The sequence below is a fragment of the Ipomoea nil genome, unplaced genomic scaffold (genome assembly GCF_001879475.1).
Source record: "Ipomoea nil cultivar Tokyo-kokei standard unplaced genomic scaffold, Asagao_1.1 scaffold1617, whole genome shotgun sequence".
Classification (NCBI taxonomy): domain Eukaryota; kingdom Viridiplantae; phylum Streptophyta; class Magnoliopsida; order Solanales; family Convolvulaceae; genus Ipomoea; species Ipomoea nil.
In genome coordinates, this window is record NW_017618045.1 from 499160 (window position 1) to 571248 (window position 72089).

The window sequence follows — 72089 nt, forward strand, 5'->3', positions numbered from 1 at the left end:
GCTAGCATGCTATATATAATTAGTTATTGGGTGTATGGTATAAAGAAACCATGGGAAGCATGCATGATGCGTAAAGTGAGGAATTTTAGGGTTCAAAATAATTAGTGTTGGCCTGGTACGAAAAAGACTGGTAGGAATCTGGTCTTTTTGCATGCATTTCATCATATAGCAATTCAGAACACAACAAATAGAATCGAAGACGAAATGCATGCGCATCTTAAAATAATAATACATTTTGATAGCTACATAGTCTTTGTTTACAGATTCTGAAAAGAGTGTGGAGCAAATGGCAAGCATATGATGAACTTTACAGCTTTGACGAGGGTTAAAAAAACGAATTGAAATGCGCCAAATATAATTTAATGATCAAATATGTTCCCTCACTGCCGAAAAGACCATATGTCCAGCCCCTGATGGCCACTTGCGCAAAGTGGTGAAAGCAATCTAGATCACTCTATCGGTGCCTGTGGATGTTTGACATATGGTTGTTCACTTGATCAAAGTGGTGATAATGATTCAGACTATCCCACTCGCACTAACGATTATTTGGTGCCTCGATGGCTGTGTTTAAAGTGGTGATGGTAGTTCAGATTACCCCGTTTGTATCTGTGGTTATTTGGTGCACCGTTGGTTACTTGCTCAAAGTGGTGATGGTGGTTCAGACTATCCTGCAGCTATTGGTAGTTTGCAATAGCATAGTCTGGTCGTGCTGGTGGCTGGTAAAGACCATAATTTCTGCACCCGCTGACCACATGCTCAAAGTGGTGATGGCGATACAAATCGTCCCGTTCATGCCAACAGTTACTTGGTGCACTATTGGTCACTTGCTCATAATGGTATTGATGGCACAGACCATTGCCTTGCTTGATTTGGTATTATTTTGCTTTCTTATCTTTGGTTTTGGCATGTCTGCCCCTTGCTTTGTTTTAGGCCAGTGTGCCATTGTGTTTGATTTAAGTCTATGTGTCATTGCGTTTACTTTGATGATGAGACTTGACTTTGATAATGTTAAAACATGATTGAGTCCCGATTTGGATGTAATTACCTAATTTAGGTTCAAATTGTTAATTAACCTTACTTCACCTTTGATATAAGGGGAATATGAGATGTAAAAAACAAGATGTTTAATAAAATGCCTCTTAGACATTAATGAGTCATGAGAATGTCCTTGTGTATCCTAATAGTGTGGAATGACCTTGAGAAATGCTTCCTCCGATTTAATGATATCCATTGTCAAGTCAATCGACTGTTACTCTTGTTCCTGATTTGGTCACGTTACCTTAGCCTAGTCTAAGTTCATATTCTCTTCCGCCTTTTTTTATCCTTTGTGTTCATTCCAATTATTATTTGATTGTTGCTTATTTTAGTCTATTGCTATTCTTGTAAAAATGATCTCTATTAGGGTTGGATTTTCATAAGAAGATTTTGTTGGTTTTAGAGTTTTTGGGCCTAGGGAGGTGGATTCACCTTTCAAAAATAGAAGGGAAATAATAGCTCTGTAAGTGTGTGTGTGTGTATATTCTTGGCCTAATCTTGTCGTCCCCCTTACATTATTGAGGAGTCCCCTTTTATAGTGGGTCTCCTCGGAATCATTCAAAAGTATACATTTAAGGCCATAAATCGGCCTATTAATTTTAGGGGCCGTTGGGCTACCGTTACTGGGCCTCCCAACGGCTTGCTGACCGGGCCTCTCAAATGGCCTCTTTAATGTTCTAACGGCTATCTCCGTGCCGCCTGCCTACTCGCACCGAGCTCGGGGTCGAGCCGACCTCTTGTTTCTAACCCCTGTCTCTCTTGGGCTTTTCTTCTTCTGGACTTGGCCCTCTCTTCTTCTCGGATTTTTCTTCTTCTTCTTGGGCCCCGAGCCCACGGGATTCACACCCCATCAGATTTATTACTTTATGCTTGAGAAGACAATTAAAAAGCTTGTATCTATTGCCAATCCTCAAGAGAACAACAATAATTCACCCTAAATACATACTCTTCACCACTTGTGCATTTAGGGAAAATTTTGTAGGTTTAAGGCAAGAATATAATGAACGATTTTCATACATTTTGGAAGAATCTAGAGCAAAAGGATGACAATTACACTAGAAAGAAAAGAGAGAAGCTAGGTAAACTCCGCTTATCTCTAATAGCCCGCAAACTACACATGAAAGGTAAATCACACTATATGAAGACTTTGTGTAAGTGTACAAATGATACACATGTTCCTATTGTTAGATTGGCTAATTATTTGTCAAATATATTTTGATTTATTTAGAGTGTTTTAGCATCTGTCTTACAGTGTGGACCTACGACAGAAGCTGCTATGGTTAAGCCTGGATCTACGTCAGTCTCTGAGTCAGTGTGTACATCAGTTTGAGCGAAATTTACTAACACATTTCAGTTAAGTGGATAGAGTTTTCAGGCAGTTTTTAAATTGAATGGCAATCCACTTTATGAGGATTTTCAGTAACTAAATTTTATAGACAACAACAAAACAAGCAAGGGCTTCTAAATAATCGTTGATGGTTACAACTCTTACACTATATAAATGCGTGAAGAATGAAGCTCAATTTGAACACTCTTGCTTTAAATTATTCTACCTTATACAAGTGCTCTAAGAAGGTTTTATATGATCATTACTTAAACTCTATTATTGGTGATATATGTTTATGGTGACTGAAGCTTGCAAGGCTTATTGGCTTGCAACGTATCAATTCAAGTGAGATGATGAAGATTAAGTGATTAATTCGTGTGGTTCTCAAGTCCTCTTCTGGTTCTCTATATCTATTGGTTTTCTTACAGTGTGTATTAAAGGTGTTGGATGCATCTTGGCAACCTTGTCTCTTGGTGAATTCGGCATGCACGTCCAATCTGGTTAGATGGTGAAGGATATTCTGGAGTAGTGGTTATATATACGGTAGTGTGTATTGTACTCCCCTGTAATCCTTTCGTGATTATCTAGTGGTTTGGGCTTACGTGAGTTGCCCCGCAGACATAGATGTTTAGCTCCGAACTGCGTAAAAAATTCTCTGTGTCTGGTTCCTCTCTTTGACTTTCTCTATATTTGTTAATCTCGTTGACTTAGATGATGTAGCTAATCCAGATTAATAATTGATGTAAAATTAAGTAGGAACCTTTAGGTATTTGCTTGCATTCAAGATTCACGATCTTTTTCACCTTGTATGATGAGCTCGATTGAGAAGGTGTTGGCAAGACTCAAATTAATGATTTTTTGGTACAAGAATCATGTTTCACCCATCTTGTTGATAGAGTAAAAAATTGCATCAAATTAAGTGTGAAAATGTGGATTTTTTTTTTTATTTGAAACAATTATGAATTGAAGGACAGAAACATTTATGCTGCTATAATTTAGGTGTTGGTGTTTATATTGAGGAGTATGTGCAGTTAAGTTTTTCAACAAGCTTAGGACAATTAGTACACTATTATTGTTAGTTTTCAAAAAAAAGTACACTATTATTGATGAATGAGTAAAGTTGTATGTAATAGAGTAGTTGGGAATTTGGGATAGTACGTTTTACTACATTAAATATATGTTCCACACATTATTATTGCTGGTAGTGTTAGTATCAATTTTATTTTTACAATATATTTTGGCAAAACATGAAAATTCAGAAAATAAATTAATTTATTTTTTCAAAGTAGAATTTATATTTTTGTAGAAATCTTGGAGGTTAAACAAAGAAGAATGAATTAAGACTTATTTTTAACTCATTTTAAAACTATAATATGCTTTCCGTACAAGAAAGGTAAATGCATTGCAAGAAAGGTAATGTGAAAGTTTTCGATAAAAACGAAACAAGTTTCTCTTATCATTGTGAATCATTATGGCGTGGACTGTGGTCTTTACAGTTGCGTAAACAGTTCAAAAAACACATAAAATACATTATTCTAATGTATAAAACATATTATCTTATCTAAAAAATTTCATTATTTTACATATAAAGTATATTATTCTAACTCATAAAATACATTATCTTACTCCAAAATATTCATTATTCTAACACGCACACAAAGTAAGATTTTTTTTATTTTTTTTTTATATCAAAACAACGTCATTTTAGACCCTAGTCTACATAATAATTTGTCACTTCTTGTCTCCAAGTGTCTATTTCCCTTATTAAAGGTCGGCGTTTACATCTTCTTAGGGGGCGTTTGGTTCACGAAATGCTAAATTACCTTAGGGAATATTAGATTATTGGAAATGTTAGATTCTTGTGTTTGGTTTAAAACAAAGGTATGTAAATAAGACAACGGTAATATGACAAATTGATTAAAATGCCAAAAGCCCAAAATTAGTAATAAGACAAGGGAATGTGAGATTACTTAAAAAATTAGAGGGTATCTCACATTCCCTTCCAATAGCTAAAAATTTAATGTGGATATTATGTGACATCCCTGAAAAAATTACATAACCTAAACTAAACATGAGAATCTTATATTCCCGAGCAAATATAAATTTTTATTTTATTTAGGCTAAAGTGTCATTCCGCACCATGAACCATTATTGATTATTCATGCCATACCATGATCTTTAATAAGTGATATTTAGAGCCATAAACCATAATTTTTTTTCCGTCTAGAACTTTTTACAGGTTTCTTATAGGTTACCTGTAATAATATTGCTGACATGAAAATTTTTATTAGTTTTTTTTTGGTATTTTTCTTCTTTCCCCATCGTATTATTTTTTTTCGTATTTTTTTTCCCTAAACGTATAGGCATGCTCTTCGTTTTTTGCTTCTCGTTTCTCTGATCCGGCCTGCTCTGCGGAGTTTGGTATCGGAAAAACAATAAGCGAAATACGCGGGGTGGGCCTATACGTTTAGGAAAAAAAAAAAAGAAAACTACGAAAAAAAATTATAATACGAAGACGAAAGAAGAAAAATACAAAATAAAATTAATAAAAAATTCAATGTCAGCAATATTATTACCAGTAACCTGTAGGAAACCTGTAAAAAGTTATAGACGAAAAAAAAATTACAGTTTATGGCTCTAAATATCACTTATTAGACGAAAAAAAAATTACAGTTTATGGCTCTAAATATCACTTATTAAAGATCATGGTAATCAGGAATGATTCATTGTGTGGAATAAGACTTTCGCCTTTCATTTATAATCAACGGAAGCTTGAACCAAACACCCCTCAGTGTTGAACAACATTTGGGTTTATGGAATCTGGGCCATTGGACAACCGTACCCAAATATATATTATGACAATTTATATCCTGCACTAAGGCGTGCATTGCATTGTGCGCCCTAATGCAAAATGACGTCGTTTTAGATTTTTTTTTTTTTTTTGAAATTTCGCTACCCTATGTTGGCGGTTAATTTTCTTTAAAAAAAATCTCAAGTTTAAAAATGTACATAATTTTATACTAGAATACACATAATTGTATACATGAATGTACATAATTGTATAACAAAATACACATACTTTTTTTAAAAAAGATAATACATATAATCTAACATAATACATAATATACATAAACTTTTAACATAATAAACATCAACTCTTAACATAATATACATAAATTTCTTGTTTTGGATGTACATAATTGTATAAAAAAGATGTACATGATTGTATAAAAAATGCACATAATTGTATAAACAAATATACATAATTGTATAAACAAATGCACATAATCGCGTCAACTCCCTACATAACTTACCAAAACAACATCGTTTTGAGAGGCACGGGCGAGGCGCACAGTGTTATGCGCACCGTGGTGCAAGGTATAACGATTGTATATATTATAATTCAAACTATAACAACCCTGGGCTATCTAATATAAGTAAGGTAGGCAAATAACTTTTACAAGGAGACCCATAAACATATTTTGGGACAAATATGAACTTATCTACGGAGCATTCATCATCTCTTTTAATGTCTGATTTTTATATTTAGCAATATCATTTGATTGGAGTTATTAAGACTAGTATTAAGACTTTATGGATTTGAGTCAGATTATAACTTCTTATCATAGTCAAATGAATGCCTAGTTGCACAAATGAGGAATGTAATTTCTTATATTCAGCTCCTAGATCAAATATGGCTGAATATAAAACTCTAGCAGATGTTTGTGCTGAAGTAACTTGGACTTGGATCGTTTGCTACTGCGTGAGATCAAAGTTCCAGGTATCTCTATCACTAAACTATGGTGTGAGATTATTACTTTATTTACAAAAGTTTTTCGGCCAACGATCAGCAAACTAAGTGATAGGGGCCGGGACTAATCAAATAGTTTACTACATTCACATGGATGGGGATCAAACCCTCAACCTCATGCTTAAGGGATGAGGTGTTAAACCACCACGCCAACCATGTTGGTTGTAGTTGTAAGACATTAATTCAATACAATTCATTATGTTCTCATCGGGGTGAATATGGTATCACACTCTCATATATAATACAATTTTGCGTATAGTAATCACAAATCGATGTTTCAATGTTTCATACGCACAACCTCGATCAATTTTAATGGCTTTAATTTCTCTTTTATGTTCATTTTTCAAGTTAATTTCATTTTTGGTCTTAGATTTATAGGTAACAGTCCACTTTTAGTCTCTTTTATTAGATCATCCTCATTTAGTCTTAGTATTATTGTGGCATGATAATTTTTAGTCCCTTCCAACAAAATCGTTGAAATGTCGCTAAATACAAAGACATTTCAATCTTTTTTTATACAAAGTAGGTTGATCCGCTATATTTTTTATGTTTATTTTTTTTGAAAAAATTCATAATTGAAGATCGAAATGCCTTTGTATTTAACGATATTTAAAATATTTTGTTGATAAAAGACCAAAAATGATCATGCCACAATAATACTAGGAACAAAAGTTGACGTTCTAATAAAAATGAAAGTGAATTGCCACCAATAAATGTAGGAGCAAAAATGGAATTAAGTCTAATTTTTCAATTCATCCTTATAAAGAATGGATTTATCTACCACTTTAACTTTGCTTTTAGACAAATACACATAGTAATATCATGCATGTGCTATCATCAATAAATGTAATAAATATTTAGTACTACCTCACGTTTGTATTAATTTAAAATCAAATAAATCGCTATGGATTAATTTAAGTGGTTTAGTTTTCCTATGGCTATACCCTTGCTTTGTTTTAAGCTAACAAATCTAGATGTATAACCCCGCATGAGTGATAACATCATAAATTGCTCACACCACTACTCAAATGGGTCAAGTGGTTATTCATAGTTTAATTATTTTCATTATCCCAATATTTTCATCATTTGTCTCAAATTCAATTGTCATACTAATACAATTTGGTCTTGTTAATTAACATATTTTTAGTAACATAATTAAAAGTCCGTACCCACCAAATCTTCAAACTAGTTAAACGAGCATATTTAATCATTTTAATAATAATATTAAAAATAATCAATATATTTGAGCTAATACACTTACGATTATATAACTCTTCCATTATTATGAAATCTTTATTATTCAAAAGTGAACTAAAATCAAAATCTCTTAATAAATTGTAATATGTGACAGATTGTTACATTTTATTTTGGCCGTTAAGCCAATTATAGCATTTCACATGTAATGCTACATATGCACAAGACATTCTGTATTGAATCTTTATACATTAAAAATTGTATCACATAAAAATTTGACATACATATAATAATATTAAAAACAACAATGGAACAATATTGTTTTATTCAAGATAAAAACAACTTATATTACAAGAATAAAACTTTTATTTAAAAATAATTTTAAAAAAAATACAATTAGAAACTAATTTCCATTATTAGCACCAGTGGAAATATTATTTCAACCTTCAACCACCATTTTGTTTATTTGCAATGTTTGTGGAAATATCATTCAACCATCACCCATCATTTCCACCATAGTGTTTAGCCAATCATCATCTACACTACAGCTGCGTGGATCATACTATCAAATAATATACATTCAGTACATAAATAATATATTTTTAGTATATTAAAAATGTGCATTGTATTCAAGAAAAATACATTATTTGAGTACTGAAAGTATATTATTTTGTATAATGTACATTCAGTACACGAATGATGTACTTTTAGTATATTAAAAATGTACATTTTGTTATGATTTACACAACACTATATAGATGGTCCACGCAATAATTGAGCCCTTCATACATAGGAGAGCCTCTATGTTACACAATTCAAACTCTTTAAAAATTAAATAATATTTATACTAGTACAAACCAATATCCCTTTCTAATGTGGGATAATATATATAATGGCTGCTTAAAAGCCTTCCAACTCAAATGAATACACTTTGAGAATCAATTTCTTATTCACCAATAATTCATTTTGAACGTATAATAAATAAAATTAAACATCCTCCTTAGAACTTAGAGGAATCCGAATCAATTTCGACTTAATCCAAATCAAAAGTGAATCCCATTCAAAATAGTCATTCAAAGTATTATTTTAAGTTAATTTTTTCAACCAGGCCAGCAGCACCAAAAGTCATATTGAATTGAACAATTTGATGAATCCCAACACCCCACCACTACCCAACACAAATAAACACAAAATTGAAAGAATGGATTTAAAAAACAAAAACAAAGCAAAAGAAATTCAGCTTTAATTTCATTCTATATTATGTCAACTCAATCACAATTTGATTTGAATTATTATTGCTACTTTCCTCCCCAATACTACTAGTTGTAAAGGGTGGAGTCTTGGTAGCAGCTCTGCAAATAGGGCAAGCACCTGAAGTGATGAGCCATGGTTCAATGCACTGAGCATGGAAGCAATGTTTGCATTTTGGCAACACCCTACACTTGTCCCCATTCTTCAAGTTCTCTAAGCAAACTGCACAAATAATAGCACCTGTGCCACTTTCTTCTTCATCTTCCAATTTGTACTCAAAACAAGGCAATTTCTTTATATCCTCTTGGGACATGCTTGAACTTCTTCTTCTACCTGTATTATTCATATCCCTTGGGTTAAAACTTTCTCCACTTATGCTCCCAAATGCCCTCCCAACTATACAAACATGTATGAAAGTGAAAACTCCAACTCCTATGAATAGCAGCACCAAACAGACCACTACTTCCATACCCATATATATATATATAGCTTCTCACTGCTACTTCTTTGTAACACTACTATATTATAGAGTGCAAAAAACAATAAAAATTGATTGAAGTATATTTGGTTCTTGAACTGAAGAAAAACATGAAGGGAGAAAATTTCACATGCGTTTGAATTGGGGGATTTGAGGAAGACTTTATCAGTGCAGTGGTTGAATAGAAGTAGAAGGTGTGGCGGCTTAATTTCCCTCACCAAGTGGCCAAATTTGTATTCTACTTTGATGGATTTATTTACATTATTCATTGCTAAAAATTATAAAATTTCCGACCATCTGATCTTAAATCAAGTCGAAAGTAAAAAAGTAGTCGGAAATAGCAACAAAAGTTTTTCCAAAACTATTTCCGGATACCAAAAGTGATCGGAACAAGGCTTCCGACTTGATTTAAAATCAATTTCAGGTGGTCGGAAATTCCATAATTTACAACAGTGATTTTAAATTTAATTAGCTTAAAGGTATTTAGTTTTGTTTGTTATAATAATAATAATAATAATAATAATAATAATAATAATAATTATTATTATTATTATTATTATTATTATTATTATTATTATTATTATTAATTTATTATTATTATTATTAAAACAACACTAGCACGCTAGCTTACAATATATAATAATTGAATGAAATAATAAAGACAAAGTTGATGGATCAAAACATGGTTGTGATAGTATATTTAATTAATTTATTTAATTTATATATGTTTTTGTCTTCATTTAATTAGTGCAGTAATATTTTATTTCGAAATTGACTTAGAGTTCAACCTGTCACTATCTATTGTGACATTTAAAATATTAAAACTCGAAAAATGACGTTACGGTTAACCATGACTCCAAGAGTATCTTCAAATGAAGAAACACAAATAAAATATGCTTCTTAATTGGAATCTCGAGAGCCAATTACTTTGTTGGGGTTTATGCATCATTCATCGATGTTCGGTTAATTTTAAAGTTAAGATTGTTGTAATTTGGCATTAAGTTAGCCTAGTCTATTGAGATTGTTGTACGATATCTACTAAATTGTTGTACGGTAATGTGTCGATTGCACATATTAGTAAGATTGCAAAATGGAATGAAAAAATAAAGAGAAGAGTAGAACAAAAGATATAAAACTCAAGAATTCAACCTTATCCATTCATTAAGCCTTCATTATGAATATATATACATCCATACAACTCTTCATAACCTTCAACATAAATAATGGAATAAATATAAGACAAATGAAAGGTCTTGTGATAATGGCCATAATAATAATAATATTTATACCACTCTCCCTTGGCCATTATCAAACTATACTCGTGCCTCGTTAAAAAACTCGCTAGAAAAATTCAGTGAGAAAAATCTAGATGAGGAAAAGAGTACACGAAGTATGTGAAACCATGTGTTGCACCGGTTGCCTCATTAAAACCCTTAGCCTAAGAAAACTTAATGGAAAAAAACTTAGCTAAGGAAAAAAGAATACAACCATAAGCCTTCCGGGTATAATCTTCAAGATTTCAAGGGTCTTCAGGACCATCCATTCAAGTGCACCTATATCGGTTGCCTCATTAAAAACATTAGTCTAAGAAAAACCCAATGGGAAAAACTTAGCTTAGGACAAAAGAGCACAACCATATGCTTTCGGAGCATAATCTTCAGGATTTCAAAAGTCTTCTAGGTTGTCCATTCTAGTGCAGCTAGGGGTTGTGCAGTTGAAGACAATAATCAGGGGCGAAGCCATAGATGATGTAGGTGGTCAATTATGATTTAAGAGTGAATAATTAAATATATTAATATTCATTTAATATATTTCAACATACATTATTACATTACAAATCTACTAAAACTGAGGAGTAGACTAATATTTTCTTTTTAATACTGTGCATGCTCATGATATATACATAATTACACTATGCTTTAGCTAATCTCAATTAATTCTTTATTTCAAATTAATATCTATCTTATATATCTAATTCTTTGTTTATGTAATCACCATCTTCTTTGACTTGGAAGACCGAAGTTGCCATTAATGCAGTTATCCAGAGAATGTTGCTTGAAGAGAAATGAAAATATACAATACCAATAATTCATAAAAAGATTCAAAACTTCAAAGATATGAAAAAATGATTAGGTTAGTCTTTGAAGAAGATAAGAATTGATATTGGCCCGCCCCTGCCCACATTGATAGCAAACATGATTCTAGCTAGAATTTTGCCTCAATGAGTTTGATCGTCCTTGATTTTCTTGATCACTTTGTTTCTTATTCTGAGCTCAAAACTCATACCACTCCGGTTTGTCGGAAAGAGACTACATGAATAGTGAGAGGTCAGAAACAGATCGAAGAAGAAGATATCATATCAAGTTGTTCACTGCTCATAGCTTTACATATTGGTTTATATACACAAGGTGAAGGTATTGACCGGTTACAACACAAAAGAAGGAAGGATAGGAAAAGACAATAAACTCCCTATGCTAAGCTTTCCTACTTATTTATTTTCATCCTCCAACACCCCCCCCCCCCCCGTAAGCTGGAGCGTGTAGATCCTACATGCCCAGCTTAAACACAAAAGGTAGTGAAGACCTACATGCCCAGCTTAAACACAAAAGGTAGTGAGGACCTACATGCCCAGCTTAAACACAAAAGGTAGTGAGGACTGCTACTGCAAATCTAGGCTTCTCAATGATAAGCGATTGCGTCTCCTTGTCTTTCGCAATCAATTTGAATATCTCATTCCAAACACGATTTAGGTTGTTATCAATTGTCTTTGTTTTAACTTTGAACAGTGGACGGACGAATACAACCACATATGGATCAGATTTTCCAATCATTTCCTGGTTCTTTAAGTCACTAGCCTTGATTATTGTTACTGTGAGCTTCCCCTGAGGCTTAAGCTCCAAATCACTTGTATCTACAGGAATGCCACCAATTGGAACAACAATCCTGTGAGGCCATTGTAGCACATCCGTGACAATTGATTCCACAGTATCATCAATCATATCAGATAGTCCAGGAATAGCTGTTAGACTTCCACCAACGGCCTTCAACACATAATCAATTCTCGGCTTTGGCTCAGCAAGTAAAGCAACAACAACAGCAGATATGCATGGAATTTCCTCAGATTTGAGACTCTCCACTGCAAACGAGAGTTCTTTCAAAGTATCATTATTATGCTCAGCAGCTACAGGAGTCCCTTGCAGTATGAAACTTAAAACTTCACTGTACTCATCCAAAGAAATGCCCAGAGATTTTACAGCATGAGTTATGTAAGGCTTTAGCTTGCTAGCACAGTTTACAACTACACTCTCTGCCAACCTTTTACCAATTGGCTTTATCTCCTCATTCTCCTTTTTGACACTATCCAGTATTTGACTATCTGGAAGCTTCTCAGTCTCTTTGTCTGTATTATCAGGAATTTGATCCAAAGATTCTGCAGAATTTGTTTGTGACTTAGACTTCCCTCCCTTAACACCACTACTAGTAACTGACTTGGGAGACGTATTCACAGCTTGATTTTCATCTTTAGAACATGCCTCTTGTTTGGTGTCAACAGCCATCTGGCCTAACTCATCTGAAGACACAGTAACCTTATCATCAACGGTAGGGGATTGTTTGGAGGTCTGGAGTCTTGCAACCACCATACCAGAAAATGCTGCACCAGCATTGGATAGAACAACCCTGCTAACAGTGTTAATCCCACAAACATCCACGATCACCGCACCATGCTGGTTTTCGAAGGTGTTGTTTCCTTTAAGCTCATGTGGCTCCACTCCCGGCGCCGTCTCCTCACCGGCAGCGGCATTGGCTCGAAGGCGACGGCGAGACAGAGAGACGGCGTCCTTGAGTTCTGTCTCCAGCAACGCCGTTTCCTCTGCTCCAACTCCGGCCATACTCTTCTCCGTTTCTCTCCGAAATTTCGGATCGAAAGACACAACTACTGTGGACGTGATCTGCTCAGCCACGATCTCCTTAGACCTCTCGGACGCTTCGACGGCGATCCCTTTGGATCGCTCAGACGCCTCCAAAACAACGTTAGACATCTTGGCGGAGCCTCCAATCGTCAGCTCCCGCGAGCACTTAGCAGCTTCCCTCGTGAACTCCTGCAATCGCTTCGGAACTAGAGACACAGCCTTTGTGGCTGAATCGGAGGACTGATCCGTCTTCAAATCTAACTTTTCCAGATCTTCTGGATGGTAGTTCATCTGCGTGAACAGGTTCCACTGCGGAACAGCTATGGATTTCGCTAAAAATGGAGATCGACTCGGAAACAATGGAGCTACTTCCTTCCGCTGCGGAACGGCTACGGAGTTTTGCTTCTCCGAACTTAGATTCCTCTGCGGAATCGTTGATGTTACTGATCGGATTGGAGATCCAGCGACGACATTATTGCTACTCTGCGTAGAAATGATCCTCTGCGGATTGAACGGAGAAGATTGCAATGGAGATCGAGCATCAGGAGTCGTCGAATGGCTTCTTCGATTGGACTCTCCGATGCCGGCGGCGGCGGCGTAGGTGAACCACCGTGGTGGCTCTGATACCATGTCGAAAAGAGACTACATGAATAGTGAGAGGTCAGAAACAGATCGAAGAAGAAGATATCATATCAAGTTGTTCACTGCTCATAGCTTTACATATTGGTTTATATACACAAGGTGAAGGTATTGACCGGTTACAACACAAAAGAATGAAGGATAGGAAAAGACAATAAACTCCCTAATAAACTCCCTATGCTAAGCTTTCCTACTTATTTATTTTCATCCTCCAACAGTTATAACCTCGACACAACCCCTTATAGTGCTTCTGCAGACACCAGTTCAGAGCCAACCATGCATACATGCATTATGATTCTTCATCAACAACTGGCTGGTTGTGTTTCTTAGCCACAAGGAATGCTAAAATAAGCTTAGAATACTTCTCATAATTTGTTGCCCGGTATGATCCTAAAAGTACATATTACATTTTTCCTCATAAGTATTATACTTTCTCCTTGATTAGTACGGAATATTATACTTTTTCTTATAAGTAACTTTTTACTCATGAAATATTATTTTTTGATTAAAAAGTATTAAAGTTTCCCTTTTAAATAACAAACAATTTATTCCGATTTGATTTAAAATTATTAAACTGACCCGTGACTCACCCAAAAATACACAGTATTGTTCTTGTGGGGTCCATATTATTGCAAGTTTGTTAATGGTTTTTATAAACGTTGAACAAGAATAATAATGAGTCAATGACGTAAAATCTTGGTTAAACAGATAATTAAGCTGTTGCTGTCGAAAGAAAAATCAAATAATTTAGATGTTCTGTTGACATCGTAGTCACACATCTAATACGTTGTTAATTAATCCGTAATTAAAAATGAAAATTTAATAGAAAAACTTAATTATTTATGAAACATTTTTCAGTATGTTTTTACCACCTAAAATCTCACTTGATATTACTAAATTAATTAAATGGTCCACTAATTTTTTTAAAAAAAAATTGAATAGTCAAAGTATTTTCATTAATGGAAAGATCAGAATGATTTGACTATTTTAAACTAATGCGGTGAAAAGTGAAAGGGTGTATAGTTGGACTCTTATTTGCCTTGACGATGGAGACGAAATTTCTCAAATAGGGAACATCATTTGCACATTCGAGATATTAAAAATTATATATATAATTTTTGTAAGATATATTAAATATAATATATCTATAAATTTTTAAAGGAAAGATGAATGATAAAAGAAATTAAAGGAATAATTGAATGAGAGAGAAAGTGATTACTCTAAGTATGAGCTTGAATATTAGGCTATGAACACCTTTACAATTATTAGAATTGCGATCCAAGGTAGCCAATGGGCTCGGATAATGGCCCAAGATGGTTGAGAGGGTAAATTATTGTGTTGATCATGGTCCACATATTTGTGTGAACCTTAAATGTCATATACATTTTTAATATACTAAAAGTACACTATTTGTGTACTGAATGTACATTATTTAACAATATATAAAAAATTATATATTTTTAAATAATATAGTTTATGTATATAAATAATGTACTTTTAATATATTAAAAATGTACTTTTTATTTATAGTTCACACAAATGTGTGAACCATGGTCCATGGAATAATGATTGATGGGGGCAAATTATTGTGTGGACCACGGTTCAAAACATTATCATGAATATTATAAGTAAAAATAATTTACATTACGTGTTAAAATAATGAAACATCTGGGGTAATATAACATACATTACGTTTTAAAATAACGGACATTATACTTTAGAATAATGTATATTATGAGTTATAAAAATGCATGTTGCAGCTCAATCGTTATACCGTGCACCAGGGCGCACATAGCAATGTGCGCCCCGTGACTCCCAAAACGACGTCGTTTTGTATTCTGTTATAAAATTATGTGTTTTCAGGTATAAAATTTTGTACATTCAAAACAGGGGTGTTTGTCTTTTTAAAAAAGATTATGTGTTTTCAGGTATAAAAATTATGTGTTTTCTATTATATAATTCTGTACATTCGAAACATGGGGATTTTCAGTTATAAAAATTATGTGTTTTCAGGTATAAAATTCTGTGTTTTCTATTATACAATTTTGAACCTTCAAAACATGAATTTTTTTTTTTTAATAGCAAACACGCGAAAAGGTCAAAACGACGTCGTTTTGGGCCAAGGCGCACATGCACTGTGCGCCCTGGTGCACAGTATAATTTGCCGTTGCAGCTGTATGTGTGAAAAATAAAATTAAATAAAACGATGTCATTTTTGGACCGTGGTCCACACAATAAGTATTGCCCGGCCCATGGGACATTAGTAAATCATGATGCATTTGTTCAGAAGTTGAGATAGCATTTGAGATAAGCTAAGCTAGCTACCTGGATCAGATGGAGGCGCATTAGAACCTCTGATCTGTGGTTAAGGTTTTCCCAAGAAAGATGAGATGACAAATTGACAATAATGCTTAATTAGATGAGAACTAAAGGGTGCATACATGCGTGGAGTGCGGATTTCTGAAAACAAAGAAACCCTTAAAACATGGAGTGCGAGACGCATGCATGCATGCGTGCAAGCAATATAACTAACATAATTAATATTAATATATATTATATATACATATATATAATCTACCCATCCAGGCCATCCAATTACACCTTGACCTTTTCCCTATCTGCCTTATCTATCTAAGGATATGCCCTTTTATCTACAAACTTATCCACTGAGAATAACCGCCTTCATTTCTACGGTGATCCTTAAACCTTGTTAACTGCTAATCAACCCATTTTGCTTCTTTAAATTACCTACTCACATCACTCTCACATCTCATCTCATCTCTTCTTTAATTTCATTCTTAGCTTTAATACACAATTAACTAATTCATCATGGTGAACAGAGACCTCGCACGAACTATAGTTGGTATTGTAGGTTAGTTACTGCTCTCATCTTAATCTCACCTCCTTAACTTAATTACCTTTATCTTAAACTACATATATACTGATTTCTAGCTTGAATTAATTATTTCCATTTATATTTTTGCAGGAAATATCATATCATGCTTCCTCTTCCTCTCCCCAGCGTAAATTTCATTCCTTTTATTATTCTTAATTTACGCATTATATATATAATAATTTTTTTAGTGTTGACGTAATCTTGATTTTTACAGTCCCACATTCGCCAAAATAATCAAATCCAAATCCGTTCAAGCTTTCAAGGCAGACCCATATCTTGCGACGATTTTAAATTGTGCGATGTGGGTGTTCTATGGAATGCCCTTTGTCCATCCTGATAGCTTGCTAGTCGTCACAATTAATGGTGCCGGTCTGGTTATTGAAGCTGTGTATATCATCATCTTTTTCATCTACTCAAAGCCTAAACAACGAGTTAGTGACTCTCTTTTATATTTAATTTTGAGATCATGATATGATAGGTGTAATTAAGTAAGTAATTAACATGAATAATTTGTAATGCAATTATTTCAGAAGAAGATTGTGATTGTACTTTTAGGGGAAATCGTCTTCTTTGTCGGAATCGTCGCTATTACCTTGACGGTTCTCCACGGCACCAAGAAGAGATCTGCACTCATCGGAATTGTGTGTATCGTTTTCAATGTTCTTATGTATACCTCTCCTTTGACGGTCATGGTACGTATGATCTTCAATCCTCAAACTATTATATTATGTTACATTAAATTATAAAACTAACATTATTATATTACTTTTTTTTTTGTTATTCAGAAGCGGGTTATTACCACAAAAAGTGTGAAATACATGCCCTTCTACTTGTCACTTGCCAACTTTGCCAATGGGTGTGTGTGGTTTTGTTACGCTTTCATCAAATTGGATCCTTACGTCTTGGTATGTAATTTTTCTTCTATTATTTTTTAATTTTCGGGTTTCGAGTTTTAAAATTGATCAGATATTTCTACCTACTTACCTTAAAAACACAATCTTAATTAATAATAGATCCCGAATGGGCTTGGAGCACTGTCCGGATTGATACAACTCGTACTTTATGCAATGTTTTATCGCACAACCAATTGGGACGAAAATGAATCCAACAACACGGTTGAAATCGCCTCCGGCAGAACCGCCGACAACGTTTGAGGTTTACATACATTATTCTTCCAAATTGGCGACGGATGATCCCGTGGTGGTGGTGGGGGCTGCTGTTTGAATCTCATCTCTTTGCCCCGACCAGATTCCGATGAACGATAATCGTTGAGGATTATCACTACACTGCGGAGACTGGTTTTAACAATAATGGGGGCGTGCATTCTGCGACCTTAGAGCATTAATTAGTGTCATCGAATTGTATATTGGATATATAGGATGCAATGATGCTAATAATTTGTGTTGTATTATACATGTGGAGCATCATTATTTTTATCTGTCCCCAAAGAATTAATATTTTTCCCATAGTGATCACACACTTATGCTGCTTGTCCACAAGTCAAATGACTTGAAAGTACTACTTATAAGGACAACTTTGTCAATATGATTTCTCCAAATTTATTTACCCATCACATACTTAGTAGTTAGTTCATTTCATTAATTAGTCCAATCTTGTTAAATCAACACAAAACCTACTTATTTATGTCCCATTTTAGAGGCATTGGAGTGGTGGGAGCAGTCAATCACTCCAATTGTACTCAAATTGGCTATTTAATAAAAGCGCAATTGGGTCTAGTGGTGGTACGTTGTAGGCTAAGGGTCTAGTAGGAACTTTTTTTTTCTTTTTTTTTTTTCTTTTTTACTAACGGATGGGAAAACCCACACATACAATTCACGCTTACACTAAGGCTCAAACCTTATACCTCCTACATAAGGAAACAACCGAATACCAATGGACCACAAGCCACTTGGTGTCTAATGCGAACTTACGCACCTCTTAACTATTATACAAGCAAGCACTCTGAGCGTAGAATATTATCCAATATTATATTCTTGGTATGTATATTTTTTAAAAAATTATAATTTTGGTCCATTGACTATTACACTTGTGTTAATTGCAACACTTGACTTTCAAAAATGTTAATTTAGTACCTTGACGATGCAATTTTTATCAATTTTGGTCACACCGACAAAATTGCCGGCCAAATGTGACCTAAAAAACTTAAACCCTTTTAAATTTTTTATTCTTGGGGTAAAACGGTCATTTTACGTTTAAAAAAAATAAAAGTTATTTGCGTCTTCTCCAGAATATGGGCCCCATGACCTCACCCGCCGATAGTCTCCTTGTGGACTGCATGCCCCTTAGTCTGAGGGGGAAAAGACAAAAATATGCGGTCAACAAGGAAAAAATTCCAAAATGTGTCGTATTTTTTTTTTGGACAAAAATATGCAAAACTCCATTCGTAGTTGCGTTTTTGATGTTGATACTGCTAATTCTACGTAAGCAATATAAATAACACGAGACCGATTAAAGCAAGTAGAATCTTTATTGATCCCGGTAAAGGCCCTAAGTACAATCTATTTGGCTGCTCTGAGTACCGACTGACTGCGGTCGGGATTCTCTAACAACAACCTATCGATCGTCCAAAAGTCCCCTACACTGTTGCTACTGTGGGCATTTATAGCCGCTGTGCCGGAGACAAGATCCCAGCCGCTCGGCATGTCTTCCACGTAGCCACCACGTGCCATCCTCCTGGGTGCCCTGCCTGTCGATGTAAAGAGCCGCCACGTGTCCTTCGTCAGCTCTTTCGCCAAAGGGCTGCCGCTCGGTGGTCGATACCGCCGCTCGGGTAACTCTGGTCGGTCTACGACCGGGTTCTTCTCATGGAGCCCGACCTGTTACCTGCAGAGACAAGGAGAAAAAGACAAAAGGCTCCTCGGTCGTGGTGAAGCTAGGTCGGTCGGGATATTCCCTACCAGATGTATTTCGTATTTTTCTTGTATTCGTGGAAAACGCAAGAGGCAGTTGTGTTTACGTATTTGTATACGTAAAACGCAATAGGCTCTTGCGTTTTTGCGGCAATACCGTATCCCACAATACGCAACTATGTTTTGCGTTTTACGTATTATACGTAAACGCAAAACCAAGTTGCGTTTTTGTGAAGTATTTGTACTCCTCGTCGCCGGCGAAGTCGAAGACCGGCGAGACATATCCCAAGCGATGGTGGGCTCTAACATATTTCGGTCCAACCTAATAGCTTCCTCGCATTCTCTCACTGCTTCTGTGAACCGCTTTAGACCAATCAATGCCGCTGCACGGTTGCAATGGTAAGCTGCATTTCCAGGCGAAATCGCAATTGCCTTCTCGTAAAGATTCAAAGCCTCATGAAAATTACCCTTCTTGTAATGCTCATTGCCTAGCCTTTTCATCTCCTCCGGATCATTACTCCGCATTCCTCTCTTCATTGTCTCGCCGCCAATCATTAATCCTCTAGAATTCATGGCAATGGCGACACTACTGTTCGTACCGCCTACAGGGCCCGCGATTTTGGGCGCTCCACCGGCCCGCATTATGCTCCCGTGGCCGTAATTCCCCGTGCCGGACCCCAAAACATCTGTCTTGGTGGCCTTGCTGGCCATGCCGGTCTTCAGAATCTTCCCAGAGGGGCAGATATTCCCAATTGCGTTTTAGCGTATTCCCTACGTATTTTGAAAACGCAACCACCAGTTGCGTTTTCTGTATTTAACAAAAAAAAAATACGGATGAAATACGTTCAAAAACGCAACTCTCAATAGAGTTTTGCATATTTCTGTCAAAAAAAAGTCAATACATATTTTGGCTAATTCCCAAGCTTTTCTACACATTCTAGTTTTTTACTCGTCGGCTGAGCATCCACAAGTAACAGTCGAAAATTCGCGGTGAGACAGCAAATTAGTCGGCCTGAAAGTATTCTCGTAGGTGGAGGCTGTAAGAGAAGTGGAATGCTTGACCAAAGCAGAAATCTTCCATCTATACATATGAACGTAGAGTGAGAAAGTGGGATTTAAAGAAGGAAGAAGAGAGAAATCTCACTCGCAGTTGAAGGTCGAGAGACGCGCCACCACCAAAAGTTTGGCCGGTGACAATTTAAGAAGAAGAAAGAAGAAGGAAATGACTAATTTGCCCCTGAATTAAAAAAAAAATAAAATGAATTAAAAGATTTCGGTCACATTTGACCGGTAATTTTGCCGACGTTACCAAAATTGATAAAAATTATTTAGTCAAGATACTAAAAATTAACATTTTTGAAAGTTAAAGTGTTACAATTAACACAAGTGAGATAGTTAATGAATCAAAATTAAAATTTACCCTATATTTTTTTGCCAAGTAACTTGTAGCTCAATAGCATCTTGACTCTCCCACCCAAATGAGAAGTCACAATTTGAATTGTAAATATTCAGTATATAACTACTGCAATATAACTACTGCAATCAAATTGAGAAGTCACCCTATATTTTGAATCCACCGGTCCATAGTATAACTACTGCAATCAAACTTACGCAAATTATGTTGTGCAACCGAATGCACCTTGCAAAGTGCATACGGTTGCAAAACGGCGCCGTTTTGGTTAAAAAAAAAAAAACGCGCGTCCCACTTAAAGAAGAAATCAGGTTCGATTCCCAGCAATAACATTTTTATATATCCAGAAATTCATAACTATATATCCACAAATTCATAACTATATATCCACAGTGAATGAATGAAGTAAAAATTCACAATGAATGAATGAATGAAGTAAAAATTCACAATGAATGAATGAATGAAGTAAAAATCCACAATGAATGAACTAAATATCCACATTGATTGAACTAAATATCCACAATGAATGAACTAAATATCCATAAATTCATAACTATATATCCAGAAATTCATAACTATATATCCATAAATTCATAACTATATATCTACAGTGAATGAATGAAGTAAATATCTACAATGAATGAACTAAATATCCACAATGAATGAACTAAATATCCATAAATTCATAACTATATATCCACAAATTTATAACTATATATCCAGAAATTCATAACTATATATCCACAATAATGCTATTGCCGAGAATCGAACCTGAATTTTTTTTTTTTAAAAGTGGGACACGCGTTTTTAGTCAAAACGACATCGTTTTGCATTGTATGCACCATGCGCATGGTACATTCGGTTGCACAGCATAACTATTGTGAAACCTAGTGGACGGTAGGTCATGAAGTTGCTATTTGTTTTTTTTTTTGTTTTTTTGTTTTTTTTTTTTTTTTGCTTCTATCCCAATTTATAACAAGCCCAAATGTTGGATCCATTTACAATGTTGATCAACTACCAAATAAACAAGCCCGACTACGGCACAATCAACAAGGCAAATTATGTTGTGCATCCGTATGCACCATGCATGGTGCATACGGATGAAAAACGACGTCATTTTGCATCAAAACACGTGTCCTATTTTAAAAAAAAATTAATTTCGATTTCCAACAACAACATTATGTTGTTCATTTTTTAGTTCATTCATTCTGGATTTTTAATTATGGAATTATGGCTGTATAGGTATGCAATTCTGGATTTATAATTATGAAATTATGGATGTGTAATTATGCATGGTGTAGTTATGCAATTCTGGATTTTATAGTTATGGATGTATAGTTATGCAATTCTGGATGTATAGTTATGAAGTTATGGATGTGTAGTTATGCAATTCTGGATTTATAGTTATGAAATTATGGATGTGTAGTTATGCAATTCTGAATAATTTTTTTTTTTAAGTTAGATGTCAAAATGACGTCGTTTTTGCATCCGTATGCACTATGCACGGTGCATACGGATGCACAACATAACGATTGAATCATCAATTATATCGTATGGTCCACAAAGCTTTGTGGACCATGATCCAAAAATGACGCATTTTCTTTACTTAAAGAAACGGCTGACGTTACATTTTAACGAAGCCCGTACTTTTGGTGTGTTAATTACAAAATGAAAGTACATTGTATATAAAATGAAACTATCTCACATATTGTTTTTATATTATCAAATGAAATTGAGTCCGTACTTTTGGTGTGTTAATTACAAAATGAAAGTACAGTGTATCTAAAATGAAACTGTCTCACATATTGTTTTTATATTATAAAATGAAACTGTAATTGAATTGAATTGAATTGAAATGAAACTCTAGTTGTGTTGAAATGAAACTGCAGTGTATATAAAATGAAAGTGAATAACAGTTTCACATATTTGAGTGTATATTGTCCAATAAAACTGTAATTATATCGAAATGATGATACTGTAGTTGTGTTGTAATGAAACTATAGTTTATATAAAATGAAACTGAATAACAGTTTCACATATTTGAGTGTATAATGTCGAATGAAACTGTAGCTATATTGAAATGAAACTGTAGTTGTGTTGAAATGAAACTGCAGTATATATAAAATAAAACTGAATATGTTATACAAACAGAGCTACTTTATGCGGAACGGGTACGATTTCTTTTCTTTAAAAGAAACGGTACCGTTTTAAATCATGGACCATAATGCATTGTGGACTGCGGTCCACAGTAAAATTTGCCAGGCACAATGCATACAAATTACAGAATCATTTCATAGCTACAACCAAAAAAATAAAATAAAAAATAAAAAAGTGTATGAAATATCAGGGGTCTCATCAAATTTAACCAGCGATTACAAGTTCAAAATTTGAGAATGTAACTACCTTCAAACTTATGAGGGAGCATTATCCTTGATGTCCTACCTAGAACGAACAAGATCTGCCTTGATGTGTGATTTTGTCTATCAGATTTCTATGTAATAGTCCTTGGATTGTATCATTTATTATATTTATTTGCATCGATCTTAACTGATGATCAGATACATGATGGGTTATAAAAATCATGTTTCATTACTAGGAAACAAGCAATCTACCAGAACAAGTAGAGGAAGAGTACGTATTTGCAAATATCAAAATGAAAAGCATTGTAGGGTAGTTCACATATTTAGCTATGCCATATTAATCACGTACTTAAGGGAAAAGGTGGTCTCATTTTATCATTACTATATATATATATATATATATATATATATATACACACACACAAATTGTTCATGTGTATTGTGCGAATGGGATTGATAGGGATAATTCTCCGATACATGTGCCGTGTTATGATCGGTAATGGACGCCTGGTACGAGTTGGGTCTGACCCGAACATAACTGACCTGAGTACCGTACTTTCCGACATGTTTGCCAACCGATCCCTGCGCGAGGGCAATAGACGCAAGTATCCCTACAATACTAGCACTCCGACCTGCTTAGCCCGGGACCGACCTCCCGACTTGCCACAGCAGCAGTGCGCAGAGCCTTTAGAAATCACAAAGCATGTAGCCAAGCCCCCTATGGCCACAACCTGAACCGTTGCATGCACCTTCCCGTACCGTGCATGTCGCGAGACCGAAACATGTTCCCTCTTCAACCCTATAAATGTCGCATTAATTGAGGAGAGACTCTAACCCACGGTCAAGTATTCCGGACCCTAGCACTTAAACCAACAAGCAGACTAGGTAAAGGATCCGCACCCGGAACCGACCATAAAACCGTATCCATAGACGATACCCATCCGAACCCAGAACCGACCATAAAACCGTATCCATAGACGATACCCATCCACCGTATTGACTACATCAGGGATAATGCCCAATATTTATTTTTAAATAAGCTAAGTACTTCAAACTATATCAATGCAAGATTATATATGATATGCTCATGCATAGGTAATTGAATGTTGAATTTGATTATTTAAATCGGTAATTTAAAGTATATGAATGCAAGATAATATATGAGAGATTGATTATAATTGTCATTAAAATAAATATTTGCAACTTTGTAAAAACGCTAGTCTAAATACTTAAGTCTAAAAATGATAGTCTAATTAAATAAATACTACTTTTTGTTTGAATTTCTCTAAGTCTTTGTGATTATCTTTTTGGTAGCATTGGCATTGTCTTCATCTTCAATACTTGTCATCTTCTTTTATATTGATAATGTAATTGTGTTACTCGTGGTAGCATAGAGGACAGTGTCATGCAATGAGATTATGGTATAGAAGATTTTGTATTTGCCTTGTTATATATATATGACTAGGATCTTAGTTGTACTATGAATTATTGATCTTGAAAGCGCATGTTAATATTTGACAGTGTTAATTTTTTCCCTACATGCTTTATGTGTTGTAAAATGTGTTTCGTAAATTCTTATGTAAAAGCATTGAACAAAAAATTATCTTAGTAATCAATTGTGGTCCAAAATGTATACTTGCATTAGCTTGGAAGGAGGAGCTAGTACTGAGCATTTGTTACAACTGACCCGTGTGTTAAAGGAGCAGCGAGAAGGTTTCATGTTAGAGGGTGTTGCTCAAGACTAAAGAACAGACCAAGTGTACTAAACATTAAATTTTGATAAAAAGTTAATTCTAGCAATAGTCCTCCGACTATGTTGATTTTCCACAAATAGTCCCCAATTTTTAATTTGGACAATTTAGACACTTGACTTTTAAAATCTTTCTAATGTTAATCCTTCCGTTAGTTGAATGTTAAGTGAATGTTAGTTTGAGGAGTAAAATAGTCATTTTACTTATTTAGACTCTAATTCACCGTCTATATCCCTTTCGCCGATTTTTCTTTTTGTTTTATTTCGCCAATTTGCCAGATAACTCGTGTGTGGAGACTGGCATTTTTTCCTTTTTATTTTACTTGTTCAATGGCTTCTCCGATGCTCCTTGTTTGTCGTTCGATGAATGGGGTTACTCAATTGGCTAGTGTCAATGCTTCTAGGTTGAACAGAACAATGACAGTGAATGGGTCGTCGGTTTCTGGGTTGCGTTTCTGGGCAGTCAGAACACTTTGCGATCAGGACACTGCTGCACAATCTTGCGAGTAGCATCTTTGACACAGCCACGACATAGATTCAGCTCAACATCGCATTCTACACAGCACACCAGCACTAACACTGGAGGAGATTTGGAGATTTTACTATTGCACGCGTACACAAAGTGGATTTAGGGCTTTTTGCTAGGCTGATGTAGAACGAAATGAAACAGAGTGGATTTAGGGCTTTTTGCTAGGCTGATGTAGAACGAAATGAAATAGAGTGGATTTAGGGCTTTTCTAATGTAGAACGAAATGAAACAGTTGTTAGAGAGATCAGAGTAGAGTTTCAGAGTATTATTGTAAAGACTACCTTGAGAGAGAGCATCGAGCTGAGGGTGTTGGTGTTATCGCCGGAGAAGAGGTGGCGCCGCCGCAACTCCTCCTCTTCGAGGTGTCGCCTCTCTGCATGGACGGCGGCTTTGATGTCGTAGCCCTCGCCGACCAGCAGGTCCCACCAGAAGATGTGGAACAAGCTGACCATCATGTTGTCAATCTCGCCTTCTTTCTTGTCCAGCAGTGTGTTCACGGTGAAGCCCAGCTCGGATATCTTGGCGGGTGATGCCGTAGGGGATCTGGGGCGGCTGCTGTAACACCCCGTGTTACGACCCCTAAAACCAAATTAATTAATTAATTACTCACCCTAAAAAGAGAATTAAAATCCATTAATTAACTAAAAGGGGGTCCACCATATTCCATGGACCCTTATCCCTAAAACCAACCCCCTTAATCCTATAAGGAATGGAAGTGGCAAGCCCATACCATTTAGACCCTAATTAAGACTCTTAGGTATATAAATAGGGACATAAGAGGCACCTAGAACTCACACCACACAAGAATTCCCATAGGAGAAATCAAGAAAGAAGAAATCTTAAAGAAAGATCATTCATAGTCAAGGAATTTAATTAAGGCTAAGAGGTAACCCATGTCTCAACAAAACCTATTTTCCTTGCTATAGTCTCCTTCTTTGGCTCCCTCTATATGCTTGTGTCTTGATGAATTCCTTTATAATAATCATGATATAATCTTATTTGATTGATGTGATAACTTTATATGTGATCTTAATGATCTTGATGTTAAAAAGAGGTTCTTGATGTTTATGTGATAATTCTTGATAAATCTTGACGTTTCTTGGTGTTAGAGATAAAATATGATCTTGGTAATTTGGATAGGAATTAGAGCCCTAGGTTGGATTGGGAATTTGTATTGTGATGTTCTTGATTCATATTTGGGTGGGAATTCGCATGTTCCGGTGTTGTTATGTTTAGAAGTCATATTAGGATATGTTCAATATGATTCTTGCTTTTGATCCGTTAATTGCTCATGTGGCGTCGTTATTTGCGTTTAAAAGTGTCTAAGCATGGCTCCGGGTTCCACAAGGGATCCCGGGATGCGTTATTTGAAGAAAGAGTCAGTGGGGGGTAGGGGAACCCGCCACCTACCCGCTGCACGAGAATCACCGCCAGGCAACGGGCAGACGTCTGCCCGCCGGCCCGCTGCCCGGAGGATCGTTGTCGGCGGGCAGCCGGTGGGTGGAGCCGCTGGTCTGTTACCCACCCGGGACCTCGGCTTCCCCGTTTAATGTTCCCCATTCCCCACGGTGTCCCAACGGACCCAGTTTGTCGTGCTTGAGTCTAGTTTGATGTTTCGGGTGCCATTCGTAGGATAAAAGAGTCTTAGGAATTGCATGCTAGTGAATCGGTAACCCATTGGCCTAGGATGAGGATGCATGAACCCCTTAAGACTACTCTTAGTATGTGAATGATCACACGTAGGTTTATTTATATGTCTCCCCCTTCCCAATGTGCTATTACGTGCTACAAGGTGTTATGTGATGCATGATTCCCCAATTTGGTTGCGATCAAACTGGGTGTTCTTGAGCTGCGGTTCAAAAGTTGGTTGCAGTCAAATTGGTTACTTATGAGCTGCGGTTCATTTTCCTGGCTGCGGTCAGTGATTCACTTCTTGGGCTACAGCCCACATGGGCCTTATGTGCAGATTGTCCACCGACTGGACGCGTCAGCGGTGTGTAGGGCCACCAGCCTGAGGAAAGCCATAGCCCACCGAATGAGTGATCAGGCGGTGTGTAGGGCTATGGTCGGCTACAATCCACCGAGTGAAGGGCCAGTGGTGTGTAGGGTCGTAGTATCCGAGGATCATCGCCCACCGATTGAGTCTCTCAGCGGTGTGTAGGGCTTGATTCGCTACGATCCACCAAGAGGATCGCAGTCCACCGACTGAGCGCGTCAGCGGTGTGTAGGGCTGTGATCCGCCGTCGAATTATCGACGGTCTATACGGTTGGTTGCGATCAACCCCTTCATGCTGCGGTATGAGGTAGGGTACTGCGGGGCCGTGTTAGTGCTATATGCACTAACCCTCATGTTCGGGGCATGCGATTGGTCCCGTGGCGCCACCAAAGTGTGCTTGTGGGACTTGAATGATGATGTGAATGATTTGAAAGTGAACTGTGACCTTAGATACATGTTCTTTATGATGTTGTCTCTATATAACTGATTATCATTGTTGAATATGCTCATCCCTATTTGTCGAGTCTATCCCTGATTTTAAAGCTAGAGTCCCCTAAGTACATATCTTCCTGCTTCAAAATGGTTTTCGTATATCTATATATATATTTACCTATATTGTATTTCAACGCGTTGGAAGGGGTTACCAACATCATTCGCTGAACAGATATATTTGGCTTTCAGGCACAGATGAGTAGACCCCGGAGCGCGCTAGAGATCTGGAGCGTAGATTAGTTCGTTTCCCTTTCGGCCTGCGTGCCATGATTATGTATTGACATTGCTTTGAGGATATTTAGTTAGTTAGCTTGTGCATCTGAGTTCTCCAGCTCAGATGTGGCATAGCACCCCGTACTCTTATATTTGATTTTGGGATTTAATGAGAATTCACCTTTATTATATAAGTTTTAAAAGTTTCAAATTTTCGGGGTGTTACAGCTGCGACTTCTAGGAGCCTGCTTGGTGGGGCATTGCGGCTCTTGGCCTCATTTGAACAAGCTTGAAGAGATTTGGGTCCATTTTTCTTTTGTTTATGAAGGTTTAATGGAGGTGATGACAAATGTCTTTATTCACACCAGTTTCAATATTCATACATTCATACTACAAGGAATTACACCCAGCAGGTGAAATGACTGTTTTACCCTTCTATTTGACATCCATTTAACGGGTTTGTGACGGAAGGACTAACATTGGAAAGATTTTGATAGTCGAGTGTGAAAATTGTCCAAATTAAAAGTTGATGACTAATTATAGAAAATCAACATAGTTGGAGGACCATTGCTGGAATAAATTTTTTGATAAATGTACAAGTAATCACTTTATTAAAAAAAAAATTAAAAATGTAAGCAATCATTTAAAGGTTTTATTTATTTATTTATTTTTTTTGAAAACCAAAAGCTTTGGCATATTTTAATTAATGAAAGGAACCAAACAATCAGGGGGGACATAGTCCCAGTACATAGAGTGTTCCTGATTAAAAGCTAACGTAGCTAAAGTATGAGCACTAACATTAACTAATCTAGAAATAATATTCAAAGAGCAATAAGAAAAATGGGTCATAGTTGCCCGGCATTGGTCCTCCACCACCCTTACATAGGATAGGATGGTCGTAGGACTAGACAGTAAATGATGTCGGAGCTCTGCGCAATCAGTCAGCAAGTCCACATCCAATTCATTACGCTCCTAAAGCCATGATAGCGCTTCCTTGCATGCAAGAGCCTCTGCCATAAGGGGTGAGAAACAATTGAAGCATGTGCTCCATCTCAACTAAAAGCCTAAGCTAATAGTTGGATACACATTAATGGATATATGCTCACACGCCCCCTCACGTGTATGGTGGATTCCAACCAACACGTGGACCGGTAAACCGTAGTCGCTTACGAGTGGCGTTGAGATTCAAACTCATGACCTTTGATCTGGCTCTGATACCAAATTGAAGCATGTGCTCCATCTCAACTAAAAGCCTAAGCTAATAGTTGGATACACATTAATGGATATATGCTCACAGAAACAACCCGGTAGTTTGCCATTTGTTTCCGCCTTGAAAGAGCCATCCGGGTGAACCAGTACAATACCATAAGTTGCATCGCCCGAGTGCGGGCGATATCCTCCATCGAAGAAGCAGCGTGGGCGGCCTTGCGGCAATGGTGCAGCCAGCAGCGGGGTGCGAGATCCGCCAGGGCAGTGCGCCTCGTTATACGCAGCCTTGGCAGCCGCGGCTCGCCTCCACGTAGCGGGTGGTCGCGGCAGGGCTCGTCTCCATACAGCATCGTTTCGGGCATTCCACAAGTGGTAAAGAACCCCGACCATCATGGCAAGTTGTTCCTCTGTTAAGTTGATCATCGCACCCATTAGCCATTCTGGAAAAGTAGTAGCAACAATATTTGTAACAGGCAAACCCGAAATATTCCATACTATTTTAGAATAGTCACAAGTAGTATGTGTATGCATAACATGTTCATGAGATATATCACACATAGGGCATGTTGGATCCACTTCCACTCTTCTTATAATCAGGTTGTTTGTGGTAGGGAGAATATCACACAAAGCTCTCCACAAGAAAGTTTTCCATTTGGCGGGAACTTTCAATTTCCACAATGTAATCCATTTATCAAAAGTAGCAGGATTATGCACAAAATCTCCAACAATCTGCCTATATGCATCCTTAACAGAATACATACCCCTTGGATCCCTATACCAATATCACGAGTCCTCATAATCCGGACTAATAGGGATCCTAGATATACGAGCCACATCCTCCAGTTCAAACAAATCACATAAAATATGGGGATCTCATGTATTTGTTTGTTGATCAATCAATCCTATCACCCTCGCCTCACGCAGCTCCTCAAGCATTATTGTCTGTATTAAAGGACTTGGATCATCAGGTAAACAGGGGTGCCCCCAGATAAGACTTGTTTCCCCATTTCCAATCCTTCTCTGTACCCCAGAGCAAACCATATTATGTGCAGCCATTATACTCCGCCAACAATAACTGGGACAATTTCCAACCTTTGCATCAACAAAAGAGGTCGTCGGGTAGTAACGAGCCTTATAAATTCTTGCTGCAAGAGAGGTTGGATTAGTAAGAAATCTCCACGCCTGTTTCCCTAACATAGCCAGGTTAAAGGAACGAAGATCTTTAAAACCCAATCCCCATATTTCTTAGGGACACACAGCTTGTCACAGGCCTTCCAATGGATTCCCCTTTCCACTCCTTTTCCCCACCAGTATTTGTTCATCGTCCTCTCAATAGATAAGCAAACTGAATCAGGTAATAAAAAAAAATACTCATTGGAAAGGTAGGCATAGATTGGGCTACACTCTTCAAAAGTACCTCATTCCCTGCCTGGGATAACAGTTTCTTGTTCCACAATCCAATTCTCTGTCTGATCTTATCCTCCACATAAGAAAAAACTGCCTTCTTATTTCTCCCAATGAAAGATGGGAGACCAAGATACTTACCAAAATTTGGCGCCTGGTCCACACCCAAACAACTTGCCACCACATCTCTATCTTCCCCCGTGGTATTCCTGCTGAAACAAATATTAGATTTATGATAATTAACCATCTGGCCAGACAGGTTCTCGTACCTCATCAGACATTTGTTTAATCACACCGGCCTCTTGTAGGTTTGCTTTAAAAAACAAGAAACTATCATCAGCAAAGAAAAGATGTGACACCGGGGGGTGGGGGGGGGGGGGGCGCTAACCACTCTACACCCATGAATTGCTCCTGCCAATTGCGCCCTCTGCAACAACAAAGATAATCCTTCTGCACAAATAATAAACAGATAGGGAGATAGGGGGTCGCCCTGCCTGAGTCCCCGAGTCGATATTACTTGGCCTCCAGGCACACCATTCACCACAATCTTATATGTCACAGTCGTTACACATACCATAAAAAAAATTAATCCACCCTTTATCAAACCCCATTATTTCCAACATTCTTTTCAAAAATGGCCATTCCATTCTGTCATATGCCTTCGCCATATCTAACTTCAAAGCTCCCCATCCCACTTTACCACATTGCTTTCTATTTAAAAAGTGACCAACTTCCGAGGCTACCAGAATATTATCAGTAATCAACGTAACTGGAATAAAAGCACTCTGGGAATTTGAGATTAGATTTTCCATAAGTGGTTTCATCCTGTTGGTTATCATCTTGGCCATGATCCTATAGAGCACATTACTGAGAGCAATCGGTCGCATGTCCCCAACTGTCTCAGGCACATTTTTCTTTGGGATCAGAATTATATTCGTATCATTTAAACCACGCGGGAGGACACGCGAATTCAGAGTGTTAACAATAAAAACAGACACATCCACCCCAACCACATCCCAAAAATGTTGATACAAACTGGGGTTCATCCCATCCGGTCCCGAGGCTTTATCAGGGAACATAGAAAAAACAGCCGTTTTTACCTCATCAATATCAAAGGGGCGCAATAGGGCAGTGTTATGGATCGGGGTAACACGGGGAGCAAAATCATCAAATAACGTATCACTGCATACAGAATTACTAGTGGCAAAAATTCCTTCAAAATATTTCATAATAACCGAGTTCATACTCTCCCCCTCCACCCAATCCTCATCATCATTTTTCAATTTTGCAATAAAATTCTTTTTTTTTTTCCGGGCAGAAGCATACCTGTGATAGAACTTCGTGTTAGCATCAGCACCACGCAGCCAGTGTTGCTTTGCTCTCTGCCTCCAGAACATATCCTCCTAGGCTTCCAGCTGGGACAACTAAATCTCGAGACTCTGAAACTCAGCTATCGCATCCGGATCGCAACTATGCCTAACGGCCTCCTGTCTCGTACGTATCGCTTAATACGGTCTCCAAATTTGTGAAAGCGATATCCACCCCATCGCATCAGACTGCGTCCACAATATTGGTGACAATTCAGCAAACCCTCAGTCCGTCGGTCCTGCCAGGTTGTCTCAACCACCTCCCTGCACCCATCATCCAGCAATCAGGCCATCTCAAACTTGAACCCTCTCTGGCTCCGTCCCCTCTGCATGCATAACGCATTAATCTTGAGGAAAAGGGCCGAGTGGTCCGATGTACGAGTCAAAATGTTTTGTACCTCTGCATGGCGATTGACATCCCCCCATGATGCCGTCGCCAAAACCTTGTCCAACCTTTCCTCAATCCAATTGCTCATGCCTTTACTCTTCTCCCAGGTAAATTGATAGCCCCTCATAGCCATCTGCACTAATCCACATCCATCCACCGCCTCCCCGAAACCGCGAAGGAGACTACTTGGGTGCGGGTTCCTTACCCCCCCCCCCCCATCTTCTCGTGCTGATATAGGAGATCATCGAAATCTCCTATTACAACCTAAGGAAGTGAAGATCTCCCACTTAGCGTCCCCAGTAGCTCCCACGATTCCCTTCTTCTATTTCGCTTTGGAAAACCGTAGAAACACGTCATTCTCCAAACCTTATCATTATCCAAGCGGACTTCCACATCACATGATTCTTAGAGTAACTCACGAGGGTAGCAGTGTTGTTTTTCCTCCAAAGTAACGCTAAGCCACCACCATTCCACTCATTGTCCACATAAAATAACCCCTCAAAACCAATCTTGATACGGAGGCGTTCTTCATGATCCTGTCCAACCATTGTCTCCATTAAATATACAAAGTCTGGCTTCTTACTGGACACCATGTCCACAATTTCTCGAACTGTCCGTGGATTGCCTAAGCCACGGCAGTTCCAACTCAGGGTACTCATTGGGTTGGGCGGGCCTGGGAACCAGTGCCCGCCTGCTGCAAGTTTTTTGAAAAATCTGCCATAACAATATCACCTCCATCTATCCCATGCCTCACCCCCCCCCCCCTCCCTTCCCAAAACCTCCCGCCGGCGTTTGGTCACAGCAACCACACCAGCCTCGTCCCCGGTCCCACTTACCGGCACAACACCGTGCTGCCCTGCCTCGGATCTCCCCTCCCCCGAAACACCACCCCGCACCAATGTCGGCGGCGGTAGTAGCCAACTGCCGCCAACCGGCCTTGGCCCCCGGTTCCCTCCTGCCCGTAATTCAGGACCTTACAGATAGTCCTCCACTGGCATCACTGAATCCCTCGCACCACGACAAAACTTGTAGGCATGGCCAAGTATTCCACAGAAATAACAATACGTATGCAAACACTCATACTTGAAGTATACCCAACAACTTGTTTTATCCCACTTTATAAACTTCATTCGGCGTTTCAAAAGTTTATCAACCGACAATGAAACCCTAATTCGGTAGAAAGTTCTCCAGGGCATATTCTGAAAACGATCATCTCTTTCACAAACACCCCCAGATAATTTCCAATCTGCTCCTATATCAATTCTGTTGTATATCCCATGGGCAACTCATGGATCTGCACCCACATGTCAACCGTATCCAGCTTAACATTAATAGGCAGGACCCCATCAGGAACTTGCTTACAGACAACCGTGTTATTATCATAAGACCATGGTCCCTCATCAAAGACGCGCTGCACATCCGTTATGCATGTGATGAAAAACAAACAGAAACACGCCCAGATGTATCTTAGAAGCTTGAACACCACTTACCGGTTGCCAAACGGATGCCATTACCTGACTCATAAACTCAAGCTTAACAAGCTTCTTTGTCAAGAAACGACCAACCAACCCCCACGTAGCCTCCGCCTCCCCAGCCACCTGCACGTCACCCTCCTCCTCCACCTGGGGCACAAAACCCTCCTCCTCCTCCTCCAAAGCCATGTCGGCTCACCGTGCCGTGATCCCCGCCACCGTCGTTCGTTCTGCCATCTCGTTTGCTACGCGTCGGAATTACGACGTGTCACGGAGTAGACCACCGAAGCTGCAGTCTGATCTCCCCTCGTTCGCCGGTGAGCAACAAAGAGCCGGTTAGTCTGCCGAAAAGACAAGTAGAAAGAGCGACCGAAACCCTAGAAAACCCTAGGTAGAGAGAGAATTATATCCAATAAAGGTTTTATTTGTTATCTATTATTATTAATTATATAAGAGTTAAATTTAGTAATAATATTCTAATGGAAATATAAAATAAGTTGGTATAATCATGCGCATTGATAATAACTTGTACATTTTGATTCTTTCATTGTACAATGACAATATATTTTTTCAAAGTTACTATATTTGCTTTAATTTTTTCCTTTTACGTACAAACTTTGATTACAAAATATTCCTTCAATTTATTATTATTTTTAATTTAATTTCACTCATTGCAAAATATTTTCTAACATTTTAATGTAGGTTAATAGTAATAATAAAAGCATTTAATTTTTATATTACTCCGTATTGTTTTGTCACTCATATGCATGAATTTTGGGACATGATTACATGAATATGTATTAGTGAAATATATATTTATGGGAGAAGAAATATATATTTATTGTAATTAAATTTTCTCACACCGCATCGGTGAATTATTTTAGTATAATAATAAATCAATAAGTTTACGAACGTTTCTCACACTTAAAAATCAAAGTTTGCAGTGCGTAATAACTGAATTAATGACCATTTTATCTCTTGATTATGTCATAATTATTAAATTGGTCATTCATTATTAATTTTAACCATAAATCTTCAATAATTGGGTTGGCAATCGTTATACCCTGCACTACGGCGCATATAGCATTGTGCATCCTGCGCCTCGTTTTGGGAGGCGCGGTATGGAGTTGACATGATTATGTGTATTTGTTTATACAATTATGTGCATTTTTTATACAATTATGTGTGTTTTTTTATACAGTTATGTGAAGCGATGTCGTTTTGCATTAGAGTGCACAATGCAATGCGCACCCTGGTGCATGATATAAGTTGTCTCGGGTTGGATTGTGGACTCTTAGGGTTGAGATTCAGACTTTTAAAAAAAAATTAATTAGTCAAAATTAATAGTGAATGATTAATTTGATAATTACTCGAGGAACCAAAACAAAACAGTCATTAATTAGTAATAACTTCATTGTAAGACTATAAACCCACCATCCATAGCTGAGCTTCTGCTATGATCATTATATTCCGACCTGAGAAACATAAACTCCGACGACTATGGGCGCCGTTTCCTCTCCATGTTTTGTGATCTTCCCCTTCATGTCCCATGGTCACACCATCCCTCTCCTCTACCTCGCCCGCCTCCTCCGTCGCCGTCTTCACCACCCCGGCCAACGCCACGTTGCAGGTGTCACGATGGTTAAAAGCCAAGGTTTAATCGTGAAGAGTTTTTATGAAGTGGAGTGAAGTTCCTTTGGGTTATGAAGCCAAAGCTGATGAAACACTTAGAAGAAGGGTTTGAAGAGAGGGTGAAAGATAGAGGCCGGCTAATGGTGAAAGTTTGGGCGGACCAAAATGAGATATTGATTATGCCGATGGGTGGGGGTAAGAGGGTTTGTGGAGGCTAAGGAGGTGGAGAAGATGGTGAGGGAGGTGATGGAAGGGGTGAGAGGGGCGGAGGTGAGGAGGAGGTCGGAGAAGCGGCGGCGGAAGCTATGAGAAACGGTGGCGGCTCGTCTTGGGTGAGCTTATTGAGGACGCCTCCGGAGGGAAACAAGTTCTGCCCATTGTTGCCGGCCTTAGCTTACAAATTAAAATGAATTATTTTCCTACTAGTTTTAAGCTAGATCATATGAATATATAGTTTATATGTTCCAATAAAATAAGTGCATGTGATTTGATGAGTTAAAAATATAATATTTTGCAAATAAACAAATTATTTGTTGAAATTGAGTTATAATTTCAAGACTGCTTGAGTAAGCAAGATTAAACCTTGACCTTTTCCCTATCTGATCTACCTTATCTATCAAAGGATATGCCCTTTTATCAACAAACTTATCCACTCATAATAACTGTCTTCATTTCTACGGTGATCCTTAAACCTAGTTAACTGCTAATCAACCCATTTTGCTTCTTTAAATTACCTACTCACATCACTCTCACATCTCATCTCATCTCTTCTTTAATTTCATTCTTAGCTTTAATACACAATTAACTAATTCATCATGGTGAACAGAGACCTCGCACGAACTATAGTTGGTATTGTAGGTTAGTTACTGCTCCTTAACTTAATTACCTTAGCTTTATCTTAATCTACATATATACTCATTTCTAGCTTAATTAATTAGTTCCATTTATATGTGTGCAGGAAATATCATATCATGCTTCCTCTTCCTCTCCCCAGCGTAAATTTTATTCCTTTTATTATTATTAATTTACGCATATATATAATTTTGTTTAGGATTGACGTAATCTTGATTTCCACAGTCCCACATTCGCTAAAATAATCAAATCCAAATCCGTTCAAGCTTTCAAGGCAGACCCATATCTTGCGACGATTTTAAATTGTGCGATGTGGGTGTTCTATGGGATGCCCTTTGTCCATCCTGATAGCTTGCTTGTCGTCACAATTAATGGTGCCGGTCTGTTTATTGAAGCTGCTTATATCATCATCTTTTTCATCTACTCAAATTCTAAAAACAAAGTCCGTAACTATTTCATATTTAATTTTGAGATCATGATGGATGGATGTAATTAAGGAAGTAATTAACATGAAATGCAATTATTTCAGAAGAAGATTGTGATTGTACTTTTAGTGGAAATCATCTTCTTTGCCGGAATCGTCGCCATTACATTGACGGTTCTCCACGGCACCAAGAAGAGATCTGCACTCATTGGAATTGTGTGTATCGTTTTCAATGTTCTTATGTATACCTCTCCTTTGACTGTCATGGTACGTATGATCTTCAATCCTCAAACTATTATGTTTCATTAATTTTTTTTTTTAAAAAACTAATATTATTATATTATTTTTTTTGTTATTCAGAAACGGGTTATTACCACAAAAAGTGTGAAATACATGCCCTTCTACCTGTCACTTGCCAACTTTGCCAATGGATGTGTGTGGTTTTGTTACGCTTTCATCAAATTCGATCTTTACGTTCTAGTAATTCCTCTTTTATTTTTCTTTGAATTTTCGGGTTACGAGTTTAAAATTGATCAGATATTTATACCTACTTACCTTAAAAACACAATCTTAATAATAGATCCCGAATGGGCTTGGAGCACTCTCCGGATTGGTACAACTCGTACTTTATGCAATGTATTATCGCACAACCAATTGGGACGAAAATGAATCCAACAACGAGGTTGAAATCTCCTCCAGCAGAACCGCCGACAACGTTTGAGGTTTACATACATTATTCTTCCAAATTGGCGACGGATGATCCCGTGGTGGCGGCGGCGGCTGTCTCTTTGCCCGACCAGATTCCGATGAACAATAATCGTTGAGGATGATTATCACTACACTGCGGAGACTGGGTTTAACAATAATGGGGGCGTGCATTCTGCGACCTTAGAGCATTAATTAGCGTCATCGAATTGTATTTTGGATATATATACGATGCAATGATGCTAATAATTTGTGTTGTATTATACATGTGGAGCATCATTATTATATTAATCGGGATTTTTCGTTCAATTATATGGCCTGAGAGTTTTGTTTATTTGTTTTTTTTGGAACACTTAATTCTTTACAAGGTAGTATTGTTATATACTTTCTCAAATTTTGTGAGTCCAAAAAATCAATGTTTTTTTGAATACTATTGACTCTGTTACAATGTAGTATCACTTGTGACCTTTTATTTGAGGGAGTCACGTGTCAAGTTATGCTTATTTTCATTATATGCGTTCGGAGAGAAACTTACAGGGCGTTTGGTTGAAAGGAATTTAAATTCCCTTCCCACTTAATTCTCACATAATTCTAAAGGCCACAAAATTCCCTTGTTTGGTTGAAAGGAATTGCAATTTCCCTATTTTCATGGAATTAAAATCCCATGTCCCTTCTGGGATTTTAATTTCTGGGAAAAAAAGATAGTGATGAGTCAAAACTACCCCTCCCTTTTTTAATCTAAAATTAATGTTTAACAACAATAATAATAATAGACATTTTTTTCTTTATACTACTTATTCCCTTTCAATTTCCATGTATACCAAACATTAGAATTGAAATTTCCAGTAATTCTATTCTTGTAAACCAAACACTGGAATTTAAATTCTCACTTTATTCCCAGTAATCCATCTCCCATGGAATTACAATTCCCCTTTCCCACGTAATTCCCCCTCTCCAACCAAACGCCATTTTAATGTATCATAGGGCAAGGTTGTGGATATATTAGGACCACAAGTCAAACAACTTGAAAGTTATCTGTACTAAGGACAACTTTGTCAATATGATTTCTCCAAATTTCTTTATCCATCACATAGTTCATTTCATTAATTAGTCCAAATCTTGTTAAATCAACACAAACCTACTTATTTATGTCCCATTTTAGAGGCAATTGGAGTGGTGGGAGCAGTCCATCACTCCAATTGTACTCAAATTGGCTATTTAATAAAGGAAAATGCTGTGTACAAAAAATAATTTATCAGAATCTGCGGCATGAGTAAAATTTAGGAAGTAAGATTAAGGAGTACATGTAGTATGACTCTTTAACTCTTTAATAAAAGCGCAATGAAAGGGTCTAGTGGTTGTTTTAGGCTAAGGGTCTAGTGGGAACTTTTGCCAATGCGTTTGGGGATTTCACCTCCAAACGCACCTCTTAACAATTATACTAGCAAGCACCGTGTGTGTAGCTCAATAGTACCTCTGTGATTCTCTCAAATGAGAAGTCACAATTTGAATTGTGAACATTCAGTAAATAAATTGTGTATTTTAGATCCGGGTCTATGGTATAACTGCTGCAATCAAACCTAGTGGACCGCAGGTCATGAAGTTGCTATTTGCTTTTTTTGCTTCTATCCCAATTTACAACAAGCCCAAATGTTGAATACATTTACAATGTTGATCAACTACCAAATAAATAAGCCCGACTACGGCACAATGCATACAGATTGTAGAATCATTTCATAGCTACCAAAAAAAAAAAAAAAAGTGTGTATGAAATATCACGGGTCTCATCAAATTTAACCAGAGGTTACAAGTTCAAAATTTGAGAATGTAACTACCTTTAAACTTATAAGAGAGTACTTCATTATCCTTGATGTCCTACCCAGAACGAACAAGATCTGCCTTTTCTCTGTAAAAGTCCGTGCATGGATTGTATCCTTTATTATATTTATTTTGCATTGATCTTAACTGATGATCCGATACATGATGGTTAGAAAAATCATGTTTCATCACCAGGAAACAAGCAATCTAGCAGAACAAGTAGAGGAAGAGTATTTGCAAATACGGCTAGAAATTATGGAATTTCCGATCATCTGAAAGTGATCTTATATCAAGTCGAAAATAAAAAGTGGTCGGAAATAGCAACAAAGGTTTTTTCGAATACCAAAAGTGGTCCGAACAAGACTTTGGACTTGATTTTAGATCATTTTCATGTGGTCGGAAATTCCATAATTTTCAACAATGAAAAATCAAAATGAAATGCATTGGATGCATGGTAGTTCACATATTTAGCTATGCCATATTAATCACGGACTCACGGAAAAAGGTGGTCTCATTTGATCATTACTATATAAATAAATAAATAATATATATATATATATATATATATATATATATATATATATATATATATATACACCACCACTTTTCATGTGCATTGTGCGAATGGGATTGATGGGGATAATTCTCTGATACCTGTTCCGTGTTATGACCGGTAACGGGCGTCTGGCGCGAGTTGGGTCCGACCCGAACATAACCGACCTCAGTATCGTACTTCCCGACCTGTTTGCCAACCGATCCCTGCGCGGGGGCAATGGACGCAAGTATCCCTACAATACTAGCGCTCCGACCTGCTCAGCCTGGGACCGACCTCCCGACTTGCCACCAGCAGCAGTGCGCAGGGCCTTCAGGAATATAATCACAAAGCATGTGGCCAAACCCCCTATGGCCATGACCTGAACACGTGCATGCGCTCCACATACCGTGCATGTCGCGAAACCAGAACATGTTCCCTCTCCAACCCTATAAATACAACATTTATTAAGGAGAGAGGGATTTTTTGCTAGACTAAGTAAAGGATTTGAACCCGGAACCGACCCTAAAACCGTATCCATATACGATACCCATCCACCGTATTGACTACATCAAGGATAATGCCCAATATTTATTTTTAAATAAGTACTTCAAAGTATATCAATTCAAGATTATATATGATATGTTCATGTATAGGCAATGTTGAAAAAATCGCTAGGCGCCCTCTAGGCGCCTGGGGACCGCCTAGGGGAGATTTTTGCAACACTATGTATAGGTAATTGAATGTTGAATTTGTTTATTTAAATCGGTAATGTAAAGTATATGAATGCAAGATAATATAGGAGAGATTGATTATAATTGTCATTAAAATAAATATTTTCAACTTTGTAAAAACACTAGTCTAAATACTTAAGTCTAAAAACGATAGTCTAATTAAATAAATATACTACTTTTTGTTTGAATTTCTCTAAGTCTTTGTAATTCTCTTTTGAGTAGCATTGGCATTGCCTTCATCTTCAGTACTTGCCCTCTTCTTTTCTATTGGTAGTGTGTCATGTGCAATTGAGTTACTAGTGGTAGCATAGAGGACAATGTCATGCAATGAGATTATGGTGTAGGAGGTTGTGGATTTGCCTTGTTGTATATATGACTAGGATCTTAGTTGTACTATCAATTATTGATCTTGCAAGCGCATGTTGATATTCAGCAATGGTAATTTTTCCCTACATTTTCATATGTTGTAAGATGTGTGTCGTAGATTCTCATGTAAAAACATTGAACAAAATATTAATATTTATTATATTTGTAGAAGGTTCATGAATAGTTAATTACCTCTTCTTCGAGAGGTAGTTGCTTATGTCCTATATTCGTCGTTGATGGGGCAACTATAGAATATAGTGGTTTTGATGATGCCACTAATTCTTAGTAGTGTTATCTCCTTAAGCGCTCTGGGCCGTCAGTGGGAAAACAGACATGGGTTTACTGGTCACCTCAGCATCAAGGATGGTACAAGCTGAACACTAATGGAGCAAAAAAAGTAAACTCGGGCATGGCAAGTGCAGGTGGTGTCATTCGTGATTATCAAGGCAATCGGATCGTGGGGTTCACTACTAAAATTGACATTACAAGTAGCTTTATCGCTGAGCTCTGGGGTCTTCGGGAGGGGCTCCTTGTGGCAAAAAACCGTGGCTTAACGAAGCTGATTGCAGAAACGGACTCGAAAGCGTTGGTCCAAGCCTTAAATAAGAGTATGGGGTCTAGACCGGAAGTTGATACTTTGATTATGGACTGCAAGGCTTTCGTGGGCCATTTTCAAGATTGTGAAATCATACATGTGTTGCTTTCGTGGGCCATTTTCAAGATTGTGAAATCATACATGTGTTGCGGGAAGGAAACCAATGTGCGGATACGCGCAAAGACTTTCTTAATTTTTGGAGCTACTGAGCTCCTCTTATTAATGTAGTATTTGTTCATAACTACTTATCAATATTGCCTCCACTGAGGTTCGATCACACAACCTCCTTTATAAAAGAATAACTTGGTGTCATTGGACTACAAGGTCCTTCGCACTCTCTTACTAATTAATTGTGGTCCGAAATTTATACTTCCATTGGCTTGGAAGGAGTAGTACTGAGCATTTGTTACAACTGACCCGTGTGTTAAAGGAGCAGCGAGAAGGTTTCATGTTAGAGGGTGTTGCTCAAGAGTCAAGAACAGACCAAGGGTACGCTACATTAAATTTTGATAAATGTACAAGTGATTACTTTATATTAAAAATAAAAATGAATGCAATAATTGTCTAAAGGTTTTATTTGTTATCTACTAATTAATTAGATGAGAACCAAATTTAGTAATAAGGTTCTAATGGAAATATAAAATAAGTTGGTATAATTATGTGCATTATTAATAATTTGTACATTTTGATTCCTTTATTGTATAATGACAAGATATTTTTCCAGAGTTGATATATTTGCTTTTTAATTTTTTCTTTGATGTACAAACTCTTATAACGGAATATTTCTTTAACTTATTATTATTTTTTAACTTCACTCGTTACAAAATATTTTCTAACATTTTAATATATAAATAATAATAATAATAATAAGCATTTTATTTTTATATTATTATTTTGTCACTCATATGCATGAATTTTGGACATGAATTGAATATGTATTAGTGAAATATATATATATTTATTGTAATTATATTTTCTCACACAGCATCGGTGAATTCAAGAATTATTTTTAGTATAATACTCCGTAATAAAAAAGTTGACTTTTAAAAATAAAATAGTTATGGAAATATTATAAATCAATAAGTCTACGAACGTTTCTCACACTTAGCACTTAATTAGCAGTGCGTAATAAACTTCATTATATTGTAAGACTATAAAAACCCACCATCCATAATCCATATATCATCATTACATTCCGAGCAGAGAAACGCAAACTCCGACGACTATGGGCGCCGTTTCCTCTCAATGTTTTGTGATCTTCCCCTTCATGTCCCATGGTCACACCATCCCTCTCCTCTACCTCGCCCGCCTCCTCCGCCGCCGCGGCATCTCCGTCGCCATCTTCACCACCCCGGCCAACGCGCCGTCTATCCGATCATTCTTCAACGACGACGACGACATCAAATCGACGTCCATTATTGAGCTCCCCTTCCCTGACAAACCCATCAACGGCGTCCCTCCGGGAGTGGAAAACACCCACGACCTCCCATCCATCGCCTCCTTCTACGAGTTCGCCACCGCCACGGCCCTCATGCAGCCGGACTTCGAGAAGGCTTTGGAAGGTTTGCAACCAGTGGGGTGCGTAATTTCCGACGCTTTCCTCGGATGGACCCAAGAAACCGCGGCGAAGGTCGGAGTTCCGAGGTACTTTTTCTTCGGAATGAGCGCTTTCGCTACGACGGTGCACCAGGTTCTCGGCCGGGATAGGCCCCACGCGCAAACTTCGTCGCCGGACGAGGCGTTCATATTCCCCGACTTCCCGGGGCTCCGGCTAACGAGAAACGACTTCGAGCCGCCGTTCAATGAGCTGCAGCCGTCAGGTCCCCAGGTTGATTTCATTCTTCAGCTAGGTAAGATTTATGAATTCACCATATCAATGGTTTATAAGCGTAACGTTTGCCTTAAATTCTATTTTTACCTTTTACAAATTACAAACAAGCAAAACCGACAGTATTTAATGAGTTGCTAAATCAGCCAACGCAAATATTTATTATTTCCTGGTCCTTTGGCAGATATTTTGCATATTACTGTAATTTTTGTAAAGATTTCCTTAAATTCTACGGAGTAATTTTATCTTCCACAATGTACGAACTAAAAAGTATTATTTAAAAATAGTCCACGCTAATATTTATTATGTTATCATTGTATCAGAGATAAAAAATTTTGTCATGTTAGCAGGCCCTAACTGTAGGGACTAGAGAGCACAAGCTGTATCATACTCAGACTAATCTCTATTTCTACAGTGCACGGTTATTCATGCCAACCAAGCTGATTTCTATCAACAGATAATTTACCCAATTCTATTACATTTTACTTTCTTATGTGAAAAAAGAATGAAAATTAGATTTATTATGCGAGTATTAAGAAAAGTATTTACATCAAGAATTTAGGGGTGGTAATAGAATATGGAGTAAAAAATGGAATTTTATGTAATATTTTTTAAATTTTACCTACATTGTTATTTTTTTTGATAGAAAAATGGTCAAATAGATCATTGAACTCTACATTACAGAACAATTAAACTCCTAAAATTTAAAAATGTGTAACTATACACTCGAACTTGTTATTTTCATGCATCTAAACCCAATAATTGATTGTTCACCTGGAATAACCGGTCATTAAGATTCCGATTATTGTGGGACGATTATCGATCACCTTTGCCATTGAAAAAGAAGGTGATGATGGAGAATGCAACCAGACACTCTTCTTTTATTGTTTTTGGGTGGCTCTAATTTTATTCAGTAACGTATTGGTTATTGGTAAACATGACCCATTTGACTCATGTTAACAAGTTTGAGTGTTCATATCTGGCAAAGTATTTGGTTAATTAGTCACTGTATGCTCACATGCAGGTGTCACGATGGTTAAAAGCCAAGGTTTAATCGTGAACAGTTTTTATGAACTGGAGACAAAATATTTAGAGTATTGGAACAACAACATAGGTCCTAAAGCTTGGTGTGTTGGACCACTTTGTCTAGCCGCCAATTCCAAGCCACCGGCCGCCTCGTCGGAGAATAATCAACCATGGATACAATGGCTGGATCACAACTCACCAGTACTGTACGTTGCGTTTGGCACCCAGGCGGAAATATCATCGGAGCAATTGAAGGAAATAGCACAAGGATTAGAGCGGTCGGGGGTGAAATTCCTTTGGGTGATAAAGCCAAAGATGATGAAACACTTAGAAGAAGGGTTTGAAGAGAGGGTGAAAGATAGAGGGCTAATGGTGAAAGTTTGGGCGGACCAAAACGAGATATTGAGGCACAAAAGCGTTACGGGGTTTCTGAGTCATTGCGGGTGAAACTCGGTGCTGGAAAGCGTGTGTGCGAAAGTTCCCATCTTGGCGCTTCCTTTCATGGCGGAGCAGCACCTGAATGCGAGGTTGGTGGCGGAGGAATGCGGGGTTGGGCTGAGGGTTATGCCGAGGGGTGGGTCGGTTAGAGGGTTTGTGGAGGCGGAGGAGGTGGAGAAGATGGTGAGGGAGGTGATGGAAGGGGTGAGAGGGGCGGAGGTGAGGAGGAGGGTGGAGGAGGTGGGAGAAGCGGCGGCGGAAGCTATGAGAAACGGTGGTGGGTCGTCTTGGGTGGGGTTGGATGAGTTTATTGAGGACACCTCCGGAGGGAAACAAGCTCTGCCGCCCATTGTTGCCGGCCTTACAAATTAAAATGAATATAATTCCTACTAGTTTTAAGCTAGATCATAATCATATCAATAGTTTATAAGTTCCAATAAAATAACTGCATGTGACTTGAGTTAAAAATCACTTGCAAATGAACAAATTGTTTCTTGACTTGAAATTGAGTTACAATTTTGACAAATGTTTTTCTTCTTTTTTTTTTTTTTTTCTTTTTGCTGCTTGAGTAAGATTTTTAGAGTAACTCTTGAATTATGAGTTAAATTACCTTGCGGGCATGTTTTATTTTGTTATTACGATATAAGTGTCAAATAGCAAAACATGGACCTAATTCAAAATCACATTCAAATTATGTAAACATATTATGTACATATAGTTAACAGAAAATAATTGAATTTGAAATATGTTAACTACATACATATATTATGAAATTAAAATATTATGTGAATGCACTTAATCAATTATGTGTCCTGTAATTAACATATTACGGAGTATATGTTTGTAATTAATAAATTATGTTCACTTATTTATTTATTTATTTTTTTGAAAACCAACAACTCAAGCTTTTTTTAAAGTAAAGCGAGAATAAAGTTTGGAGGAGAACCCTCCTAGTACATAGGACCAGATTAAGATCCAACCGTCTTAGCTAAAGTATGGGCAGACTAATTCACTGAACGAGGAATATGACTAAAACTATAACTAAGAAACAAGTTACTAAGAGCTTTACATGCATAAACAATAAAACCAAATAAGACCGATCCGACCACCCGCTATAAAGGGCTTGGACATGGTTAAGAGTAGAGTCCAACTCGACACAGATCTCCATCATCCCTTTGATTTTTACCCAGGACATAATTTCCTTGCAAGCTATTGCCTCAACAACTTAAACACATAATTAATAAGGTAACTATTATAGACACACAATTTTTGAATCAAGTTTAATTTACAATCCAAAGTGGACTCTGATTCATGTATAACAATTGGTGCCAAAGAAGGCAGGCAGACTATTGCATTAATTATTATTTATTAGCTAGGTCCATTTGTTACCATATATACTCAAAGTAAGGATCATTATCCTATGACCATGGTCTATACATTTGTGTGAATACAAAAAAAGTATATTATTCTTTCAAAAAAAAAAGTATATTATTTGTATACATAAAGTATATACTATTTGAAAATACATTATTTTGTATACTATCAAATAATATACATTTAATATATTTGTAATATATTTTTAGTATATTAAAATGTACTTGTATTCATGGAAAATACGTTATATTTGGGTTCTGAGAATACATTATTTTGTATATTATCAAATAATGTATATTCAATACATAAATAATGTATTTTTAGTATAGTAAAATGTACATTGTAAACTGGAAGTACATTATTTTGTATATTATCAAATAATATACATTTAATACACAAATAATATACTTTTAATATATATTAAAAATGTACCTTATATTTATGGTACATGGCAAAATTATGTTGTGGAACCGTGTCCACCTTGCAAGATGGACATGGTTCCAAAACGACGTCGTTTTTGGTGGAAACGCCTTGTCAATTAAAAAAAAAAATGCTTTCTTTCGCCGTTAACGGCGTTTGTTTTCAGATTTCGGCAGTTTTCATCCCAAACTCTATGTTCACAATTATAGAAGTCTATGTTCATAATTACTGAACTCTATGTTCATAATTTTTGAACTACATATTCACAATTATTGAACTCTATATTCACAATTACAGAACTTTATGTTCATAATTTTTTTTAACTCTATATTCATAATTCTTGAACTCTATATTCACAACTGCAGAACTCTATATTCACAATTACGCAGTATATTCACAATTTTTAATGTCGTTGAATTCTTTTGACAATTTTTTTTAAATCTGATTGGTGGAGGAAAAACGGTGCTACTAACGACACCGTTACTTCCGAATTGCAGAATGGCATCGTAATGGACACGTATCCACCTTGCAAGGTGGACACAAGTCCATGACATAACAATTAATGGTACACAGCAAAATTTGTCCGAGCAATTATATCGTGGACCATGGTCCACAAAGCTTTGTCGGTCATGGTCCAAAAACGGCGCCATTTCTTTAAGTAAAGAAACGGTTGCCATTACATCTTAACGGAACATGTATTTCTGGTGTGTTAATTACAAAATGAAACTACAGTGTATTTAAAACGGTGCTACTAACGACACCGTTACTTCCGAATTGCAGAATGGCATCGTAATGGACACGTGTCCACCTTGCAAGGTGGACACAGGTCCATGACATAACAATTAATGGTACACAGCAAAATTTGTCCGAGCAATTATATCGTGGACCATGGTCCACAAAGCTTTGTGGGTCATGGTCCAAAAACAACGCCATTTCTTTAAGTAAAGAAACGGTTGCCGTTACATCTTAATGGAACATGTATTTCTGGTGTGTTAATTACAAAATGAAACTACAGTGTATTTAAAATGAAATTGTCTCCCATATTATTTTTATATTATCAAATGAAACTGTAATTGAATTGAAATGAAACTGTAGTTGTGTCGAAAAGAAACTGTAGTGTATATAAAATGAAACTGAATAACAGTTTCACATATTTGAGTGTTTAATGTCCAATGAAACTATAGTTATATTGAAATGAAACTGTAGTTATGTTAAATGAAACTGCAATGTATATAAAATGAAACTGAAAATGTTATACAAACAGAGATTACTTTATGCGAAACAGCGCGAATCAACTGTCGTTTCTTTTCATTAAAAGAAACGGCACTGTTTTAAAGCATAGACCACAATGATTTGTAGACTGCACACATGGTACACAACACAGTATAATTTGCCAATTTGTCCAAAGTAGGCTAGCATAGCTCATAGGACGCAAATTATGCTGTGCAACCGAATGCACCATGCGCACGGTGCATACGATGCAAAACGACGTCGTTTTGGTTAAAAAACGCGCGTCCCATTTAAAAAAGAAATCAGGTTCGATTCCCGGCAATAGCATTTTTATATATCCATAAATTCATAACTATATATCCACAAATTAATAACTATATATCCACAGTGAATGAATGAAGTAAAAATGCACAATGAATGAACTAAATATCCCAAATGAATGAACTAAATATCCACAATGATTGAACTAAATATCCACAATGAATGAACTAAATATCCAGAAATTCATAACTATATATTCATAAATTCATAACTATATATCCACAGTGAATGAATGAACTAAATATCTACAATGAATGAACTAAATATCAATAAATTCATAACTATATATCCAGAAATTCATAACTATATATCCATAATAATGTTATTACCGAGAATCGAACCTAATTTTTTTTTTTTTTAAAATGGAACGCGCGTTTTTAGTTAAAACGATGTCGTTTTGCATCGTATGCACCATGCGCATGGTGCATACGGTTGCATAGCATAACCAATCGTTATGCTGTGCATCCGTATGCACCATGCATGGTGCATACGGATGCCAAAACGACGTCGTTTTATTAAAAAACGCGCGTCTCCCCTTTTAAAAAAATTCAGGTTCGATTCCCAGTAACAACATTATATTGTTCATTCATTCTGGAATTTTAGTTCATAGATTATGGAATTATAGTTCATTGATTATGGAATTATAGTTCATTGATTATGGAATTATAGTTCATCGATTCTGAAATTTTAGTTTATAGATTATGGAATTTTAGTTCATTCATTCTGGAATTTTTAGTTCATAGATTAGATTATGGAATTATAGTTCATCGATTATGGAATTATAGTTCATCGATTATGGAATTTTAATTCATATGTTGTTGCTGGGAATCGAACCTGATTTTTTTTTTTTTTAAGGGGAGACGCGCGTTTTATTAAAACGACGTCATTTTTGCATCCGTATGCACCATGCATGGTGCGTACGGATGCACAGCATAATTTGCCTAGCATAACTATTGCTCATAGGATTGGGCGAACTCATAATTTTGGGCTCATGGGCTCAGTACGTGCATTCAAAGCTAGCGTGCATCTTTTGTCGTAGGTTATTAAAGGAAACCAAATTTAAGGGGCACTGATCTGACAACAATTATTAATTTGCACCAAAAAAAAAAAATTAATTTGTTGGTTATTGTCAAATGGGAAGCTTCTTCTTTTTTTTTTTTTTTTTTTTTCCTCTTAATTTTTGAAGGAGAAGAAAAGAGAGAGAGAGAGAGAGATGTATTTTTTTTTTTTTGGTTAAAACATTTATAATTATAAATTTATTTTAATATTGATATGTTTAATTTAAATATAATAAAAATAATAATTAAAATTATAATTTTATAATGATAATAATTAATAAATAAAGAAATTATTATTATTATTATTATACTTTTTCAATTCTAACTCACTTTCAAAATATAATATATAGAAAATAATGTTTTTTGTCCTTTAATTATTTTAAGAATAAGGGTCAAATATGTTATCGAACTGCACACAATAATGCAATTAGGCCACTGAACTTAAAAAATTTACAATTGAATCTCTAAACTAACCAATTTCATACCATTCTTCCCATTTACAGGTCACTAATAGATCACATAAAATTTAAACTATTTTTTAAAGTATAATTTTTTAAAAATAATTATTAAAAAAAAGGATTTCTAACCGGAGACAAAGAAACCTTCTTCATCTCCCTGGCCGGAGACAAAGAAATCGGCCATGGAGACGAAGAAACGGTCGGAAGTCCTTTTTTTTTTTTTTTTTTTTAAATAATCATTTTTAAAAAATTATTTTTTGGTTTTTTATTTTAATATTATTTTATTATTCTATTATTATATTTATAATATAATATAAAAGTGAGACCCATTTATAAAAGTGAGAAAGATTTGCAGGGATGTAGAATAAATAGTAGGGAATTTACAAATTTAATGATCTGAAAGTGGGACCCATTTTAGAAAGTGAGATATATTTGTTGGGATAAGGATAGCATAAAGTTGCAAACATTTATTTTAGTGACAATTATAATCAATCTCTCATATATTATCTTGCATTTATATACTTTGAATTACTGATTTAAATAAACAAATTCAACATTCAATTATCTATGCATGAACATCTCATATAATCTTGCAATGATATACTTTGAATTACTTATTTAAAAATAATCATTAGACATTATCTCATTCACGCAAATGTCCGTGGAAAACTAATATATATATATATATACCTTCTATATCATTTGTGTAATTGTTTTTGTGTAGTGACACATTTATTTATGCATATAATGCTACATTACTAAAATGCCGTCTACTCTCAATAAATTATAGGGAATTTATATTATAACTCTAGAGCAATGAATCGATGCCGACCTTAGCTCAGTTGGTAGAGCGGAGGACTGTAGTCGAAGTTGCACTGAAATCCTTAGGTCGCTGGTTCGAATCCGGCAGGTCGGAACTTTTTTATTAGCCAAAAGCGCAGAAGTGCTAATATTCAACAAAACAACGCCGTTGCCGGGGATCGAACCCGGGTCACCCGCGTGACAGGCGGGAATACTCACCACTATACTACAACGACTTCTGTTTCTTTCTTGAGAAAATATTTATTTAAATAAAAACAAAGTAAAGGAGACAACGATAAACACTTCGCCGTTGCCGGGGTTCGAACCCGGGTCACCCGGGAATACTCACCACTATACTACAACAACTTCCGGCCACAACTTGAACAATTTATTCCTAATTTAGATGAAAACTCTACGATTACAATTATTATTGTGTGTACCATGGTCCATACAAGTTCTGTGGACCATATTTTGTATACTATAAAATAATGTACATTCATTACAAAAATAATATACATTGTATTCAGGGAATGTACATTATTTTTGTACTGAGTGTACATTATATTGTATAATGTACATTCAGTATAAAAATAATGTACATTTAGTATATTAAAAGTGTGCTTTTTGTTATGGTTCACATAACACTGTGTGGACCATAATTTGCCCTACAATTAGATCCTTGACCTGCCGTTTGCGAGTTATCATCTTTATAACAAACTATATAAACTAGATTTACAAGACTATTGACATAAGCTGAAATATTTACATCTATAAATTTAATAAGAGTCAATAAAATTAGATCTATAACATTTTTTCAAAAAAATTAGATCTATAACATAAATTAAAAAAATGTAATTGTAATTATTTATTGAAATGAATGGTTCATATTATTTTTTCTATTTTAACCTTATATTTTACTTTTCTTAAATACTCTTTCATTCCGTTAGTATGAACTTTAGTAACGAAATATTTCGTTAACTATTTATTATTGCTAACTTACTCATTAATTTTTATATGGGAAGATCTTAGGCTCGAACATTATATCAATCAAAATTGATATAATTGTTAAACATATACTATGTACGGAGTATTAAAAATACAAAATAAAATTTAATATGTACTTTGGTCAATTAATTAGAATCACGAATTGTGCATTAATGAAACAATACACCTAATTTACAGTATATATTCATCATAAATGAGAAACCATACCTATTATCATTGTCTTTTTTGCGAAGGAGGATTTTGTTCTGTTTTTTAATGTGCATTGCGCCAAGGCACTACAATTACAGTGAAGCACACTCGGAGACTATATCAAATCAAAAATTCATTTATAACGAAAGTGGCAACAAGAGAAAATATAAATCACACCAATTAATCAGATTTTGTATTGCAAAAACTATGCTTAGGCATATTCCGATGCTTCTCTCTAAACTTGTTATTACACCAGATAATCCAAAAATTCAGCCGCGCTTCACTTAAAAAAAAAAAAAAAAAATGGTCGACGTGCGGCCGTGCGGGTGCATCGTGTCTACTGTTATGTCTAGGTTAACCAACTAACCTTAAACCCTCGAAACCCTGGCATTGGAGTACTCAGAGAGCGCTCCGCACACCCAAACCCACCATCCTCCCGCCCCTCTTCGGTTTCACACTTGGTTTTCTGCAGAAAAAATAAGATGAAGAATCTCAGGCTATCGAAGCTGCTCTCTTCGAAGATCCACCTACAATCGCAAGATGAAGTTTTACGGTTCGCTGCTTTCGACATGGAGCGCAACCGCCTCTTCTTCTCTTCCTCCGCGAATATCTTGTACACTACTCAACTGCCTCCTCCTCAAGTAATTCCTTTTCCATTCTTAAATTTTTTTTTTCATTCTTTTTAACACTTTTATCATCAGGTAGGTCTGTTTATTGAACAAGTAATGCATTAATACAAGGAAACTTTTCGAGATTTTGAAGCCCCTGTCGTGCTTATAGTTGAATCTGAAATATCTATTTTAAATGCTCGTTTTTGGTTTTGATGATGGCTTTAGATAAAACTATAGGGGGTGAATCCGACTTGTATGGAAAGTACTTGTATTTAATTCGTAGGTCATTGCCACAATTGAAGCATATGCTTAAGCTTATAGTTGGATTGCACATTTATGTTTATATATATTATATGCTCAACAGCCACTCTATTAATTTTGTTGTGCTTTAACAAACTCTGCTCTCTGCTCTCTGTCTAAGGTGATTGCCCCATATATTTTTTTTTTGTCTCTCAAGGGGCACTATATAGATTGACTAGAATTTGCTATGACTTTTACTTGGATGGTAAACTCCTTTTTTTTTTTTGGAGTTTCTAGCTGCTTAAGCTGCCAATTAGGCTGGTGAATGAGAAGATGAATCATGAATGAGCAATATTAAAATGGTACTTAATGAATCATAGCCAAGGGTACTGCCTTACTGCACTGACATTTTCCTTTCTTTAGTCTTGTTTATATACTGTTTTTGCTTTGTGTTTATGTGTTTTTATCATTTGCCAATAGAAGAAATCTTTTAGCTTGTTGTGAGGTGGATTTTTTCCTGTTTGATTAATTGATTGTAGGAGCATTTATGTCACATCCAGATACATCTCATACATGAATTACTAGCTATGTCTAATAATTAAAGTAAGAATATATCTACATTTGGATTAGATGAGTCTTTTAAAACTTTTCTAGAATTGCATAAGCTCTATAATGAGCTGCTTTTGCAATTGAGTTTTCTTTGATTTATCTTGTCACTCACTCACTCATTCATGATCTTCATTATTAAAGAGCTTATTGTCTTTGTGTCTGCACAATTAAGTAGCTTTAAATGGTCTAACTTACTAGAGGTCAAATTGTTTAAAAGAAGAGAATATATTTTCCCTCTCACAAGATTGTTATGACAGGATGCTGGAGCATTCAGTTCGACATCGAACCACTTCATTGATTTAGAACCTGGAGACTTCATAACTTGCATGGAATATCTTATGGAGAAAGAAGCACTTGTTTTTGGAACATCCTGTGGGCTTATATTGTTATATACTGTGGATGATAATCTGACAGAAATTGTTGGCCGAGTGGAGGGTGGTGTTAAGTGCATCTCTCCTAGTCCAGATGGAGATCTGCTTGGCATAATTACTGGTTTTGGGCAAATGCTGGTGATGACACATGATTGGGATGTGCTATATGAGATGGGGATTAATGATCTACATGAAGATATTGACACAAGTAAGGATTTCTTTTTATGCTTCTAATTTCATTAATTCTTGTCTCACAAAATTCATATCTTGCACACTTCACTTGTGCAAAGTCATTTGGTAGCTGTTTTTCTTTGAAATTTTACTTGCATATATTGTAAGAAATCCATTTGTTTCCTACCACACCCAACTCAGCTAAGCCTCAGTTCTTCCCAGTCTAGTTTGGCTTGGCTCTACAAATAATTCTTCTACATTTGCCATCTAATGTTTATTATTGTAAGGCCAAACCAATGCTTATTTGTTTGCTTTTTTTTTTCTTTTTTTTTCTTTTTTTTTTTTTGATATTTTCTTACAACGTCAAAATTGGACCTTTGTTTTCTTTTAACTTTTAATGTAGTTTATATATATATATATATATATATATATATATATATATATATATATATATATATATCACTAATTTAATTAATATTATAAATAGGTTGAGAGTATATCCTCAATAACTGAATCAAGCACATAAAATGAGACGAAGGGAATGCTAGTTTTAACTGAACTCCTTTCACTAGTACGGAGTGTAACTTTGTTTATTATATAATTATGCTTCCCATCAGAAAATCATTTATTAATATCAGTCCTTTACTTTCAGATGAACCAAGTTATTCTTCAAATTCTTTTGAAAGCACCATATCATGGCGAGGTGATGGGAAATATTTTGCCACCCTTAGCATGGCAGAAGGCTCTCCTCAGTTGGATAAGAAAATTAAAGTTTGGGAACGAGAATCAGGGAAGCAACATTCATTTTCTGAATCAAAGGCTTTCATGGGAACATCTGTTGACTGGATGCCCAGTGGAGCCAAAATTGCTGCAGTTTGTGACAGAAAGGAAGAACATAAGTGTCCATCCATTGTTTTCTTTGAGAGAAATTGTTTAGAAAGGAGCTCATTTAGTCTTAATGAAGAAATTGATGTGACTGTAGAAAATCTAAAATGGAATTCCAGTTCAGATCTTCTAGCAGCAATAGTAAGGAGTGAAAAGTATGATTCCCTCAGGATATGGTTCTTCAGCAACAACCATTGGTACTTGAAGCAAGAAATCAGATATGCCAAGGAGGATGGTGTTAAATTCATGTGGGATCCAACAAAGCCAATGCAGTTGATTTATTGGACTGTTGGTGGGCAGATCTCAACCTGCAGTTTTAACTGGGTTACAGCTGTCATGGAAAATTCTGTGGCACTTGTAGTTGATGACTGCAAGATTCTAGTAACACCCCTTTCTCTATCTCTTATTCCTCCCCCTATGTATTTGTTTAGTTTAAAATTCCCCAGTGCAGTCCAGAATATGGCATTCTGTACTAAGGGGTCCAAAAATCACCTCGCTGCATCTTTGTCTGATGGCAGTCTCTGTATTCTAGAGCTTTCAGAACTTAGTACATGGGAGGATCTAGAGGACAAAGAATTTGATGTAGAGGCAGCTTCTGTTGATATGATATGTGGTTCATATTTACATCTCGTGTGGTTGGATTCACATAAGCTCCTAACTGTTTCCCATTTAAGTCATGATCAAAGTAACCCCAAAACAAAATTTCCTGTCAAGGATGGGCTTGGTGCATATCACCTACAGGAAATGGAGTTTGTATGTTCTGAAGATCATATTCCTGGTTCAGTAACATGCTCTGGTTGGCAAGGGATGATTTCAAATCAAATTTCTCTGGAAGGTCCAGTCATAGGTCTTGTGTCTGACACAGTAAATAGTTTTTCAACATATATTCAGTTTGATGGTGGAAAAGTTGTTGAATATATTTCAAAGTCAGTTGGGGCAAGAGTTCTTCATAAACGGAATGATTTAAATTTTCAATCTTCTTGTCCGTGGATGAATCTTGCTCGTATTGGTGGCCCTTTGCCACATAAAAGTTTGCTCATTGGTCTTGATGATAATGGTCGACTACATGTTGGTGAGAAAATAGTATGCAACAACTGCAGTAGCTTTTCTTTTTACTCTAATTCTGCTGACCAAACCGTCACACATTTGATTCTCACAACAAAGCAGGATCTACTGTTTATTGTTGACATTAATGACATTGAGCAAAAAGATGTAGCAGCTGAATATGGGAACTTCCTACCCATTTCCAGTAACAGAAGAGGAGAGGATCAAAAGATATATATAAATATTTGGGAAAGAGGTGCCAAGATTGCTGGTGTCTTGCATGGAGATGAGTCTGCTATCATACTACAAACAAATAGAGGTAATGTTGAATGCATCTATCCCAGAAAACTGGTTCTTGCTTCGATTATGAACGCTTTACTCCAGCAACGTTTTAAAGATGCATTACTCATGGTAAGACGACATAGGATAGATTTTAATTTTATTGTTGATGCATGTGGGTGGCAAAGCTTTCTTCAGTCAGCTGGTGAGGTTATCAAGCAGATTAACAATTTGAGCTATATAACTGAGTTTGTTTGCTCCATAAAGAATGAAAATATCATTGATACATTATACAAAAACTATTTATTTGTCCCTAGTTTAACAAAAGCTCAAGATGTTGAATCTGGAGATGTCAAGGATTATGGTAGTAAAAACAAAGTCTCCTCTGTCCTCCTCGCTATTCGGATGGCTCTTGAGGAGCATGTAGCTGAAAGTCCTGCAAGAGAACTTTGCATTTTGACCACTCTAGCTCGAAGTGATCCCCCAGCCCTTGAAGAAGCTCTAGAGAGGGTAAAGGTCCTCCGAGAAATGGAGTTATCAGATTCAGATGATCCCAGGAGAACACACTATCCTTCTGCTGAGGAAGCTTTGAAGCATCTTTTATGGTTATCTGATACTGAGGCTGTTTTTGAGTCAGCTTTAGGTCTTTATGATTTGAATCTTGCTGCTATGGTTGCCCTTAATTCTCAAAAGGATCCAAAAGAATTTCTTCCATATCTTCAAGAATTAGAAAGCATGACAACTATCTTAATGCAGTATAGTATTGACCTTAAGCTGCAGAGGTATGAGAAAGCACTTAAGCACATTGTATTGGCAGGAGATTCTTATTTTGAGGACTGTATGAACCTGATGAAGAATAAGCCTCAACTTTTTTCCTTGGGACTTCAACTTATCACTGACTCTACTAAAAGAAGGCAAGTCTTAGAGGCTTGGGGAGACCATCTTAGTGCTATAAAATCTTTTGAGGATGCTGCTACAACTTATATGAGCTGTTCTTGTTTGGAGAAAGCATTAAAAGCTTATCGTGCTTGTGGTAATTGGTGTGGTGTTTTGACGGTAGCTGGTCTGATCAAGCTTGGAAGTGAAGAAATTTTGCAGTTGGCTCAGGATCTCTGTGAGGAACTCCAGGCACTTGGAAAGCCAGGGGATGCTGCAAAAATTGCCCTGGAGTACTGTGGAGATGTTAATACTGGTGTTAGTTTATTTGTGAGTGCAAGGGAATGGGAGGAAGCTTTGAGGATTGCTCTTCTGCACAGGAGAAATGATTTGGTCTTGGAAGTGAAAAATTCATCTGTAGAGTGTGCGAACACATTGATTTGTGAATACAATGAAGGATTGGAGAAAGTAGGAAAGTACTTGACTCGGTATCTAGCTGTAAGACAAAGAAGATTGTTACTTGCTGCAAAGCTTAAGTCAGATGAGACATCTGTGAATGAATTTGATTATGAGACAGCTTCTGAAACTAGCAGCAATTTCAGTGGAATGAGTGCCTATACCTTGGGGTATGTTTTAATATCTTTGTTATATACAAATGTCATTTTTCACATTCTTTCACACACCTTTTTCTTGTGCTAGAGCATTGGTTGTTAGTATATGGCTTCAACCTTAACCAAAAGGGTACAAAAGGTCACACTTGCATGGTCCGTACTTCATAAAAAAGTTGATTAGATATAAGAACTAAAATCCCTAATGTTGATTAAACTTTCAGAGATCCTATGTACTTCTCCAGTTTTCGAGTACTCAACACTTCAAATATTGCCTCAATACCTCAATTTACAAATTTTAATATAAAGTTGGGCATTTGTATGTAGAAATATTAAATTTGTCATGAAAATTATAGCTCCTTTGCATTAGCAGGACAAGAAAGGGATCAGCTACTTCTATTAGCGCAAGTACTGCTACAAAGGGAAGAGGGTCGAGGTCTCATCGGAAGAGTGGGAAAATACGTGCTGGCAGGTATAGATATTATGTATAACACATTATTTCCTGATAATTTAAGAATTATAGAGAAATATTTTATAGTTATTAATGGCCAAGAATTATGCTCTTCTTTTCCTTGATAATATAATTTATTTCACAACTTATTTTAGCTAATGGTCAACTGCATCATTTAACATTTGTTTTGATCAGCTTGAGTTTTTTTTTTTTTTTTTTTTTTTTTTTTTTGAAAAAGAGCTTGAGCTTCTTGAAAAAGTCTTTATTTAATTTGTAGTTTTTCAAAATGTCTCAACCTTGGAGCTTCTTGGAAAGGAGGCTTTTCCTTATTATCTGGCCTTAGAAGGTCCTTTATTTATATTGTTTAGCCTAGCTTATACTTGTCAGAGTAGATAATTCCCGGAATAAGCATGGACTTACAAGCATTTTATCTCTGAACTATTAATGAAACTCTTGGAAGTTATACCAGATTGAGAGGCTTTTGAGTAATCCTTTGGATAAACAACCTAAAGAGGGTGACAATGCGACATGATTAGATACAAAAGCAATGTGTTATAGTTTAGACAATTTACAGGATAGAACTTACAAATGATTGATTTTTTTTCTTCTTCTTTTGTTGCTAACGGCAGTCTATTCTAAATTGTGTTACCAGTCCTGGGGAGGAATTGGCTTTGGTGGAGCATTTGAAGGGGATGGGATTGGCTACTGGAGCTAGACGCGAGCTCAAATCACTCTTAATTTGCCTAGTGATGCTGCACGAAGATGCCGTGGCAAGGAAACTGCAACATGTTGCCAAAAATTTCCAACTATCACAAACAGCAGCCGTCAGATTAGCTGAGGATCTCATGCCCACTGATAAAATTGACGAGCAAACATATAATTTAGAACAGTACGTTCTGAGAGTCAGGGAGGAAATACAGGATTCAGAGGTGTTCTCTTGGCAGTTGAAAGTGTTGGTTTGAGATTATAGCGTAAACTATAATTTGAACTGAGAAGTTTATTAGGGTTATCTATGTTTTGCTTCATAAATGCCCATTATCTGGATAATGATAGGGGGGCATTAGGATGAATCCAATCTTAACTATCATAAGACTAGCTGTTGTAGTATTATAGGAGTGTAAGAGTTTGAGTTTGGTATATATTATTGTTGTTTAAATTTTTTTTTTTTTTTAAATACTATTAGGGGGCGTATGGTTCAGGTTATATAAGATAATCAATGTTATATTTGTTTGGTAATATAAGATTCCCATGTTTGGTTCATATTATGTAACTTTCCCAGGGAATGTTAGATAACCTTCGCATTGAGTTTTTAGCTATTGGAAGGGAATGTGAGATACCCTCCAATTTCTTAAGTAATTTCACATTCCCTTGTCTTATTATTAATGTTGGGCTTTGTATTTTAATCAATTTATCCTATTAATTTATTTTATTACCGTTGTCTTATTTACATATCTTAGTTTTAAACCAAACACAGGAATCTAATATTTCTAATAATTTAACATTTTCAGCAATGTAACATTCTCTAAAGTAATCTAACATTCGGTGAACCAAATGTTTCCTTAGACTCTATTATAAAGTAGTATTTGTCTATAAATATTTTTTCAACCTATTAAAGCATAAAGAGTCAATACTTACTGAGGTTTAAATCTGTGACCTCTTATTTGGGAGAGCTACGGAGATTTCATTGTTTAAATATTATTTAATGTTACATTATTATGTAAAATCAAATATAAAGAGTGTATTAATCCCTTTTTGTTATTTTTAGCACTCGTTTGTTTCAAGTCTGTGTGGTCTGATCTTTAGTTTGTTGCTTACCAGTCTCTTGATCGGAGAACATTTGCAGTATGAGTACAAGTGGTTAATCTTTCCACAATCTATCTTGAAAAGTCTTACTATCTCGAGTACCAGTGGCTAATCTTTCCACGACCTACTTTGAAAAGTCGCCTCACCTCATACCTATGTGGAGTGATAGTGGCTAATTTCTTCACACAGTTGTAGTTTTTTCTTAAATTTTTTGTGGGTCTTTTTTTTTTTTTTTTTTTTTTTTTTGGGAATAGAAACTTAATGTATCAAATCAGAGTGGATACAATCAGCAAAATAAGGAGAGGGTCATCAAATACTTCATTCTAAAAAAAATTTGAGGGCCATTAATCTTTTTTTTTTTTTTTTTTTTGAAAGGAAAGGAAAGGAAAGGATATATTAAGCATCAATACAGGGCAGATGGGTAGAAAACCAGCAATAATTATACGGGGACCGCAGTCCACAAAATTTTGTGGATCATGGTCCAAAAACGACGTCATTTCTTTAAGTAATGAAACTGCAGTGTATACAAAATGAAACTGAATAACAATTTCACATATTCGAGTGTATATTGTCCAGCGAAATTGTATTTAAATCAAAATGATAATATAGTTGTGTTGAAATGAAACTGCAGTGTATACAAAATGAAACTGAATAACATAGTTACTTTTTGCGGAACGGCGTGAAACGAGTGCTGTTTTTTTTTTTTCATTAAACAAAACGATGTCGTTTTGATACCTGGACTACAATACATTGTGAACCGCAGCCCACAGTAAAATTTGCCGAAAACCATATCCTAAGACCAGACTGAAAATTAGCAGACCTAGCCAAACATGGATTTAAAAACAAACTGAATCGGCAGAGCCCCATGCCCCATTAATCTAAATATTCTCTCCTATTTGTTTAAAATATCTTGATGCTGTATCCGACCATTAAAAACCATGAAATAGTAATTGAAGTATTTACTAAATTGAATATAACGATATAGAATGAAAGATTTTTAACGGATTCACCTAAATTGGCTACTTGCACGGTTTCACCCACCCTACTTTGCTACTTGCTTTATACTTCCTCTGTTATATTTTATTTGTTCTACTTACTATTCATTGATCAAATAAATTTTTTTTTCTTTGTTTACTTTCTTTATAATTTTTTTTATTTATTTTAAAATGTATTTATTTTATTTTTAATAATACTTTTAGTGTAATTTACAAATATATAAATTTTGTATATTAATATTAAATTCAATATTATAAAAAATTGAATTAAAAATAAATTCAGTCAAGTCTCATAAACTGAACCAGACACATAAAATAGAACTTTGTTGATGCTCTCTTTTGTGGAAAGTAATGGAAATGCTTCACGGAAGGAGTATATAAATATATAATGTGGCTTTGTTTTGATATTAGACATTTGGAAGGCTAGTCTAGTACGTGAATTCAAAGCTAGCCTGCATCTTTTGTCGTGGGTTATTAAAGGAAACCAAATTTAAGGCCTAAGGGGGCACTGATCTGACAAGTGACAACATTTATTAGTGCAACTCCTACAGGGGTTCTTTGTTGGTTTCTCACAAGAAAAAAATAATTTACTGGTTTTTGTCAAATGAAAAGTTTTTGGATAAAATATTTATAATTATAAATTTATTTTAATTTTGATTACTATTATAATTATAAGTTTATAACAGTGTACTCAAGTTGAGTACACTGTTAATTATTCATAGATGCGCTATCAAATTCTTCTAGTGCACCACTTTAATTTAAAATTATAATTATATTGCAGTAGTCATCGTATCGGGATGTAGGAGCCATTGGAGTTGAATGAATCTCAGACTTTAATTTACTTCGTCTTGGCTTCTAAAGTCTGAAAACAGCAAAATCATCAGATGGATGTAGTCAGAGTCAAACAGTGCATGCCGCGCCCCTATATTGAAACTAGCCAACAATAAATTCTGCACTCAATACATCACATTTAATATATATATCCACAGTGTTAAGTATATAACCATTAATGTACAATCCAACTATCAGCTTAGGCATTTAGTTAAGATAGAGCACATACTTCGATTTGGTATCCAGACCAAAGGTTATAGATTTGAATCTCTACGTCGGTCCACATGTTGTATGCAACGCAAAGTTTAGTGGATATTGTGCACCAAGGCGCGTAATGCATTGTGCGTCGCCCCGCCCTACCCAAAACGACGTCGTTTGGTGCATTGTCCAAACAAAACAAAAAAAATCTGTTTTGAATGCACATAAACTCATAATAGAATACACATAAACCCATAACAAAATACACATAAACTCATAACATAATACACAAACTTTTAACATAATACACATAAACTCTTAAGTGAATACACATAAACTCTTAACATAAACTCATAGCACAATACACATAATGAGGTTTGGTCCGTTTGAACGGACAGAGTGACGACCGTTGCATCAATTCCCGTCAACAGCAATTGAAACGACGACGTTTTGTGCTTGAGTGCACATTATTATGCACCGTGGTGCAACGATATAAATTGTCAATTTCTAACCCTAAAAATAAAATAATTAATAAATTTTTTGAAATTTATTTTATAAGGATCACCTACCCATCGTTACTATAGAGGTATAAACCATAGTTTACATTGTAAGATACAATAAATCACTAACATAAAATATATTTTTAATATATTAAATACTGAAAGTTCATTATTTGGGATATATATTACATGCATCATATATATTCTATAAGCATATCCAACGCCTCGGAAGATAAACCACCTTTTGACATAGCTTTCACCGCTGCTTCTCCCACTTCCTCCACTCTCTTCCTCACCTCCACCCCTCTTTTCCCTTCCATCATTTCCTTCACCATCCTCTCCACCTCCTCAGCTCCTACAAACCCTCTAGAGGACCTACCCCCTCTGGGCATAACCCTAAGCCCCACCCCAATCTCCTCCGTCACAAACCTTGCATTCAGGTGCTGCTCCGCCCTAAATGGGAGTGCCAAGATCGGCACTCCGGCGCATATACTTTCCAGCACCGAGTTCCATCCGCAATGACTCAGAAACCCTCGGACGTTTTTGTGGTTTAGTATACCATTTTGGTTCACCCAATCTTTCACTAATACCCCTCGGTCTTTGACTCTTTCTTCAAACCCAGCTTCTAAGGTTTTTAAGAGCTTCGGCTTTATCACCCAAAGGAATTTGGTTTCCGACCGTTCTAACCCGACGGCTATCTCGTTTAACTGTTCCGGTGAGATTTCCGATTGAGTGCCAAAGGAAACGTACAAGACTGGTGAGTACTGGTGGTCTAGCCATTGCATGCATGGCTGGTGATGATTTTCTTCAGAGGTGGGTGCAGCTAGGCAAAGTGGTCCAACACACCAAGCTTTAGGTCCTATGTTGTTGTTCCAATACTCTAAATATCTTGTCTCTAGTTCATAAAAACTGTTGACAATTAAACCTTGGCTTTTTGCCATTGCGACACCTGCATATATGCATGTGACGAAACGATCGATGAATTGACTAAGCAAATATACATTGATGATCACATAATATATATGACAGATACGATGAATTGACTTTTATATGGTCAGACACAGGAAATGAGGAAATCATAAATATTTATGATATTATTGAGTACTTGGTTATTAAATTAGATATTTGGTAAAAGAATTTATTGTAGAAGCTAGAAAGACAGAGAAAAAAAAAAACATGCAGTGGTATTTTATTAATTTTCTCAAACTTTTGAGTGCACTTTGAAACACTATGGAGCATATCTTTGCAAAGTGCATTATATACTGTTGTTAACTGTAATTTAAAATTTGAGTTATTTATAAAAATATCACCTTACTTTTACCTACCTCAGTTCCTTGCTAGAGCCCTTAAACAGACAATTTCAAATGAACAGTTGAAATTAATTCTTAATTTTCTTTTAGAAATAAGTTGTCATGCATGTGGTCTTTTATATATATAAAATTAATGTAGTAGTCTTGTTAAATGCACTTTAAAATTTGAATTATTTATCAAAATGTTACAACGTTTTTCCTCTCAATTGTTAGATATCTAATTCCAAATTGAAGGTTGAGATTAGTTCTTAATTTTTTGTTTTCAAATATATATGAGGGTTCAAGTGAGAACACACATGCTCCCATGTAAAAATTGCTAATATTAATTTGATTCATACATCTAAGTTGATCAATAGGTTGAGAATTGCTCAAAACTTATAAGTAAGAAAAAGGTGAGGTTCTTTTTATAAATATTGAAAACTTATAAATTTTAAATAAATATAAAATTAACCCCGTGTTTTAGTCCAAAAATATTTTTTAAATTTGTTGTTTTCCTGCTTTTCTCATCTCTCATTAAACTAGTTTTCAGATTATTATTATTATTATTATTATTATTATTATTATTATTATTATTATTATTATTATTATTATTATTATTATTATTATTATTATTATTATTATTATTATTATTATTATTATTATTTACCAAATAACATTATAATATATTTAATTATATATGTATTTCCTAACTTTCAATTCAATAGAAAAAGATATAGTTTTGTACCTCCCACGAAACACCAAAAATTAAAATATTTTTTTTTAAAAAAAATTAAATGAGCCGTGAAAATTGTTTTTTAGGTTTTCAAATAAACTTTTAAGTAGGAAATTTTAATTAAGAGGTATACAACATTACTGAAATGAAAATATAATATTCTTCTTCAATTCAGAACTCATATATCTAGCTACCTTGGTAGAGTGAGAGCTGAGAGGTGAGATTGATAGTACCTTGATGGATCATGAAATCAACCTGGGGACCTGATGGCTCCAGCTCATTGAACGGCGGCTCGAAGTCGTTTCTCGTTAGCTTCAGCCCCGGAAAGCTGGGGAATGTGAACGCCTCGTCCGGCGACAAAGCCTGCGCGTGGGGCATTTCACGGCCGAGAACCTGGTACAACGTCGTAGCGAAACCGCTCATTCCGAAGAAAAAGTACCTGGGAACTCCGAGCTTCGCCGCCGTCTCTTGAGTCCATCCAAGCATAGCATCGGAGATTATGCAGCCCACGGGGTGCAAACCCTCCAGCGCCTTCTCGAAGTCGGGCTGCATGAGGGCCGTGGCTTTGGCGAACTCGTAGAAGGAGGCGATGGATGGGAGGTCGTGGGTGTTTTCCACTCCCGGAGGGACGCCGTCTATGGGTTTGTTAGGGAAGGGGAGCTCAATAATTGAAGTTGTTTTGGTGTCTTCTTTAAGGAAAGATCGGATAGATGGGGCGTTGGCCGGGGTGGTGATGACGGCGACGGAGATGCCACGGCGGCGGAGGAGGCGGGCGAGGTGGAGGAGGGGGATGGTGTGACCGTGGGCCATCAAGGGGAAGATCACAAAGCATGGGGAGGAAATGAAGCCCATAATTGGAATGATCATAAGCCGGCCTATCAATTTTGGGGGATTTTATAGTTGAGTTATACACTTATACCCACAAATAGTCACAATTTACACTTTATTTTTAAACATGTTTTATTGATTAATTTTAAGGAGTGGTGTTTTTCACTTATAATTATCTTTATGAATAAATGTATGGCACGTGATCCAAATTAGTCCTCACATTTTCTTGGGAAATAGTGTTCATATATATATATATATATATATATATATATATGTATATATATATATATGTATATATGTATATATATATATATATATATATATATATGTATATATATATATATATATATATATGTATATATATATAGACTTGCACTCGGGTGAGAACGGTTCGCCCAGGCGCGAAATAGGAATGGATTCTGTTCGTCCACGTGTCCAGATCTAATGGATGAGAAACACTGATTTTTTAAAAAAATGCGGTGGCATTTTCGTAAATAATTGAACATCGAGGTGCAAGTAAAATGTATTACAAGTGCATGTAAAATGTATTATAGGTGCAAGTAAAAATTTACACTGAGCATCAATACTTAGTTGCACTTATAGTTCTAAGTAGTTGCACTAATAGTTCTAAGTAGTTGCACACATAGGTATAAGTAGTTGCATCTAGGTGTATGAATGTTTGCGAGTGGTTTTCAGGAGTATTACTACCCGCGAACTCAGATCAATGAATGTTAACAAGGCAAAATTACATGCACTTATAGGTGAAAGTAGGTGCACATATAGTTATAAGTAGTTGCACCTATAGTTATAAATAGTTGCACAAATAGTTATAAGCACACCCAGGTGCATGAATGGTTGCAGAAAGTGAATGCTAACAAGGCAAAATTACATGCACTAATAGGTGAAAATAGGTGCACTTATAAGAGATTTTACTTGCACTTCGATGTTCAATTATTTACGAAAATGCCACCGCGTTTTTTTTTAAGTTATTAGATCTGGACACGTGTCGCGCGCTAATTCGTTCGCATTTCCTTCCTGGGCACTTATTCGCACCTGAGTGCGTCCCTATATATATATATATATATATATATATATATATATATATATATATATATATATATATATATATATATATATATATATATATATATATTAATTAGCCTAAGAAAAATTTAGTGGAAAAATATTTAACTAGCGAAAAAAATAGTACAATCATAAGCCTTCAAGGAATAATCTTCAAGATGTTAAGTCTTCCAGACATAAATACATAATCTTCAAGATCTCAAGAGTCTTCTAGACTATCTATTCAAGTACAACTAAAGGTTGTCGTCGCTCCCCCTGAAAGCGACAATCTTCCAAGCCCATGCATTGAAACATATTTTTCAAATTAAAAGCGTATGTAGGCATGGTCTTAGTGAATGAATATGTTAGATTGTCACTAGAGCGAAAAACCTATATACTAAAATTAAGAGTAAAATTTACTTTTGGTCGTATGACTATTGAGGTCTTGTCAATTGTAATTCAAGAGTTTTAAAACTATCAATTTAATACCTTATATATATTCAATTTTTCTCAATTTCTATCACTCCGGTTAAATTGCCGATTAAAACTCACCGAGAAATTTTACTTGACCACATTATGTTTAATCACAAGGGTAATTTCGTCTTCCCTCCTTCCTTCTTCCTCCTCCTCCATCTTGTATAGCATATATATATATATATATGCTCTTTTTCGCGCACAGAGGAATTGTGCAAATCAAATCTCAAAATGAGCTTGAAAAGGTTTGACTAGTGTGCACCTGAAACCTGCGTACACAAATGTAGTCCAAAACTTGACAGCCCATGCAGGCTATGTTATGCCAAAATTTTAAATATTATTCTAACTAAATTGAGTAACCTCTCAAGTTATTCTTCGAGAGAAGTAAATCTCAGTATTTCTACCACTCGGCAGAGTAACCTCTCGGGTTACTCTTCGGCCGAAGTACCTTTCAGGGAACTGGCAAGTTACTCTTTAGACCTCTTGGTTGATACCGATCGAAGAGTGTCTGAAAAATTAACCTCCTGGTCAAGTGACTTTACGGTTGCACCTCTTAGGATTACAGTTCTAGAAATATGTTAATTCTGATTAGTTTAGGAATTAATTCTTATTAATTTCAATTTATTTTTTATATATTAAATTGCTAGTTATGAGGATTACAATTTGATTTTAGATCGGATTTAAATGTCATTTTAATGATGTTATTTCTATCATCCCCTATAAATAACATGGTGTTGGGCAAATGGTTTAGAACGCTGAAAAATTATTTTTCCTACTCTAAAAACATTGTCTCTATTCTCGTGAAAAATTATGTCCATACATTCCTTATAATTTCTTGTGTTCTACTTGTTGTTCTAGTTTGCCGAGAGTAATATAGCCTAAGTACTCAATATATTATTGTAAATTCATTTTATCCTAGGAGACTTAATGTTATAAGACTGCTAACACCCTTGCGAGTTAGCGAATCAGTTTTAAGGAAAGTGTATATTACATACGACTTGAATTTCTCCTACTTTTGTATCGTTATTATTGGGATTATTATTCCTACAATTTAAATCCCTTTTATTTTATCTTTTTTAATACTACTGACTCTGTTACAATGTAGTATCTGTTTATATCTACTTTCTCAACCTACTGAAACACAAAGAGTCAAATAATGATTTTTACACAAATGGGGAACTTGATTTTTAAAAGTTTTTTTTTTTTTCTCCAGCAAGATCCAAGTTTTTTGTGGACCTCACAAGAGAGAGAAATAGCAAAACTATACTGACTTTGTGTGCATTTGGCGCACATCTGGCTGATGTGTTAATTGCACTTTAAAAAAAAAATGTTTTGCTTTTTTTTTTTTTTTTTTTTTTTCACCTCACTCCCAATTTATCTTTCCTAGTTACATCTGTAAAAACTCACAAAAAATTTGAACAAATGAGGATGCTCAAAGGGTTCAACAGTTCTTCACAAGCTACAAAGTATCTTTATTGAAGTAGATGTAGTATTAGTCTTGCGTATTAACTTTAATTTTTGATTGTGTTACATTGGGCGTTGAAACATTTTCTTTCAACATACTTGCAAACTGTTCAAAGTTGGGACCTAAATTTTTTCGAGATCAACCACTTCTTGACGAGAAAAAGTTAAATTTGTACCCAAAACTTATTGTATTAATATATATTCTTATTTTTCTCTGTTGAAGATTTTAAGTATGTTTTACCGTATCCAGCCCAATTCAACGCACTATATTTACGTGGAAGTGTCTTCTTGTGCTATAGAAATCCTCAAACACATATTTAGTATAAATTGTCGTGATAAATAAATTATTAAATAGAAGATGGTGTCTAGTTGGTTGGCTAGGCTAATGAACGAGTTGCATCTTTTTAACGTATTTATTTATGAGATCTACTTTAAGAATTTTGATCAATGAGGCGATTTTCATATAAATTTTTGCAATGCTTTTTGTAATGTAATATCATATGTGTATTTTTTTCATTTGCCATATGATTTGACAATTAACTTGACTTTTACTTGCAATTAATAACAAATAAAAAGGATTCAATTACATTTTTTTTTAATAAGTTCAAGTGTCTATGTGAAGTATTTTTAATTTTTAGTTGAATTATTTAATTGTGTATTTTTTAAAGTAATTTCTTTTTGAAACATTACTCATAATTCTTACAATTTAGTATGTGCTCTATATTTTCTCAATTCAAAAAATCAATGTTTCTATTACCGAAATTTAATCCTGTAATTACCTATTTAAATGACAATAGAGGTGTCATTACGGTTTAATTAAATTTTGTCAACCATACTAACCGTCCACCATCATAAACATTATTTAATTTGCTGATGTATGGCTGCGTGCTAATTGCCACAAGACTTTGCATGTTTCGTAGTTTGACTTTGCATGGTTCATCAAGTTTCAGCTTGTCATTTAATGTTTTGTGACTAGCAAGGGCTGGGCTACAGGTAGTTTAGTCCCAACTTTTGGAAATAGCCGCCATTATATTTTTTTTGGTAGAAAAATAGCCGCCATTATATCATCTTTTTCTTTTAACGTTTTATCTTAAGTCAAACATCATATCATCGCAAATTATACAATGAACTGGGATTTACCTTATATTATAAATTGTGGTTTAATATAATGTATTAACATATTATATACTTACAATTAAGATATTGGCCTTATTTAGTAAAATAGTTAGACTATCAGTCAATTTTAACTTATTTAATTACTATTAGTTGTTTAATTTTGTTAAACAACAATCAATATGAGTGTTTGATTAATTAGTTTTTTTATAACAATTTATAGAAAGATATAATTCACACTTGAACCTATCCATATGTGTGTGTTGGATGGGGAGGGTTCACGTGAGAACATGTTTTTATATAAAAAGTGAAGACTAATATGATTCATTTATTTGGATATATCAACACTTGAGAATTGTTGAAAAGTAAAAAGACAAAATGTAAGGTTCATTTTATAAATATTACAAACTTAAAATTTTATAATAATTATAAAATTGACTAAGGCTCCGTTTGGTTTGCGGAAAATATTTGAGGAGAAATGGAACTGAAATTCCATGGAAAAGAAATTACCGGGAAGATGAATTAAATTGTTTGGTTGGTGGAAAATAAATTACTGAGAATATCGATTCCATTGTTTGATTGAGTTTGAAATTGTAAGGAATAATGAGTATAAAGACAATTATACCCTTACATAATAATAACAACAACAATAATAATGATAATTAAGAAAAGTTGGTGAGCGCAGACTTGTCCTACTTGTTTTTCATGAAAAACAAAATATCAAGAGGGGACCATGGAAAATGTTTTTCTCATTTTTGAAGAAAATATTTTCCATGAACCAACCAAAGAAAATCTAATTTTCTTTAAATTTCAGAAAAACATTTTCCATGAACCAAACATGCCCAAAGTGTTTCGAGACAAACTTTTCAAGGTCAAAGCTTTAATTTACATCATAGCACTTGCACATGTATCTTCTCTGTCCTCAAACTTTCACCACCCCAACACTAAGCCAAAAAAAAAAAAAAAAACGTTTTAGATTGGAAAATTATAAACTAGAATAGGCCAACATAATAGATTAAAGAAAGAATAAAACCCTATACTTTAACATTATTTTAATAATACACTACTAAATCCCACGCTATTGCCATAAAAATGAATAAGCTATTCATTATTAGAAAGAATTTTCATGCCTTACAACCTCTGCTTACAAATCAATAAGGTTTCTATAAAACTAAAAAGAACCCATCCTACAATGAGGATAAAGAAATTCATATTCACACGCATATTTTAATGGGAAGAGGACAAAACATATGAAGCTCTTCCTTCAGTCCTTGCCATGAGGAACAAGTTTTCCAGCTTTTCAACTCATCACTTGATAAATGTTGCCAATTCAAGTTCTACGCCGCATTTCAATTTTCATCAGCCCCCGAAATTTTAAAAGTAGGATGACTGTTCGTGAAGCACATTTAGCTGCGCGAGTACCTTTGCTGCTAAAGACTTCAGATTGTTACTCCCCCGTTGTGTCAAGTCGACTAAAGGCATCTGTGCTAACCGTCCATACTTTTGCTTGTATTCCACCATTCGGAAAACTCTTTCCAGGGAATGCAGGACCTTTTCCTGCAACCCAGGGGAAGGGTTGCTAAGTAGTCTAATCATGGAGGGTATGGCATCTGCTTGATCAAGAGCTTTGCTACCATTTTGTAGCATTTCATCTTTAATCAAAGTCAACAGGGCGTCCAGGGAAGCTTCACAAGCTCCAGTATCTGAATCTCGAAGAACCCTTACGAGAGGCACCACTGCATTAGCCTCTAACAAGCAAAACGATGACTCAACTCCACAAATTCCTCGGTGAACAGGGCACACCTCTACTTTCGAAGGCGAGAAGCACCAAAACCCTTGTTGCTTCGTGATTGGCCGGCTAAGGACAGAAGAACTCTCGGAAAGCTGAGCAAGAGCATTAGCAGCCCGTTTTCTCGTCAGGCTTGTGCCTGAACCTAGCAACTGGACTAACTTGGGAACAATGCCAGCTTCGGCAGCTTTCCTCTGTGTTTGCAGGTTTGTTGGGTCTGTGAGACGGCACAATGCCCCAACAGCATTCTCTACTAACCGATATGCTTGGGAACTGCTATTGTTACCATCTGGAAGAAATTTGAAAAATACAGGAAGTCCTCCTGCAGCTAAAAGCCATTCAGAGACCTGGGGGGAATCGGGAAAGTTTGAGATGATACCTAATGCTGAAGCAATTTCTTCTTCATCAGGAGAAGTTGTCGTGATTCTGAGCAACGTTTCAATTGATTTTTGTTTCGTGTGCTCTCGAATAATAGCTTCATTACCATCCTCGACCAAATGATACAACAACTTCACAGCATATGCTCTTACGTTGGTGTCACCATCCTCACATAATTGAACTAGTAATTGGACATCCGGGCACTGTGAATAAAACATCATGGCACTACATAAACGACTTTTACTAGAAAGTGAAAAAACGAAAGGCCTTCTCAAAAGTGTATTACCTGGGCTATCTTGGCCTTGACACTACCTGCAGAAGGAGACTGGCACATGGCACAGAAAGTACGCAGAATACTTTCTTGTACAGTAGCTTCTACAAGCTTAATTAGGCTAAAAAGTCCCTCTATATCTTCATCACAGTCCAATAATGAAACCGGTGTTCCACTCGAACCCTGATTGGTGGTCGAGATGGCAAGATTCATGATAGTGGCTGCAACGACTTCCCCCAAGCTCTGGTGGGCATGGTGGTAAAGCATATTAAGCAACTGGCGCACTGCACCTTGTCTTATCATCTCCAAGCCATTTCTGGGTAAGCTAGAGAGATTCAAAAGGGCTTTGACAGCAGCAACTTTCATCTCAGTTTCACGATGTGATATCAACCGAAGAAGTGAATCCA

General features: G+C 36.0%; 7 protein-coding genes, 2 non-coding genes and 1 pseudogene across 10 annotated transcripts in view; 5 read left to right on the top strand and 5 right to left on the bottom strand.

The window, feature by feature from the left end:
* Window positions 1–8625: 8625 nt before the first annotated feature.
* LOC109191081 (RING-H2 finger protein ATL39-like) lies at window positions 8626–9087 on the bottom strand. Its single transcript, XM_019341652.1, has one exon. The coding sequence runs from the start codon at window positions 9085–9087 to the stop codon at window positions 8626–8628; it is 462 nt and encodes a 153-aa protein (XP_019197197.1).
* Window positions 9088–16258: 7171 nt separating this feature from the next.
* LOC109191189 (bidirectional sugar transporter SWEET5-like) lies at window positions 16259–18023 on the top strand. Its single transcript, XM_019341777.1, has 6 exons — window positions 16259–16518; window positions 16633–16669; window positions 16757–16973; window positions 17073–17234; window positions 17328–17447; window positions 17556–18023. The coding sequence occupies exons 1-6, from the start codon at window positions 16476–16478 to the stop codon at window positions 17694–17696; spliced, it is 720 nt and encodes a 239-aa protein (XP_019197322.1). The 5' UTR covers window positions 16259–16475; the 3' UTR covers window positions 17697–18023.
* A 10943-nt stretch (window positions 18024–28966) lies between these two features.
* Window positions 28967–30131, bottom strand: LOC109191082. Its single transcript, XM_019341653.1, has 2 exons — window positions 29459–30131; window positions 28967–28971 (listed from the first exon to the last, which is right to left on the bottom strand). Exons 1-2 carry the CDS (start codon window positions 30129–30131, stop codon window positions 28967–28969), a joined length of 678 nt encoding a protein of 225 aa, XP_019197198.1.
* Window positions 30132–36361: 6230 nt separating this feature from the next.
* LOC109191190 (bidirectional sugar transporter SWEET5-like) lies at window positions 36362–37950 on the top strand. Its single transcript, XM_019341778.1, has 6 exons — window positions 36362–36493; window positions 36594–36630; window positions 36713–36929; window positions 37017–37178; window positions 37272–37391; window positions 37492–37950. Exons 1-6 carry the CDS (start codon window positions 36451–36453, stop codon window positions 37630–37632), a joined length of 720 nt encoding a protein of 239 aa, XP_019197323.1. The 5' UTR covers window positions 36362–36450; the 3' UTR covers window positions 37633–37950.
* A 4936-nt stretch (window positions 37951–42886) lies between these two features.
* LOC109191083 lies at window positions 42887–45325 on the top strand (annotated as a pseudogene).
* A 5316-nt stretch (window positions 45326–50641) lies between these two features.
* TRNAY-GUA lies at window positions 50642–50730 on the top strand. The gene is given in 2 exon segments: window positions 50642–50678; window positions 50695–50730. It is a non-coding gene; the product is annotated as a tRNA-Tyr (tRNA).
* A 49-nt stretch (window positions 50731–50779) lies between these two features.
* Window positions 50780–50851, bottom strand: TRNAD-GUC. The gene has a single exon. It is a non-coding gene; the product is annotated as a tRNA-Asp (tRNA).
* Window positions 50852–52134: 1283 nt separating this feature from the next.
* LOC109191169 (elongator complex protein 1) lies at window positions 52135–59116 on the top strand. The gene is made up of 5 exons (XM_019341751.1): window positions 52135–52450; window positions 53527–53848; window positions 54464–57521; window positions 57877–57975; window positions 58607–59116. The coding sequence occupies exons 1-5, from the start codon at window positions 52292–52294 to the stop codon at window positions 58914–58916; spliced, it is 3948 nt and encodes a 1315-aa protein (XP_019197296.1). The 5' UTR covers window positions 52135–52291; the 3' UTR covers window positions 58917–59116.
* Window positions 59117–62401: 3285 nt separating this feature from the next.
* On the bottom strand, window positions 62402–65158 carry LOC109191170 (UDP-glycosyltransferase 90A1-like). Its single transcript, XM_019341752.1, has 2 exons — window positions 64537–65158; window positions 62402–63230 (listed from the first exon to the last, which is right to left on the bottom strand). Exons 1-2 carry the CDS (start codon window positions 65153–65155, stop codon window positions 62476–62478), a joined length of 1374 nt encoding a protein of 457 aa, XP_019197297.1. The 5' UTR covers window positions 65156–65158; the 3' UTR covers window positions 62402–62475.
* Window positions 65159–70325: 5167 nt separating this feature from the next.
* LOC109191171 (U-box domain-containing protein 43-like) overlaps window positions 70326–72089 on the bottom strand; it is a 6701-nt gene continuing 4937 nt past the window's right edge. For both annotated transcript variants that reach the window (XM_019341754.1, XM_019341753.1), the window contains 3 exons: window positions 71698–72089; window positions 70607–71614; window positions 70326–70570 (listed from right to left, as the gene is read on the bottom strand). The exon at window positions 71698–72089 is cut by the window's right edge and continues 93 nt beyond it. In XM_019341754.1, coding sequence (XP_019197299.1) covers window positions 70619–71614; window positions 71698–72089 — 1388 coding nt within the window. In that variant the 3' untranslated portion in view covers window positions 70326–70570; window positions 70607–70618. The remainder of the gene's footprint in view (window positions 70571–70606; window positions 71615–71697) is intronic.

Coding starts and splice junctions, on each gene's coding strand:
- LOC109191081 (XM_019341652.1), bottom strand. CDS start 9,087: ATGGAAGTAGTGGTCTGTTTGGTGCTGCTATTCATAGGAGTTGGAGTT.
- LOC109191189 (XM_019341777.1), top strand. CDS start 16,476: ATGGTGAACAGAGACCTCGCACGAACTATAGTTGGTATTGTAG. Junction 16,519..16,632: donor AACTATAGTTGGTATTGTAG/GTTAGTTACTGC, acceptor ATATTTTTGCAG/GAAATATCATATCATGCTTC. Junction 16,670..16,756: donor TTCCTCTTCCTCTCCCCAGC/GTAAATTTCATT, acceptor TGATTTTTACAG/TCCCACATTCGCCAAAATAA.
- LOC109191082 (XM_019341653.1), bottom strand. CDS start 30,131: ATGTATTCTGTTAAGGATGCATATAGGCAGATTGTTGGAGATTTTGTG.
- LOC109191190 (XM_019341778.1), top strand. CDS start 36,451: ATGGTGAACAGAGACCTCGCACGAACTATAGTTGGTATTGTAG. Junction 36,494..36,593: donor AACTATAGTTGGTATTGTAG/GTTAGTTACTGC, acceptor ATATGTGTGCAG/GAAATATCATATCATGCTTC. Junction 37,179..37,271: donor CCTCTCCTTTGACTGTCATG/GTACGTATGATC, acceptor TTTGTTATTCAG/AAACGGGTTATTACCACAAA.
- LOC109191169 (XM_019341751.1), top strand. CDS start 52,292: ATGAAGAATCTCAGGCTATCGAAGCTGCTCTCTTCGAAGATCCACCTA. Junction 52,451..53,526: donor CTCAACTGCCTCCTCCTCAA/GTAATTCCTTTT, acceptor TTGTTATGACAG/GATGCTGGAGCATTCAGTTC. Junction 57,976..58,606: donor GGGAAAATACGTGCTGGCAG/GTATAGATATTA, acceptor TTGTGTTACCAG/TCCTGGGGAGGAATTGGCTT.
- LOC109191170 (XM_019341752.1), bottom strand. CDS start 65,155: ATGGGCTTCATTTCCTCCCCATGCTTTGTGATCTTCCCCTTGATGGCC. Junction 63,231..64,536: donor TGATTTCATGATCCATCAAG/GTACTATCAATC, acceptor GCATATATGCAG/GTGTCGCAATGGCAAAAAGC.